We start from the raw sequence: 72,089 nt of genomic DNA, 5'->3' as shown, positions 1-72,089 counted from the left end.
GTTGCTTTAGTTGTGTCCAGCTCTTTGTGATCCCATGGACTGTAGCCCACCAGGCTCCTCTGTCCATGGGATTTCCCAGGAAAGAATATTGGAGTGGGTGGCCCTTCCTTCTCCAGGAGATCTTCCTGACCCAGGGATCAAATCTGCAATGCAAGCAAAATCTTTAATGTCTGAGCCATGGGAAACCCTTACCTTAGGAGATGAAGCCAAAAAAAAATATTGCTATGACTTATGTCAAAGGGTGTTCTCCTTATGCTTGCTTCCATGAGTTTTATATCTTCAAGTCTTATATGTGAACCCACAGTATCTTTGGGCAACTCTCTGTCTCAAGCACTTTCAACACGAACTTACACCAGCTTCCATCTTAAACTCTGTCATGAGTGTGGATCATTTCTCTCTAGCTGAGTTGTTAGCTGGCTCTTCATATCTCTTTCAGGCCTGATAGTAATAATAGTAGTTTATATTTGTCTAGCAGTTCCCTCGGAGAAGGCAATGGCAACCCACTCCAGTACTCTTGCCTGGAAAATCCCATGGATGGAGGAGGCTGGTAGGCTGAGTCCATGGGGTCATGAAGAGTGGGACACAACTGAACGACTTCACTTTCACTTTTCACTTTCATGCATTGGAGAAGGAAATGGCAACCCCCTCCAATATTCTTGCCTGGAGAATCCTAGGGATGGGGGAGCCTGGTGGGAGGCTGTCTATGGGGTTGCACAGAGTCAGACACGACTGAAGTGATTTAGCAGCAGCAGCAGTTCCCTGTCTATGAGCATGTGTATTGTTAAAAAAAAAAAGAGGTAGGAATGAGGAGAAAGAAGAGAGTAAAGTGGATGGCAGAGAAGAGATTCATTTTGTAAGCCTCAAGTTGATGAAGCTGAGTCCAGGCATCAGAGCCCAGATACTATGCCTACTTAGGAGGAAGCTGGTATGTGATTGATGGGGGAGACAGGTCAGTGGCCCCAAAGGGCTCTGTTCTTCTACAGCAGGAAGTTGTCCCAGAGACCTGAACCAACCGATTCAAGTTCTTTGAAAAGGGGCCGTAACTGTCACAGAGTCAGTTTATGACTGAGTCAGGAATCACACTCAGATCTCTAAAATCAAAGCTCTTAACTCTTGCGCTTCAGACACAGAGTTCATTTTTTTTTGCTCACGGTATTTTTCTGGAACTCTACTGATGTATCACTGCACTGGCCTATGCAGAAGATGTTTGTGCTGTGAATCCATACCCATCACATATTGACAGTTTTTGTAAAATGTTGTTAAAAGAGAGGGGGTGGGCCAGGGGGTTGAAGGAAGTGACAGTTAATTTATTCCCATTACTTTATGTTGCAAAAGAAAAAAAATAGGTTGGGATGAAAAAGAAAAGAAAAGGGGCCAGAGAACAGGTTTGGAAATTTCTTCTTCAAGGTTAACTTTTTTATTAGAACTTTGTCCACCACTTTACCCAAAATAAAGGTTAAGTGGTTTGGTCCAAAGTTTTGGATGTGACTGGTGATGGAAGTAAGGTCTGATGCTGTAAAGAACAATATTGCATAGGAAACTGGAATGTTAGATCCATGAATCAAGGTAAATTGGAAGCAGTCAAACAGGAGATGTCAAGAGTGAACATTGACATTTTAGGAATCAGTGAACTCAAATGGACTAGAATGGGTGAATTTAACTCAGATGACTGTTATATCTACTACTGTGGGTAAGAATCCCTTAGAAGAAAAGGAGTAGCCCTCATAGTCAACGGAAGAGTACAAAATGCAGTACTTGGATGCAATCTCAAAAACAACAGAATGATCTCTGCCCATTTCCAAGGCAAACCATTCGGTATCACAGTAATCCAAGTCTATGCCCAACCAGTAATGCTGAAGAAGCTAAAGTTGAACAGTTTTATGAAGACCTACAAGACCTTCTAGAACTAACACCCCAAAAGATGTCCTTTTCATTATAGGGAACTGGAATGCAAAAATAGTAAGTCAAGAGATACCTGGAGCAACAGGCAAATTTGGCCTTGGAGTACAAAATGAAGCAGGTCAAAGGCTAACAGAGCTTTTCCAAGAGAATGCACTAGTCATAGCAAACACCCCCTTGCAACAACACAAAAGAAGACTCTACACTTGGACATCACCAGATGATCAATACTGAAATCAGATTGATTATATTCTTTGCAGCCAAAGATGGAGAAGCTCTATACAATCAGCAAAAACAAGACTGGGAGCTGACTGTGGCTCAGATCATGAACTCCTTATTACCAAATTCAGACTTAAATTGAAGAAAGTAGGGAAAACCACTAGACTATTCAGCTATGACCTAAATAAAATCCCTTGAGATTATACAGTGGAAGTGACAAATAGATTCAAGGGATTAGATCTGATAGAGTGCCTGAAGAACTATGGATGGAGGTTTGTGGTATTGTACAGGAGGCAGTGATCAAGACCATCCAAAGAAAAAGAAATGCAAAAAGTCAAAATGTTTGTCTGAGGAGGCCTTACAAATAGCTTGTGAAAAGAAGAGAAACTAAAGACAAAGGAGAAAAGGAAAGATACACCCATTTGAATGCAGAGTTCCAAAGAATAGCAAGGAGAGATAAGAAAGCCTTCCTCAGTGATCAATGCAAAGAAATAGAGGAAAACAATAGGACGGGAAAGACTAGTGATCTCTTGAAGAAAATTAGAGATACCAAGGGGACATTTCATGCAAAGATGGGCACCATAAAGGACAGAAGCAGACCTAACAGAAGCAGACGATATTAAGAAGAGGTGGCAAGAATATACAGAAGAACTGTACAAAAAAGATCTTCGTGAACCAGATAACCATGATGGTGTGATCACTCACCTAGAGCCAGACATCCTGGAATGCCAAGTCAAGTGGGCCTTAGGAAGCATCACTTCGAACAAAGCTAGTAAAGGTGATGGAATTCCAGTTGAGCTGTTTCAAGTCCTAAAAGACTATGCTGTTAAAGTGCTGCACTCATTATGCCAGAAAATTCAGAAAACTCAGCAGTGGCCACAGGACTGGAAAAGGTCAGTTTTCATTCCAATCCCAAAGAAAGGCAAGGCTAAAGAATGCTCAAACTACCACACAGTTGCACTCATCTCACATGCTAGCACAGTAATGCTCAAAATTCTCCATGCCAGGCTTTAGCGGTATGTGAACCGTGAATTTCCAGATGTTCAAGCTGGATTTAGAAAAGGCAGAGGAACCAGAGATCAAATTGCCAACATCCTTTGGATCATTGAAGAAGCAAGAGAGTTCCAGAAAAACATCTCCTTTGCTTTATTGATTATGCCAAAGCCTTTGACTGTGTGGATCACAACAAACTGTGGAAAATTCTTGAAGAGATAGGAATGCCAGACTACCTGACCTGCCTCTTGAGAAATCTGTATCCAGGTCAAGAAGCAACAGTTAGAAGTGGACATGGAACAACAGACTTCCACTTTGGGAAAGGAGTATGTCAAGGCTGTATATTGTCATCCTGCTTATTTAACTTATATGCAGAGTACATCATGAGAAATGTTGGGCTGGATGAGGCACAAGCTGGAATCAAGATTGCTGGAAGAAATATCAATAACCTCAGATGTGCAGATGACAGCACCCTTATGGCAGAAAGTGAAGAAGAATTAAAGAGCCTCTTGATGAAAGTGAAAGAGGAGAGTGAAAAACCTGGTTTAAAACTCAGCATTCAGAAACCTAACATCATGGCATCCGGTCCCATCATTTCATGGCAAATAGATGGGGAAACAATGGAAACAGTGAGAGACTTTATTTTTTGGTCTCCAAAATCACTGCAGGTGGTGACTGCAACCATGAAATTAAGACGCTTGCTCCTTGAAAGAAAAACTATGACCAACCTAGATAGCATACTAAAAAACAGAGACATTACTTTGCCGAAACAGTCCATCTAGTCAAAGCTATGGTTTTTCCAGTAGTCATGTATGGATGTGAGAGTTGGACTATAAAGAAAGCTGAACACCAAAGAATTGTTGCTTTTGAACTGTGGTGTTGCAGAAGACTCCTGAGAGTCCCTTGGACTACAAGGAGATCCAACCAGTCAATCCTGAAGGAAATCAGTCCTGAATATTCATTGGAAAGACTGATGCTGAAGCTGAAGCTCCAATACTTTCTTTGTCCACCTCATGAGAAGAATGGACTCATTGGAAAAGACCCTGATGCTGGGAAAAATTGAAGGCAGGAGGAGAAGGGGACAACAGAGGATGAGATGGTGGGATGGCATCACTGACTCATTGGACATGAGTTTGAGCATGGTCAAGGTGTTGGTGAAGGGCAGGGAAGCCTTGCATGCTGCCAGTCCATGGAGTCCTAAAAAGTTGGACATGACTGAGCGACTGAACGGAACTGAACCACTTAGATGACTGAAGAGTTGGTTTGAACAAGTAGACTTGAGTACAAGTCTACTTGCCATGAATGAGTGATTATTCTCACTCCACTATACCAGTGGCATTTGCAGATGATTCATCCAAAATGGTTGGTAAAAGTGCAGATTCATTCTCCATCAATGAATCTACATTTTATTAAGCAACCCTAGTAATTCCAATAGGCGGTCCATGCCTTCCCATCACCTTCAGAAGCCTCTTTCTATTGCATGTAGACTGGCAGACATGGCTGTTTAGGTCTCTAAAGGACTCTCTATAAATTGCCAAGAAATAAATTTTCTCCTTTCTCCAGTTGGTGAAGAATCTAGATGATCTCCAAGATCTTCCATCTCCAAGAGGTGGTGTTTCTTTGCTTGTAGGGGGCAGTAGCAGTAGGGGGCAGTGTGAGCGCTCTCAAGGGCTTGTATGAACCACGGTCACTGGACGAAGGTATGGCAGGGGCTGGACCGCTGAGTGTGCAGATACCATTGTCCGTCACCTCATGTGGCGTGCTCCCATGCCAAGACCCTGCTGAATACCTTCTGTCCATCAGGACCCTGATTGCTTACATCAGAGGTGGCTGCACGAATTGACCTCAAGACCAGAAGAGAGGTGTCTGGCTGGGGAAAGCTCCCAATTCAAGCAGAAAGTTCACAGACTCAGAGATTGTGTGACCACATCTAGAGAAGCAGCAGCATATGTAACAGTGCATTGTCTGGAAAGAGCATCGGGTTGGAAGTCTGGAGATCAACTAACTTGTTGAGTGGATTTCGATATATCACTGGGCCTCTGTTTCTTTCTTGGTAGCAGCAAGGGATTTGAATCAGACGTATCTTTGCAGCCCAAGGTGGCCTCCGGGACCCCCAGCCCTGCTTCAGTTACAGCATCTAGGAATTTGCCTACTTCATTTATTTGGGTTCTGTGTAAAGTCTCCCTAGAAATATGGGTGTGCTAAGTCACTTCAGTAGTGTCCGACTCTTTGCGACCCCATGGACTGTAGCCTGCCAGGCTCCTCCGTATGTGGGATTCTCCAGGCAAGAATACTGGAGTGGGTTGCCATTTCCTTCTCCAGGGGCTCTTCTGAACCCATAGATTGAACCCAAATCTCTTGTCTCCTTCACTGGCAGGAGGGTTCTTTACTACTAGCACCACCAAAGAAGTCCAGAAATATGGGCTCCAATGCTATAAAAAATGTTTGAAAGACACTGGGCTTGGAACTTCACCGACAGTCCAGAGGTTAAGATGCCGCCTTCCAATTCAGGGGACGTGGGTTCGCTATTCGGTTGGTAGCTAAGATCCTACATGCCTCGGGGACAAAAAACCAAAATATGAAGCAGAAGCAATGTTGTAAGAAATTCAGTAAAAGACTTAAAAAATGGGCCACATCAAAATATCTTTAACAACAACAACAGAAAAGAAGGAAAAGCACTGGACTGTCCTGAAAGCCAAGCTGATGCTTCAAGTCTCTGAGGCTAATGTTTCTGGAATCCCTGGAACAAACTTTTGGGACTCAAATGAATTCAGATGCAGATAAACACACCATAGGCATTTAATTCATTGGTCTGATTTCTGTTTAACTAAGAACTCTAAGTTCAGGTGAGCAGGATGGGGGTTGGATAGTAAATACTGGGGCTAGTTAGGGCCAATATTTAATTTCAATAAACACAGCTGAGCAAACAGGGCTTTAAGCTAGGGCTGTATTTACATAGCCATTTCCTCAGGGGTCATGTGCCAAATGAATTCAATGGCTTTTTGACTGTTTTCCTTCTGATGTTAATAGTGATCTGTTTGACTAAGTTGATGGAACCAATTAAAAAGTCCAGACAGGAAAAACCTGGACCCTTTCAATAAAGGGCATTTTTAGCTAAGCCTTTCATTATTGACTGGATTAAAGCAGAGGGCGTAAGGGACTTCTAGACATTTAGAACAGAATGATTTGTATATCTTAATTTCCTCTACATCCTTTACTTCTCTTAAGAAGAGGTAGCAGTCATTTTGGGGCTATTATACTGATACGATCTGGGACAACTCAGCACTTTTGAATCATCCAAAGTGGTTCTCGTGAGGGTTTCCTGGGGCTGATCAGAATCGGATATTGCTCAACCTTAGCAGACGGCACTGATGTCCCAGCCTTGGTATCTGCAACCTCATCATTCAATTAAGAAGCAGAACAGGTAGACAGGACCTCCATGTAATTTACTGGCTTGGGATGTAGTTTGATGTTTTTGAGGTGCTTCTTATTTGATCCACGTGTTAGTAATAACACAAGTTGCTATGAAGTTAAACTTGCACGCCTCAGTGACTAACCACAAGAGAAGTTACTGCTCACCCACAGAGTTGGCAGTAGATTGAAGCATTCTGCTTTTCATACAATAATCCAGGGATCCAGTCCCCTTCTGCCTTGGGGATAAGGCGCATTGACGTCTTACCCATAGTAGAGACATGACATTCATCACTCTTGTTTATGCTCCATTGATGAGAACTGACCCTACCAGATATAAAATTGACTGAAATATCGTCCTGAGTTGTAGTCATTTCCCAAGACGAGCTCTACACAGTGGAAGGAAAGCACAGGTCTTTGGTGGACAGCTAGTTATTTTCACCACAACAGCCACAATGAACTAAGGAGGTTTGGATGGTCATCAAACTAATTAGACAATTTTGACTCCTTAAGTCATAAATAGTCAAGTCAGTGGTATGACCCACCTTAGTCAAAGAAAAAGGAGAAAAATGCTTAAGGAATGCAGAATTTGAGCCTCATACAAATGTCCCGTCTATCCAACCTGGATTACTGAGAACAAATACTTGTCTTGGTGAGCCTTACAGGAGAATGTGTACAAGCCAAAGTTAACTTCTTTCATGGAGGTCCACAAATGACTTCCTTCATCTGTGCCTCAGAGTTTTTCTGCAGAGTGAAATTGTTGGATAAGATTATCTCTAATATCTCTATAGTCTGGCAATATGAGTTTCATCTCTTCTGTTATTGAAATCATTGAAATGAACATATCCGTCTTTGGTGTGATTAAGGACTGTTCTTCAGGAAAGGCGTAGACAATGTGCTCTAAAAAGTAGTCAGAGGAAATGAGGAGCTACATGTTTGCTTTTCTTAATGAATCTTGGCCACAGTTCCAAATATTTAAGTGTAAAATATGTATCATTTAACCACAACTTCAATACTAACAGAAAACACAAAGCAGATGGTTAAAAGGCATGTATTTTAAGATTTTAATCCCAAACAACCTACGTAGACAATTTTCAAATAAGAATAAGCCTAGTAAGTCTCCACAAATATAAATTCTGAAAATTAATTTTTGAATTTCAGTCTCCTATCAAATTTTTCTAAGAATGTGTGTTATCTCCAGTTACCTCATGTTATTGTGGGTTTTAAAAAAGATAAATAGTTGCAAAGGTACTGGGATGGTGAGATTTCTACTGAATCACTGCCCTTAAGGGGATTTGATTCTGAGCCTTTAGGTCAATGCAGTTAATCATTCATTCTGGTCCCAGAAAAGTAGTTTTTCCCCAAGAAAGGCCTCCCTGGCTTGCTTCATCACTGTTCACAAGATTTTGGATTTGTAAATGCAGGAAAGTCTCTATGTTTTGGTGTTGAAGTGTCAACTGATGTGAGTTAAAACAGGAGAGATTTATAATGCACAACTGTTGACAAATAAGATGCTCTCTGCCACTACATATGTGTGTGAAGAGAGTGTCTTCATGGGACAGTGAGGGGAAAGGCCAGACCTCACGCTGCTGTGGGCAGAAATCAGGATGATGGTGGATAGCTAGATCCTGGGGGATAGTTTTCCTGTCTGCCTGAAGAGCAGGTTGCTTCGTTTATATCTTTTATTTTTATTTACTTAAAAATTTCTCAAGTTGCCCTTTCTCTGGATTTCTAGAGGAAAAACCAGAACCTTAGAATGTTCCTGGTCCCTTTTATTTCAAGTAGCATCATAGAGTAGAACACCAGTATAGTGCTGGGGGCAGATTCACCTGGGCTGAATTTGGGGGTCTGCTACCCAATAGCTTTGTTAACATAAGGTTCTCTATGCCTCAATTTTCTCATCTGTAAGGTGGGTCTTTGTAAGGATTAAATAAGTTGGTTCATAAAAAGCACTTAGCCCATATGCTTAACACTTAGCACATGCTTAGCACTTAGCACAAGATGACCCTATCCAACTTTATCTATCTTCTGTCTCTTAATTTTTATCTCTATTTCCTTTATCTTTTATCTGTTATCATCATCTATTGTCATCTATCTATTTATCCTTTTCTATCTCTATTACATATATAAAACATTAATATATTATGTAAAATACATGCAATGTATAGATCAATAGATAGACCGGAGAGTGAGAAAGGAGTAGTTTATTTTAATTATAATTTTTTTAAAAATTAGAGGATAATTACCTTACAATATTGTGATGGTTTCTGCCATACATGAACAGGAAACAGTCACAGGTATACATATGTCCTCTCCCTCTTGATACCACGCCCCCCACCCTGTACCAGTTCTTTTAAAGCAAGGTTGATATTTTTTTTTCAGTTATGAAATATTTCGGGTATACAAAAAGACACGGTAATTTAGCAGATATATATGTATTCACAATCTAGCATAAGAAGCAGAACCATGCAAGGTCAACTGAAGTCACCGTCACACTCTTTTAAAATCTATGTTCCTTTCTTTCCTCTCTCCTTTCTCCTTCCCAGAAGAAAGCACCAGCCTGACTCCTGTGCAGGTTTTTATACTTTTATTATTTTGTCCTTATCCACCAACAACTTACATGCATTTAAACTTTAGATAAATGATACAAGGTGTGTATCTATCTACCATTTGCTTTCTGTGTCTAATATTATATTTCCGAGATTTATGTGTTGATATGTGTATCTCGAGTGTATTCATTTTAACTGCTGTGTAGTATTCCATGTGTTTCCCCTTTTCCCCTGTCTGGTAGACTTTCTTTCTCCAGCCTCTGCCTGCCATGCTTTACTCTAGCTATCCTTTTCTTAAATCTCTCCCCTCATGTCCCACCCAGTGAGATGAGCAGGAAAATCCATTTTTGTTTTATTCCTGGCCTGTGAGGACACTCTTTGTGCTGATCTCTGTAGGGATACATGATATTTTGATGTGGTTTAAAAACATCGTTAATCTGTCAGGTATAAAAACATTTATTAAATAAAAAAAAAACACATTCTACTAAACAACATTTCAGAAAATAAATTCACCTCTGGAGTAGGTTCTGGAATGTCTATTGTACACATTGTATCATAATAAAAAGCAATGTTTGAACAGCCTTCTCAAAATGCCCTTCTGTGCTGGGACAAACTCTTGTAAATGTTCTACTATTTCCCTCTCTCCCCTTTTCTTGGAGGAAACAATGTTGATAGGAGTTACTCACATAGTGTTCCTTTATGATCTTTAAAACATATTTCATTTTATACATATTAAAATACATGATGTTTGTATGGAACTTACCTGGTGGTCCAGGGGTGAAGCATCCACTCTCCAGTTCCAGGGACCTGGGTTCAATCCCTGGTCAGGGAACTAATATCCCACATGTTGAGGGTCAATTAAGCCCATGTGCCACAACTAAAGAAGCCAGTGCAGCCAAATATATATATGTATGTATACATATATGATGTATGTATATGTTATAATTTAAAAGAACATAATCAACATTCTTAAATTTATGTGTTTCAGTCATTCAGTCGTGTCTGACTCTTCGTGCCCCAAGGACTGCAGACCACCAGGCGCCTTGGTCCATGGAATTCTCCAAGCAAGAACACTGGAGTGGGTTGCCATTCCCTTCTCCATCATAAAGCTATATGTCAACCTTAAAACTCAAATGTCATAACAACTTATATCACCTATAGGCTTCACTGGAGCTGATGACCTCATTTAAAGTATTTCTTAGCCCTAGTTTTGAGCATCTGTACTTTGGTGAGGCTATGAAGTATCAGGGAGTAGGTGAAGGAGGAACCATTTGTTCTTTGCTTGTCATTGTAATTGCAGGGGGTGAACGTGAGCACAATTAGTGATGTCAGAAACTTAGATTTCTGAAGATCTATCTGGAAATGTGTGAGTTCATCTCCTTTGGTGGGGCCTCAGTTTTCTTGCCTGTAAATGGGAAAGACTGGATTAAATAAACTCTAAGTTCCCTTCCATCTATTTCATAAAGGGCTTCCCTGGTGGCTCAGATGGTAAAGAAGCCACCTGCCATGCAGGAGACCCGTTCAATCCCTGGGTTGGGAAGATCGCCTGGAAAAGGGAATGGCTATCCACTCCAGTATTCTTGCCTGGAGAATTCCATGGACGGAGGAGGCTGGTGGGCTATAGTCCATGGGGTTGCAAAGAGCTGGTCAAAACTGAGCAACTAGCACTTTCTCTTTTCATGTGCTTCTGTTAGGTCTCCATGGCTCCACTAAGGTAGTACTGGTCTGCAGAAAAACCCCTCTCATCAGCTGGGGAGCTGAAAACCTCACTTGTCTGCTGTGTCCAGTGGTTTCTCTTTGAAGGGGTGACAGAAATCCACTGTTTTCCCTTAGCATTCCAGGGACTTGTGTCTTTCTTTCCTGAGAATGAATCATGGAATCAGAGAGTTGGATTTCATCCAAACCTCAAATCAATCCAAGTCATTCATTGTCTTTGAACTCAGCTTGTTAATTTTTTTTTTCTTCTTCCTAGTATCTAGTTACTGAGTCAAGTTTATGACCCCTTTCAGACTACGAGGAAGTTTAAGAAGAGGAAGAGAGCTTTGGTGGGGGTGGGCAAGGATGAATGTTGACTTAAATATTTGTTGACTATGATGCTGAAGATGAAGGAAAGTATTCCAAGACAGTCACAAGGGGGAACGCAATGACTAATGGTCAGAGGCTCCAGGGATGCAGATTTGGACTGATTTTTACAAGAACTTTTTGACAACCTGCCATTTTATGAGGAAGCTGTTTGTCCAGAAAGGTGTCAGATATTGAGTAATTAGTTAGGTCAATAAATGCATAAGATAAATATAGTTGGGCCATGGGCTGGGTTCTATGTGTGAAACAAACATGATGAAAATATGTCATTCCCACAGTCAGGAACTTATAGGCTGGTAGATAGGTTCTGCTTTGCAAAATAGTGGGCTGGCCATGAAGTTTGTTTGGGTTTTTCCAGATGATCTTAGAGAAAAACCCGAATAGACTTCTTGGCCAATCCAGTAGAGACCCCTCTGCAGAGCCATAGGCAGCCATAAGCAAAGCACTTTGTAGGCTAGAGATGGAGGTGGCTCTTCAGGCTAAAGAAAGAGGAGACTTAGTTATGGGGTGGTCCGAGGCCCTGGCACATGAATTTGCACTTGAAGGTAGAGAGAAGGTGATGATGAGCAGGTGGAGACAGTGTCCAAGTGAGCAGTTTGGGAAGCAGGGAAATGGCAGCTCAGAGGCCTGTTACTATTAATAGTTGCTTTCTGCATAACACAAGGCAGTTTCCATCAGTATCATGCTTTTGGGTATTTGCATCCTAAGGGAACACAACCATTTCTTTTCCACATAAGCTTGTCCTTCCAACTTCTCTCTTCACCCAAGCTAGCAAACTTTCCTGTTTCCTTTCACCTCCTTCCTGTCTTTCCATGTCTATTGCTATGCCCCGGGTGCCCCAGTCCAGCCTCAAGGTAGATTGATGGATGATTCCTCCCACTCCTGCACATCACCAAGTACCAGGTATGGAGTGGCTGTCGGCGGGGGTGTAGTTTGTGGAAGCCTTGTTGACTGGCTGAGTGATTTAGGAAAAAAGTTCTTGAGGAGCAGGTGGCAATTACTCCCTCCCTAAATGGCCTTCAAGGTGCCAGTGAGGTCTGGAAGCAGAGAGAGTGGTGCTCTACCTCAAGCAAAGTGTTGCCTGCATTTGAGTTGCTGTGGTGAGGGGTCACCCTCCGTGTCTCTCAAGGTCCTCGAGCCAGGATCCACAAGGCAGCATGATCTTCAAAAGGGCTTGGTCCTCTTAAGATGATGCCCATGGCCCCAGGATGGAAGAGAGGGTGACCTGAAGTTCAGGCATTCAGATCCTGGTCCCTTAGTTTCCCAAGGTATCAGTTTCCTGAGGTGTCCCCATCCTCTCTAAGCCTACACACTGCAGGATGCATTCGCATCTTAGGGGGAGTTTACCTTCCATGCCCTAAAGGAATGCGCTCATACTACACTTGCCCACTCTAGGGGGTAAAATGGAACAGATGGTGGGAAGGAAGTGAGTGCTGGTGCCCTGAAGATGATTTCAGAGGAAAAGCAAAGCAAAGTGCAGTTTGATCTGCCTGGGGTACAACCCCATCAAATCATTCACATCTAGCTTCTCCTTTGTCTTCTCCTGCATACTCAGTTGCTGAATTGTGTCCTATTCCCTGCAACCCCATGGACTGTAGCCTGCCAGGTTCCTCTGTCCATGGGATTTCCCAGGAGAGAATACTGGAGTGAATTGCCATTTCCTTCTCCAAGGGATCTTCCCAACCCAAGGATCGAACCCGTGTCTCCTGTGTCACCAGCAATGGCAGTTGGGTTCTTTACCACAGAGCCACCTGGCCGAAGTCACTAAAGTTCTCTTCCCAGGAGTAAAACAATAGACTCTCATTCTTTATTTTTCTCTTCTATTCCTTGCTGGTCTGGGTCACACTCCCTGGCCAGTGAATTAGTTTATCAGAAACATCCCAGCCCTTGCCAGCTCCAGCATGACTCCTGGACCACTCCCACTAGGTTTTCTAGCTGCCCATGCTCTAAGGCATTTGGGTCCCTGATGGTTGAGGAGCTAAGGAAGTATTCTTTTTTACTTCTCATGGTCGCTTGGCTGACTGGGCGCTGTGGTTTGTTGCTGCCGCCCAGCATTGATGAGAGTATCACTAGCCCTGGGAAATAGATCAAAATTCAAAATTTGAAGTCCTGTTTCTTCTGAATACATATTGCTTTCACATCATCATAAAGCAAAAATTATGGTGACCCTCTGTCCTGGGAAAAGAAAGATGCAGGGGGGTCTTTGGTCCTTGGGGATCATATTGTTCACAGGCATGGAGCTCAGTTGTGTTATATTTGTCACCAGGCCCTGACTCATTTTATGGCTGACTAGCAGCATTTGTTGTTGTTGTTCAGTCACTAAGTCATGTTGGACTCTGTGACCCCATGGACTATAGCACACCCAGCTCCTCTGTCCTTCACTATCACTTGCAGTTTGCTCAGATTCATGTCCACTGAGTTAGTGATGGTATCTAACCATCTCATCCTCTGTCATCTCCTTCTCCTCCTGCCTTCAATCTTTCCCAGCATCAGGGTCTTTTCCAATGAACCAGTTCTTCCCATCAGGTGGCCGAAGTATTGGAGCTTCAGTTTCAGCATCAGTCCTTCCAATGAATATTCAGGACTGATTTCCTTTAAGATTGACTGGTTTGATCTCCTTGTTGTCCAAGGAAGTCACAAGAGTCTTCTCCAACACCACAGTTCAAAAGCATCAATTCTTTGGTGCTCAGCCTTCTTTATGGTCCAACTCTCACATCCATATATGATTACTGGAAAAAGCGTAGCTTTGACTATACAGACCTTTGTTGGCAAAGTGGCATATGAAGACATAAACTTGAGAATCACATGCACCTTGGTTTGTAGTATCACAGTGCATAGCATAGGTAGAACTACTAGCTACCTGATCCCTGGCAAGTTCCTTAACCTCTCTCTGCTCCCCTTTATTCATTTGTCAAAGGATAGAATAATAGCACTTCCTCTAGCAGTGTGAGGGAAAAGAAAGTAATGACAACAATAATAGCCATGTCAACAATATTAATATTTATTGAGTAATTACTACATGCTGGGCACTGTACTAGGTTTCCTTCATGTATTAACTGTTAATCTGTATAAAAATTCTATGTAATAGATACTACTATTATATCTTTACTTCCTGGAGAAGGAGGTTGAAGTAATTTTCAACAAAGAAGTTGAGGAACTTGACCAAGCAAAGTGACAGAGCTAGCAACTGGTAGAACTGAGATTTGAACCCAGGCAGTCTGGCTGCCAGATCCTAAGCTCTGACCACAATGTTATTTATACTGCATACAAAATGCTAGGCATAAGTGGTATCAGTGAAAATGGCAGAGTAAAGTTCTCTGAAATTCTCTCCCTCATGAAAAGCAACAAGAAAACTGGCAAAAATGGTCAGAATTGACTTGTTCAGAAGTCAAAACTAGCTAAAGGCTTGCAGCAATCTGGGAAGTGTATGTTCAAGAAAAAATGGCTGAATCTGGCTCAGCTGGTAAAGAATCTGCCTGCAATGTGGGAGACCTGGGTTCGATCCCTGGGTTGGGAAGATCCTTTGGAGAAGGGGAAAGACTACCCACCCCAGTACTCTGGGCTGGAGAATTTCATGGACTACATAGTCCATGAGGTTGCAAAGAGTCAGATACGACTGAGTTACTTACACTTTCACTAGAACAGCAAGGGGCTTCCCAGGTAGCTCAGATGGTAAAGAATCTGCCTGCCAAGTAGTAGACATATGTTCAATCCCTGGATAGGGAAGATCCCTTGGAGAAGGAAATGGTAACCCACTCCAGTATTCTTGCCTGGGAAATCCTATTGACAGAGGAGTCTGGCAGGCTACAGTCCATGGGGGTCTGTAACTCAGTGACTAAATAGCAACAGCGGCAGCAGAGCAGCAAGCTTGATGGTGTTTTAAGTTGCCTTCCCCCATCATCTTCTTCAATAGTGCAGTAGCTTTAATTCAAACCACAATGCAGAAAGATTAGATCTCAATTACAGGAAAAAAACTATTAAAAATTCCAACATATGGAGGCTAAATAGCACACTTCTGAATAACCAACAAATCATAGAAGAAATCAAAAAAGAAATCAAAATATGCATAGAAATGAATGAAAATGAAAACACAACAGCCCAAACCTATGGGACACTGTAAAAACAGTGCTAAGGGGAAGGTTCATAGCAATACAGGCTTACCTCAAGAAACAAGAAAAAAGTCAAGTAAATAACTTAACTCTACACCTAAAGCAACTAGAGGAGGAAGAAATGAAGAACCCCGGGGTTAGTAGAAGGAAAGAAATCTTAAAAATTAGGGCAGAAATAAATACAAAAGAAACAAAAGCGACCATAGCAAAAATCAACAAAGCTAAAAGTTGGTTTTTTTAAAAGGTAAATAAAATTGACAAACCGTCAGCCAGACTCATCAAGAAACAAAGGGAGAAGAACCAAATCAACAGAATTAGAAATGAAAATGGAGAGATCACAACAGACAACTCTGAAATACAAAGGATCATAAGAGACTACTACCAGCAGCTCTATGCCAGTAAAATGGACAACTTGGAAAAAATGGACAAATCCTTAGAAAAGGATAACTTTCCAAAACTGAACCAGGAAGAAATAGAAGATCTTAACAGACCCATCACAAGCACGGAAATTGAAATTGTAATCAGAAATCTTCCAGCAAACAAAAGCCCAGGACCAGATGGCTTCACAGCTGAATTCTACCAAAAATTAGAGAAGAGCTAACACCTATCTTACTCAAACTCTTCCAGAAAATTGCAGAAGAAGGTAAACTTCCAAACTCATTCTATGAGGCCACCATCACCCTAATACTAAAACCAGACAAGGATGCCACAAAAAAAGAAAACTACAGGCCAATATCACTGATGAACATAGATGCAAAAATCCTTAACAAAATTCTAGCAAACAGAATCCAACAACATATTAAAAAGATCATACATCATGACCAAGTGGGCTTTATCCCAGGAAGGCAAGGATTCTTTAATATCTGCAAATCAATCAATGTAATACACCACATTAAATAATTGAAAGATAAAAACTATATGATTATCTCAATAGATGCAGAAAAAGCCTTTGACAAAATTCAACATCCATTTATGATAAAAACTCTCCAGAAAGCAGGCATAGAAGGAACATACCTCAACATAATAAAAGCTATATATGACAAACCCACAGCAAACATTAGCCTCAATGGTGAAAAATTGAAAGCTTTTCCCTTAAAGTCAGGAACAAGACAAGGGTGTCCACTCTCACCACTACTATTCAACATAGTTTTGGAAGTGTTGGCCACAGCAATCAGAGCAGAAAAAGAAATAAAAGGAATCCAGATAGGAAAAGAAAAAGTAAAACTCTCACTGTTTGCAGACGACATGATCCTCTACATAGAAAACCCTAAAGACTCTACCAGAAAATTACTACAGCTAATCAATGAATACAGTAATGTTGCAGGATATAAAATTAACACACAGAAATCCCTTGCATTCCTATATGCTAACAATGAGAAAACAGAGAAATTAAGGAAACAATGCCATTCACCACTGCAACAAAAAGAATAAAATACTTAGGAGTATATCTACCTAAAGAAATGAAAGACCTATACACAGAAAACTATAAAAAACTGATGAAAGAAATCAAAGAGGACACAAACAGGTGGAGAAACATACCGTGTTCATGGATTGGAAGAATTAATATTGTGAAAATGGCTATACTACCCAAAGCAATCTATAGATTCAATGCAATCCCTATCAAGCTACCAATGGTATTTTTCACAGAACTAGAACAAATAATTTCACAATTTATATGGAGATACAAAAAACCTCAAATAGCCAAAGCAATCTTGAGAAAGAAGAATGGAACTGGAGGAATCAACCTGCCTGACTTCAGGCTCTACTACAAAGCCACAGTCCTCAAGACAGTATGGTACTGTCACAAAGACAGAAATATAGATCAATGGAACAGAATAGAAAGCCCAGAGATAAATCCACGGACCTATGGACACCTTATCTTTGACAAAGGAGGCAAGGACATACAATGGAAAAAAGACAACCTCTTTAACAAGTGGTGCTGGGATAACTGGTCAACCACTTGTAAAAGAATGAAACTAGAACACTTTCTAACACCATACACAAAAATAAACTCAAAATGGATTAAAGATCTAAATGTAAGATCAGAAACTATAAAGCTTCTAGAGGAGAACATAGGCAAAACACTCTTTGACATAAATCACAGCAGGATCCTCTATGACCCACCTCCCAGAATATTGGAAATAAAAGCAAAAATAAACAAATGGGACCTAATGAAACTTAAAAGCTTTTGCACAACAAAGGAAACTATAAGCAAGGTGAAAAGACAGCCCTCAGATTGGGAGAAAATAATAGCAAATGAAGCAACAGACAAAGGATTAATCTCAAAAGTATACAAGCAACTCCTGAAGCTCAATTTCAGAAAAATAAATGACCCAATCAAAAAATGGGCCAAAGAACTAAACAGGCATTTCTCCAAAGAAGACATACAGATGACTAATAAACACATGAAAAGATGCTCAACATCACTCTTTATCAGAGAAATGCAAATCAAAACCACAATGAGGTACCATTACATGCCAATCAGGATGGCTGCTATCCAAAAGTCTACAAGCAATAAATGCTGGAGAGGGTGTGGAGAAAAGGGAACCCTCTTACACTGTTGGTGGGAATGCAAACTAGTACAGCCACTATGGAGAACAGTGTGGAGATTCCCTAAAAAACTGGAAATGGAACTGCCATATGACCCAGCAATCCCACTCCTGGGCATACACACCGAGGAAACTAGATCTGAAAGAGACACGTGCACCCCAATGTTCATCGCAGCACTGTTTATAGTTGCCAGGACATGTAAGCAACCTAGATGCCCATCAGCAGATGAATGGATAAGAAAGCTGTGGTACATATACACTATGGAATATTACTCAGCCATTAAAAAGAATACATTTGAATCAGTTCTAATGGGATGGAAGAAACTGGAGCCCATTATAAAGAGTGAAGTAAGCCAGAAAGATAAAGACCAATACAGTATACTAATGCATATATATGGAATTTAAAAAGATGGTAATGATAACCCTATATGCAAAACAGAAAAAGAGACACAGATGTATAGAACAGACTTTGGGACTCTATGGGAGAAGGTGAGGGTGGGATGTTCTGAGAGAACAGCATTGAAACAAGTATACTATCAAGGGTGAAACAGATCACCAGCCCAGGTTGGATGCATGAGACAAGTGCTCAGGGCTGGTGCACTGAGAAGACCCAGAGGGATCGGATGGGGAGGGAGGTGGGAGGGGGGATCAGAATGGGGAAGACATGTGGATCCATGGCTGATTCATGTCAATGTATGGCAAAAACCACTACAACATTGTAAAGTAATTAGCCTCCAACTAATAAAAATAAATGAAAAAAAATTTAAAAAAATTAACAGCTTGAAAATCAAGTCACACTGAATTCTAGAAGCCTGACAGCCACCAGAAGGAGCAATTGAGTGAAACATCATTTCTAGAGAATTGGCATTATTTTACCTTTCTGGTTGTTCCTGGGGAGACACTCTTCAAGGCTGTCCTTAGTTTCTTGACTTAGGGCTTGTTCAGTGACAAAAGCCGTTTGTCTAGAAGTACTTGTTGCAACAAGTACAGGCAACTGATTAACTCTGTGGCTGCCTGAGGCAGTGATAATGGTTGGGCAAATAAAAAACTTATCAAACAATCCAACAGAAAGGAAAACTTAAAAAAAAATAAGAAATGAGATGTTCAAAGGGGCTTTGAAAAGCTCTGACATATTCCTGGGGATCTAGAAACTCAACCCATGCATAGGAGGAGGGGTAAGCTCAGGAAAGACCTGAAGAGACCCTAAACTGTCACCTCTGACTGACTCTTAGGCTTCATGCAAGTAAGAAGTGAAGGCTAAGGCAGAGTTGTAAATTGTTGGTCTGAGTGTTACATGTGTGACCCAACATGCACAGAACTCTATGCTAAAGTACAGGTAATTTATTGGTTCTAGGGGTTTAAGTAATATAAATTGCTGTCCAGTCATTAGCTGAGTAGAGACTTTAGTGGCCATATATGACAAAGACTACAGAAGGTACAGATTTTTTTTTTTTTTTTTTGGTAAATTAAAAGCTTTTAGATGGTTAGAAAACCCCATTATACAGTTACAGACATAAGGCAAAATAGTCATTAAACAAAGTTAAAATCAAAATGAAAAGTCACATTATGTCCATAGTTACATCAGTCCAACTTAAGGTTGTTAGATGTAAGAAGAGGCATCACATACGATTGTTGTTGAAGGTATTTGCAGACTTGGAGAAAGTCTTTTCCTTGAAGTGGAGATGTCCACCATGGCAAGCCTTCCACTGATGAAGAGGGGAGTGCTCTGCAGACCCAGCAGTTAGACAATTACGAAATGCAGTGTAGGAGTGAGCCCAGGACAGGAAGGCATTGTCTTGAGGATCAAACAGCAGACTCAGGATTTCTGGAGTCAGCAGAAGTAGGCTCACATAGATTATCAGGCCCATTTTTGGCTCATCCAGACAGTCCCATTATGGAAGCGGATGGGGAAGAAAGTGGGCCAGGGGCTTCAGTAAGCACGGAGTAAGTTGCCCCAGTATCTAAAAGGAAATTGACGGATTGGCCCCCCAGTTATTAATACCCAGGGTTCCTCAGGTGTAATTAGGATGGGAGCTTGTGTGGGGACCCCTGGGCACCTTCAGTCCTGATTGCCTTGAGAGCCTGACCCCTGAAACCTATGCCTCTGGGGGCAGCCTCTCTTCCAGTGTGGTCCTTTGCAGACGGGACATGGAACCGGGGCAGCTTAGATGCCTGAGGGCAATCCCGCTTGAGGTGCCCCTCCTTTCCACAGTAATAGCAAGCCCATCCCTTTTCACCTGGGTCCCTCTGGGCATTTCTCTCAGGCTGTTTAAGAAGACCCAGAGGAATCGGGTGGAGAGGGAGGTGGGAGGGGGGATCGGGATGGGGAATACATGTAACTCCATGGCTGATTCATGTCAATGTATGACAAAACCCACTGCAATGCTGTGAAGTAATTAGCCTCCAGCTAATAAAAATAAATGAAAAAAAAAAACAAAACCAAAAACAAAAGAATGGTTCTCATAGCCATTGCGAGGGTTTCTGCCTGTTCATTTGTCCTTTTCTGCCTTTCTTTCTTTTCCTCGTATTCCCTACCATAATAGACCATCTGAGCCAGTTGCAACAGATTATCTAAAGACTGATTTGGTCCATACGCCCGTTTTAATAGTTTACCGTGGATATCTGGAGCATGGCCTTGCAGTATCACATAGGAAGACCAGGTGTGTCTTCTTCAAGCCCTGGGGATCAAATTTATCTGTTTTTCAGGATACAGTTCAAAGGAGTGAGGCTGGAGCTGTTAGCTCCCATCTTGTCCTGAAGAATCCCGGTCAAGCCCCCAAGATGAAAGGTTGTTGCTGAACCCACAAAAAGACGCCAGAATTCTTGGCCTCCAGAGGAGAATTCAATTCGGGGCCAGAGACGAGGCTTGATCACTCAGAGCTTTTGTGCAATAGAGTTTATTAAAGTATAAAAGGGATAGAGAAAGCTTCTGACATTAGACATCAGAAGGGGGCAGAAAGAGTACCCCGAAGGTACAGATTTAATCCAGAGAATTTAGTAAACAAAAAACCCCCAAATATTCAGTCAAGTAAAGGAAACAAAAATCGTTCAGATTGAAAAGGAGGAAGTAAAGAAATCTCTAGCTTCAGATTGCATGATTGTACATATAGAAATACTTAAGATATTTACCAAAAACAGCTTGTTAGAACTAATAAAAAAATCCAACATGGTTACAGGAATAAAAATGGTATATAAAGTTAATTGTATTTCTATACACTAGCAATGAATGATCTGAAAATAAAATGAAAAAACTCAATTTCATTTACCATAGCAGCAAAAAGAATAAATTACTTAGTAATAAATTTACTAAACAAAGTGAAAATCTTCTTCACTGGAAACTACAAAACTTGTTTTAAGAAATCAAAGAAGAGCTAAACAAATGAAAAGTCATCCTGTGTTCATGGGTTGGAAGACTTGATATTATTAAGATAACCTACAGATTCAATACAATCACTATCATAATTCCAACTCTCTTTTTTTTTTTTTCAGAAATAGACAAGTTGATTCCCTAAAATTCACAAGAAATACCAAGGGACCCAGAATATTCAAAACAATCTTAATAAAGAGGAACATGGTTAGAAGACTTATACTTCCTGATTTCAAATCTTACTATAAAGGTACAGAATTCAAAACAATATCGTAGTGGCATAAGGTTAGATATGGAATGGATAAATGGTTAGATAAGATAAAAGGTTAGATAAATGGAATGGAAAGGAATTGAGAACCCCAAATTAAACCCATACATCTGTGGTCATTTCATTTCCCACAAAAGCACCAAGCCCATTCAACGGGGAAAGGAATAGTCTTTTCAACAAGTGATGTTGGGACAAGTCGATATTTAGAGGCAAAAAAAAAAAAAAAGAATTTGAACATCTACCTCACACCATATACAAAAGTTTAAAAATGAATCAAGGAACTAAATATAAGAGCTAAAACTGTAAAATTCTGGAAGGAAATACAGGTGTAAATTTTTGTGACCTTGGTTGAGACAGCAATTTCTTAGATATGACACCAAAACCACAGGCATCAAAAGGAAAAAGAGGTTAACTGGACTTCAGCATTAAAAACTTCTGTGCATAAAAGACACTAACAAGAATATGAAAAAGCAACTCACAGAATGGCAGAAAATGTATGCAAATCAGATGTCTGATTAGGGTTTATCATCCAGAATGCATAAAGAGTTCTTACTCAACAATAAAAAGGCAAAAGAACCCAATTTTAAAAAGTAGGCAGGAACTTTCTGGTGGTCCAGTGGTTAAGAATCTGCCTGCCAATGCAGGGGACATGGGTTTGATCCCTGGTGTGGGAAGATTCTACATATCTCAGAGCAACTAAGCCTGCGAGCTGCAACTACTTGAGCTCATACTCATAGTGCCTGAGCTCCGAAACAAGAGAAGTCACCTCAGTGAGAAGTCTATGTACCACAGCTAGAGAAAGCCCATGTGCAGCAACGAAGACACAGAGCAGCCAAAACTAACTACTAAAAATAAATAATTTTAAAAATGGGCAAAAGCTTGAGCAGATATTTCTAAAAGAAGATGTGTAAAAGACCAATAAGTATATAAAGTATGCTAAATATCTCTAGTCTTTATGGAAACGACTATGAAAACTCCAGTGAGAAACTACTTCACAACCACTAGGTTTGTTATAAACAAACACCAAAAAATAACAAGTGTTGATGAGGATGTAAAGCAACTGGAACCCTTGAAAATTGTTGGTAGGGATGGAAATCTGGGTAGCTTCAGTGGAAAACAGTTTGGTGGTTCTTCAAAAAGTTAAACATAGAATTTCTATATGATTCAGTAACTCCATTCCTAGGTATATACCCAAAAGAATTGAAAACATATGTTCAAACAAAAACCTATCCATAAATACTTCCACTAACATTATTCATAGTAGACATAAAGTGGAAATAACCCAAGTATCCATCTATTGATGAAGGGATAAGCAACATGTGGTATATCTGTACAGTGGAATATTATTCAGCTGTAAAAGAAAGAAGTACTGATATATGTTACAACAAGGATGAATCCTGAAGACGTTAAGCTAAGTGAAAGGTCAGTCACAAAGAACTACACACTGTGAGATTCTATTTCTATGAAAAGTTCAGAATAGGCAAATTCAGAGAAAGAAAGAGGACTAGTGGTTGTGGGGATTAGGAATGGGGTGACTGGTATTGGGTATGAAGTTTGTTTTGGATGAAAATGTTCGGAAATTAGATAGTTGTGATGGTTGCACAACATTATGAATAAGTTAAAAACCATGAAATTGTACACTTTAAAAGGAATTTTATGGGGTGGAAACATCAATTAAAAAAAGGCACATTGCCCTGGCTGAGACTAATAGTAATAGGTAAGTTATGAAGTGCTTAGTAGGTGCCAGACAATGTGCAAAGTGCTTATACATGATCTAATTTAGTCCTTATTGTGCTCAGTGGTTCCTGACTCTTTGTGGCCCTATGGACTGTCACATGCCAGGCTTCTCTGTCCATGGGACTTCCCAGGTAAGAATACTGGAGTGGGTTGCCATTTCCTCCTCCAGGGGATCTTCCCCACCCAGGGATCAAACCCATGTCTCTTGCATCTCCTGCATTGGCAGGTGGATTCTTTACCAACAGTGCCACCTGGAAAGCCCATAATTTATTCCTTACAGCAACCTTAATCAAGGCACAGATGGGTTAAATAAATTGCCTAGGGCCATGCAGATGGTGAGTAGCAGGAAGTGGGACTCAAGTGCAAGCATCTGATTCTGGAAACTGTGTTTTTATGTTGCTTTTCTCCCCATTCCTTGCTGCTACAGTGACTGTTATTTTTCTTCATATGCCTAGGTGGCTTGGAAAATCTAACCAATCTTGTCTTAAGACTGATGCAAGAGGTAAAAATTTCCCTCCTACTCCTAAGGAGAAACTTAACTCTTTATACCAGAAATGAAGGCATCGAGCACAGTTTCAAATGAGCCTCAGATATTTTTTTCTTATTGAAAAAAATAAAAAGGAGTTCCTTTCCCAGGAGACTTGCATTAAGGGCCTGGCCCTCTGGGGGTTGGGCCTGTGTTGCTGGTCATACTGTCATAGCAAGGCTGAACTTGACTGCTCTCACGCTAGGCAGTGGCTGGAGGCCCGAGGAGCACCATGGAGATCCAGCACTCTGCGATCCCAGCCCCAGGTCTGCAACGCTGGGAGCTGGAGTGTGATTTCACTGTAAACAAGTGTTTGGTCCTGTTCAGAGAGGAAGTCAGCATTATTCAACCAAGAAACTAGGACCTGACAAAGCCCAATGCCAGCCACTGTTGTGCAACATTCTTTATTCTGACTTACATCTTTGCAATCAATCATTTTTTTGTTGTCATTTTGATCACTTAATTTTATGAAATATGTATTGGTTGAGGTGGCAGGACATATGTATTTATCTGACTAAATGAATCAGTGAATAAATAAATGAATAGATATAGGCCAAATGAATACATCATTAATCTGGGTTATGCACGGTGGAGTGTGGGGCCAGGACCATGACATGGGTCTGGGCAAAATTTCTGGGGCTGAGACATCTGTCTCTGAGTGTACTCACCTTATCACATGATTTCTTCACTCCCCAGGACTCCCCTGGCAGGATGGGGCTACATTCTCCTCTCCCCATGCTCACTGTTCATGTTGTATAATCTTTTCGGATGCTACTTCCTGCTTATGCACAGGAGTGAAGTATTTATTGAGTTCAGAAGGAAGGCTTCTCTCTCAGCCATCCAATGTCCAGGCCTTCTTTCCTCAGTCACTTGTGGAAAGACGTTTGCAACTCTTCCCAATTGTTACTGTGTGTGAAAAGCTGGCTTTGGGATATTTGGGTCCCAGCTGTGACCAGATAGGCAAAGTCTGCCTGCCGGCAATCCCCGGGTGAGCTCTCCTTGATGACCTGGGTGGACCCTGGCTGCTCGTATAGTCATGGCTGTGGCAGAATATGAAGAATATTCTTCATAGCTTGGGTTGCCTGGTGCACTAGACTCCAGTTTTATCTCTTCATTTAATTTTTTAAACTTTACTGAGGAATAATTGACAAATATAATTGTATACTGGAGAAGGAAATGGCAACACACTTCAGTATCCTTGCCTGGAAAATTCCAAGGACAGAGAGCCTGGCAACCTACAATCCATGAGTCGCAAAGAGTTGAACGGGACTGAGCACAGCTTTCCTGCTGGCTCAGTCAATAAAGAGTTTGCTTGCAATTCAGGAGACCCGGGTTTGATCCCCAGGTCAGGAAGATCCATTGCAGTAGGGAATGGCAACCCACTCCAGTATTCTTGCCTGGAGAATTCTGTGGACAAAGGAGCCTGGTGGGCTACAGTCCATGGGATCGCAAAGAGTCAGACACAACAAGTGAGTAACACCTGAGCATGTGCACACACACATGATTGTATACATTTAAAGTGTACAAGGTGATAACTGGATACACATATACACATTAGAGCAAGGTAAGTAACACATCTGGTAGCTCAGCTGGTAAAGAATCTGCCTGCAATGAAGGAGACCTGGGTTGTATCCCTGGGTTGGGAAGATTCCCTGGAGAAGAGAACGGCTATGCACTCTAGCATTCTGGCCTGGAGAATTCCATGGACAGAGGAGCCTGGCAGGCTATAGTCCATAGGGGTTGCAAAGAGTCAGACACGGCTGAGCAACTTTCACTTTACACTTTTATCACCTCACATAAGTAACATAGTTAACTTTGTGTGTGTGCAGTGAAAATGCTTAAGATCTACTCTCAGCCGCTTTTACGTATACAGTACTTTTATTAACTAGAGTCCACCTCTCAGTTTTTATTGGTTCTTTGTTATCTCCTGATAGTCTGGTACTTGGAAGGTGTGAGAATATACATTGCAATATTACTCAATCAAAGGAATGATATTGGGTCATTTGCAGATGGACCTAAAGTCTGTGATACAGAGTGAAGTAAGTCAGAAAGAGAAAAAACAAATATTATATTTACTGTTTTATATATATACAAATATATATGAAATCTATGGTACTGATGAACCTATTTGCAGGGCAGGAATAGAAATGCATAGAGAATAAGATGGATGAAACTGGAGCCCATTATACAGAGTGAAGTAAGCCAGAAAGATAAAGAACATTACAGCATACTAACACATATATATGGAATTTAGAAAGATGGTAATGATAACCCTATATGCAAAACAGGAAAAGAGACACAGAAATACAGAACAGACTTTTGAACTCTGTGGGAGAAGGTGAGGGTGGGATGTTTCAAAAGAACAGCATGTATACTATCTATGGTGAAACAGATCACCAGCCCAGGTGGAATGCATGAGACAAGTGCTCGGGCCTGGTGCACTGGGAAGACCCAGAGGAATCGGGTGGAGAGGGAGGTGTGGGAGGGGGGATCGGGATGGGGAATACGTGTAAATCTATGGCTGATTCATATCAATGTATGACAAAACCCACTGAAATGTTGTGAAGTAATTAGCCTCCAACTAAAAAAAAAAAAAAAAAAAGAAATGCATAGAGAAGAATGGATGGATACGGAGGTGGGGTGGGCTGAATAGGGAAATTAAGATTGACATATATATATACTACCATGTGTAACAGTAGCTAGTGGAAACCTGCTCAGCTCAGGGCTCTGTGGTGATCTGAATAACGGACGGTCAGGGAGGGAAGTCTTTGAGGGGAGGGATACATGTTTACATAAAGCTGATTCAGTTCATTGTACAGCAGAAACTAACCAGCCTTTGTAATACAACTAAACCCCAACTTAAAAAAAAAAAAAAAGAAAAACAAAATCTTTTAAGGGCTTCAAAACCTTTCTTTTAAAGAACGTCAGCTTTGCCCTCCTCAACTGAAATCCCCAAAGCCCTTTATTAGCACCCTTTTTCCATCATGTTCCGAAGCCTGTCCTGACCTCTTTATTAGCTGGGGTCAGAGGAAGTGACCAACGAGCACTGAGTAGTGTGTGTCCCAGGAAAGGAGTACGTGCCTGGCGAGGTTTCAGCAGGAGGCAGGCTGGTCCCTCCCTGCTCTGCTGTGTCTTGTCGTGTGAGCAGGAAGAGTTACTTACCTTTTTGGGTTCCATTCTCCACATTTATAAAATTCTGCTCATAGTGCCCTATTGGGCTCTTGTGCAAATTAAATAAGACAGTCTGTGAAGAGTACTTAGCACTTTCTTTCTGTTATTCACTCAGCAAATATTTCTGGAAGGTCTACTGTGGGCCAAGTACCCTTCTGCGTGCTGGGAATAAAACAGTGAACAGCCACTTATGGTTCTTCAATGAAATTTAAGACAGATAATGCCAGGGAGCTCCGCAAAGAGGATCTTTCTGCATTTTTCTAACGTTGTTTAATATTTATGATAAATGAACTCATGCTAGTTCCAGGCACAGATCCAAGCGTTTTGCACACGTAATCTTATGATAAACAAGCAGGACCTGCAGGATGTCATCATAAACGAGCCTTTATGTTGAGTCCCACAGCTTCTTCAGACTCCTCCTCTAGGACCAGTTTCTCCCCTGCCCTGTGATGGAAATCTGGGGCCAGATCCCACAACTTTTCTGGTCACGCTTAGGTAATAAAAATCCCCTAGCTGCTCGAGTTTCCCCAAACAGCCTCAGTTCAGTAATTAAAGCATTCATTCCCACATCATGGTCAAAATTCCTCAAGGTCATTTAGAGTTGAAGCGTCTTTGGCTACGTCCCCTCCCCCCTCAATGGTCCCTCACCCCTTGGGCCTTGGGCAGACTGGGAGCCATTGGTGGGCAGGGCTATGACCTCTGACCCTATACCAGGCACTTCTTTTGGATATGGGGAACACATCTCCTTCCTTGGGCCGCCATCTTGGGCAGGCACTAGCCATATCTCCAGGCTGTGTGCTCCCTCCTGTGTGTGCACAAGTAGGGGAAACACTCCCACATCTTCCTCCCGATGAACTCCAAAAGCATGGGCTTCCCTAACTCAGGAAATTCTCTCCAGAGCACGGGCCAAACATAGTCCCCTTCTGATTTTTCCAGGTGTGGAAATGACCCAGGTCCTCTGTGTCCAGCAGGTTGAAGGCTGCAGGGACCACTTAGACTTACTCTCTGTCTGTCTCTTCTTTCTCTGACTCCAGTTCCAATACATAGTGCAAAAACTTATTAGGTAGCAGAGACCACATGGTCTAGTGGTTAGAACCAAAGACTCCGGGTTCAAAATTTCAGCCCTGGGTTCTGATGTCAGTTCTGCCATGTGCCAGCTGTGTGATGCTAGGCAATCAACTCCATTCACTCTGAGCCTCAGTTTCTTGATCTGTATAATAGGGATGATGAGAAAGCCCATCACCTAAAAGTTTTAGGAAGATTAAATAAGATACAATTTGTAAAGTCCTTAGAGCAGTTTCTCAAGACATCTTGCATAAGTAAGAGTTAAATAAATATCAGGTGGGAAAAAAAGTCTAAACAGTCAATAGCAAAGGCACGTTAATGGCAAATTTATCAGACACTCTTGACTTTCAGGTTTTCTGGGTTCTTTCATCTCAGTCTCTTTTGGGTGAGGTCCAAGCAGGACTACCTACAGCCTCAAAACCCTCAGGCATAGCTGGTATTTGAGGAGAGTCTGAAGGTCTTCATTTTTTTTTAAGCATTGTATTATAGTTTTATTTATTTATGACCATGCTGGGTCTTTGTTGCTGCACAGGCTTTTCTCTAGTTCTGGTGGGCAGGGGCTACTCTAGTTGTGGAGTGCGGGGTCTAGGGCACTCAGGCTTCAGCAGTTGTGGTGCATAGGCTTAGTTGCTCCGTATGGCATGTGGGATCTTCCCAGACCAGGAATCGAACCTGTATTAGCAGGCAAATTCTTTACCACCACGTCACCAGGAAGCCCTGGAGGTCTTCTCAAATACTAGAAGATACCCAGTCCTGTTTTACTTCAAACGCTAAAAAGGCTAGAAAGTATGTGTCTGGGGAGGGTGACTCAGAACATTAGAAGGAATGACCATAGCAAGATTTCCCAGACAGAGTTTTTCAGAAAGGGTTTCTGGGAAAAGCAAAATGAGGGTGGGCTCTGAGAGTTTCATTTTGTAACACTCCACCAGCCCTGCAGCCCTGTTATCTCTCATCTCGTTCTGCTCTGTTCGTTACTGTCCACTCAGGATGGGGACAGCCACATGGATTATGGGACATTTTTGAGTATCTTAAGACAATTAATTATCCTACTCTTGACATGCCTAAGGGGGCTAAAACTGAAACACAGAGAAATTATGCAACTGAGCCAGTCACGTAGCATGGGTGGGGCTGAACTGGGTCAGATCTCTGGACTCCAGACTTACGTTTAATCTGATGAGATCCACCACTGGGCTATTATCCCAGCACGGAGTTTGTTTAGTCACAGAAGCTGCTAACATGATTTCAGAGATGTGTGGTCAGGGACCCCTGGGTCATCTGGTGAAAATGACGTTACCAGGAAATTTAAAAACTCAGAGCTCTGGAGAAAGTTGTGTGTGAGGATGGAGTTGGGGAAAAAAAATCAAAACAAGACTAGAAATTATAGTATATATAAACAAAAGGGAAATTATTTCACTATGGAAAATATGGATATAGGATAAAGGTATTTTTAGCTCAATGATAACTTCCAGAACATGCCAAGTTTAGTGTAGCCGCAAAGAATTAGAGGAAACATTTTATCACTGCATGTTTGCATTTAATTTTGAGTATCTGGCCATCTAGGAATTCACTTAAAAAATGTTTCTAATTGAGGGATAATTGCTTTACAATATTGTGTTGGCTTCTGCCATACACCAACATGAATCATTCATAGGTATACATATGTCCCCTTCCTCTTGATCCTCCTTCCCACCTCCCACCCCTTCCCACCCCTCTAGGTTGTTACAGAAGCCCCAGTTTGAGTCCCCTGAGTCATATGGCAAATTCCCATTGGCTATCTATTTTACATATGATAGTGCATGTTTCCATGCTACTCTCTCCATTCATCCCAGCCTCTCCTTCCCCCAATGCCTGTGTCCATGAGTCTGTTCTCTATGTCTACATCTCCATTCCTGCCCTGCAAATAGGTTCATCAGTACCATCTTTCTAGATTCCATATATATGTGCTAATATATGATATTTGTTTTTCTCTTTCTGACTTACTTCATTCAATTATAATAGACTCTAGGTTCATCCACCTCATTATAACTGACTCAAATGCATTCCTTTGTATGGCTGAGTAATATTCCATTGTATATATGTATCATAGCTTCTTTATCTATTCATTTGTCAATGGACATCTAGGTTGCTTCCATGTCCTAGCTATTGTAAATAGTTCTGCAATGAACATTGGGGTACATGTATCTCTTTCAGTTTTGGTTTCTTCAGGGTATAGGCCTAGTAGTAGGATTGCTGGGCCATATGATAGTTTTATTCCTAGTTTTTTAAAGGAATCTCCATACTGTATTCCGTAATGGTTGCATCAATTTACATTCCCACCAACAGTGCAAGAAGGTTCCCTTTTCTCCACCCCCTCTCCAGCATTTACTATTTGTGGATTTTTTGATGGTGGCCATTCTGACCAGTGAGAGGTGATATTTCATTGTAGTTTTGATTTGTATTTCTCTAGTAATGAGAAATGTCAAACATCTTTTCATGTGTTTATTAGCCATCTGTATGTCTTCTTTGGAGAAATGTCTGTTTAGGTCTTTTGCCCACTCTTTGATTGGGTTGTTTGTTTTCCTGGTATTGAGCTTATGAACTGCTTGTATATTTTGGAAATTAATCCTTTGTCAGTTGTTTCATTTGCTGTTATTTCTCTCATTCTAAGGGTTGTCTTTTCACCTTGTTTATAGCTTCCTTTGCTGTGCAAAAGCTTTTAAGTTTAATTAGGTCCCACTTGGTTATTTTTGTTTTTATTTCCATTACTCTGGGAGGTAGGTCATAGAGGATCTTGCTATGATTTATATCATACAGTGTTCTGCCTATGTTTTCATCTCAGAGTTTCATAGTTTCTGGTCTTACATTTAGGTCTTTAATCCATTTTGAGTTTATCTTTGGGTATGGTGTTAGGAACTGTTCTAATTTTATTCTTTTACATGTAGCTATCCAGTTCTCCCAGTGCCACTTGTTGAAGAAACTATCTTTTCCTCACTGTATATTCTGCCTGCTTTGTCAAAGGTAAGGTGCCCGTAGGTGCATGGGTTTATCGCTGGGCTTTCTATCTTGTTCCATTGGTCTACATTTCTGTTTTTGTGCTAGTAGCACACTGTCTTGATGACTGTAGCTTTGTAGTATGGTCTGAAGTTAGGAAGATTGATTCCTCCAGCTCCATTCTTCTTTCTCAAGATTGCTTTGGCTAATCATACTCTTTTGTGTTTCCACATGAATTGTGAAATTTTTTGTTCTAGTTCTGTGAAAAATGCCATTGGTAATTTGATAGGGATTGCACTGAATCTGAGGAATTCACTTTTTAAAAAGTTTTATGAAGACTCTAAAGGAGTTTAAAAAATATCTTTCTTTGATTTTCTACTCTTTTCAGTTCTTCTCTTGGTTCCCATTGAGTGAAGCAAAGAAGAGTAGAAAGAGAATGGGTTCTATAATTGTGGAGATCTGGGTTCAAATCCTAATTCTAATACTTATATATATATATATATATATTAGGTCCCACTTAGTTCAAATCCTGATTCTAATACTTTTATATATATATAAAAGTATCTATATATATATATATAGATACATAGATAGATATAGATATAGATATATAGGTACCACTTGGCAGAATATACAGTGAGGAAAAGATAGTTTCTTCAACAAGTGGCACTGGGAGAACTGGACAGCTACATGTAAAAGAATAACATATATATATATATATATATAAAGTTCATTTGTTTTGGCTGTGATGGGTCTTCATTGCTGCACAGAATTTTCTCTAGTTGTGGCAAGTGGAGGCTACTGTCTACTTATGGTATGAAGCCCTCCCATTGCTGCGTCTTCTCCTGGTGCAGAGCATGGGCTCTAGGGTGCATGGACTTCAGTAATTGTGGCTCAAGGGCTCTAGGGCCCAGACACAGTAGCTGTGGTGCATGGGCCTTGTTGCTCCTCGACATGTAGGATCTTCCTGCACCAGGGATTGAACCCTTGTCTCCTACATTGGCAGGCAGATTCTTTACCACCGAGCCTCCAGGGAAGCCCCTTGACTCTACTACTAATGAGGTGTTCTTGAGCAATTTACTTAGTGTCTCTGACCTTCAGTTTCCTTATTTATGGAAGAGTTATGGTGGCACTCACTACACAGGGTTGAAGTAAGCAAAGTCTCTCCCAGTGCCTGATTCACAACAGACACTCAGCTAGGGATGGGCTGCAGTGTATCTTAGGCTTATGAAAAATCCCAGTTCAAAATGGATTTATCAAATGAGTACAGCACCAATGCAAGGATGGATCCAAAGAATAGACTAAAGAACTCAGAAGTAGACCAATTAAATGGTTAATTAATTTTTGACAAAAGTTCCAATATAATTCAATGGGAAAAGGGTGGTGTTTTCAACCAGTGGTGCTGGAGCAATTGGACATCCATATAAAAAAAAGAAAATAAACTTTGATTCATACCTTGCATCATGCCCAAAAATTAACTTGGAATGGATCATAAACCTAAATGTAAGAGCTAAAACTTTAAACTTCGAGGAGAAAAACAAGAGAAAATCTTTGTGACCTTGGGTTATACCAATTTTTTTTTAGAAAACAAAAAGCACGAATCTTATAAGTTGGACTCATCCGTGTTAAGAAATGTTTGCTATTCAAAAAGATGCTGCTAAGAAAATGGGAAGCCACAGACTAGGAGAAAATGTTTGCAAAATGGATTTATCTCTTTAATATTGCTGTCTTCTTGATACTGTGGTATAAAGTAGATGCAATCAATAATTCTTGTGTCCTCCCCATCCTCTCCCTGATAGACTGCACTTTCTATATGCTTTCCCTTCCTCCCTTACTGTTTATGTCATTATTCACAGCCATAATTCTCATAATATTGTTATGAGTGAGGGCTAGAGATAAGAATGAAACTTGTGTTATGAGGTTGCAAGAGCTTCATCTAAATTCCATTCTTGGTGGGAGAGAAGAGAGCAATGATGAGAAATACAGAGACAAGCATGTGTCCATTAGGAAGCAACCTGAAGCCATTGGTAACCCTCTCAACAATGACGGCAAAAAGCATAGGCTGAGCATATGGCACTAAGGGTTGTGCCTGCATCATTTCATTTAACTGTAGGAGAAACATGCAGGAGTCATCCTGGGGGCCCAGAAGAAGCAGGGCCACCAAGCAGGCCTCCAGGAGAAATTCATCTGGAGTGTTCCTTCCTGACACCTGCAATGGATTTTGTTCTTCCTGTGTCTCTGGATTGCTTTATCCTTTGGACGTCATTCTAGATTCATCCACGTCTTTTCTTGGTTTTACTGTTTTGGGACTGTTGGCTTGATTTTGAAGATTTATCTTGTCTGAAACTGCAGTCTCTGTTTGGCTTGCTGGCACCAGACTTTGTACTTCCTTGCTGTGTAAATCTGGTAACTCTCCCCCTAGTTGCCTCTCTGTGTCTTAAAGCTTCTAGTTTGCAGTGTTTGGCCATCCCTGGGTGATTATTTATCTCATACATCCCAAGGTACATAAGCGTCACTACTGGCATCAACAATCAACAGGCAACACTCTTATGGGTTTCTCTTGTTCTCATGTCCCTGGCAAACCACTGTAAGCATAGTTGAAGGAGGAAGGCTTCAGGTACTTATGACAAGTACAGGTTGAGGAGGCCATGTCTGCTTTGGCCGAGGAAGCTGTGGAGCTTTTGAAGTAGATGTAACTATGAGGATGTCCTTATGGATGTGAGCCAAGTTCCTGTTATGGAAGATCTTGGAGTTGGAACGGTCAGCCTGTTGATACTAGAGAGTCAGCTGAAGACTTATGGGTGAGCACAGATCAAACCACAGGGTGAGTAGACCAGTGGGGAAAACAGAGCATGTGCTCATCATTCTGCTCTTTCCACAGGTGTCCAAACAGAATTAGAGCCAGGCTTTAACCCACTGGCAGCAGTGAAAGTCCTGGGATACATATATATATGTATATATAAAATTTCATCATTTTATATATATATATAATTTCATCATTATATATATGTGTATATATATATATCCAGCTTCACATCCATATATATATATATATGGATATCCATGTATGTATATATCCAGCTTCCCGCTGGAGCAGAGGGAAGGTACCATGTTTCCCTTCAGCTTCAATTTAACAACAGCAGGACCACAAGAGAGTTTCTCTAGAGTTGATTCCCCACAATAGTCTGGCTGCAATTCACAGGCTGTAGAACGATGGGGGTGGGGGGAGGGGGGGAGGGCGCAGAGAATCCCTTTGGGTTTATTTCAATTTAGCATGAGAGCCTCTCAGAATAAGTAAGCATCCTGGGGAGAGGAAGGACAGACACCAGAGTCTCCAATTCCTTTGGCAATTTTGATCTCTGTGAACATTTTAACCCAGCGTCTGCTAGGTTTCAAAAGCTTGAACTGTGCTCAGTTGCTCATCAGAAGAATTCCTGCTCCTCCGCTGACCTGCTCCTCCCTTGACAGCAAAGTGATGTCTGAATGGTCTCTGTGTGACACTCTGGAGGAGCAGTTATATGCCCTAGAACTGGAGAAAAATTTGTCCACAGTAAGTATCTTGCACTGTAAACGGTCTCCACTTCACATAGACTGTTGAAAAGCATCTGGAAGATATATATCTATTATTGTTAAAAAAATAGATTTATGAGTGTTATGAGATTATGCTGCAGAAGACAGAATCTCTCAGTGTTTTTAAAGTGCAAACCCACACTCTCCAGCCTTAAGTCTTAGAGTGATCAAGCTGACAGGGACTCAAAAACTCACACAGTTCATATAATTTTACCTACTGAAGCCCCCAACGTCCAACAATTTTACAGTTCAGGAATCTGCGGTGCGGAAAGGCTCGGGGAAGATTTATTACATTTGCATAGTCAGTGGAAGAGCTGAAACTTAAGCCCTGGTTCCTTGATAGAATATCCTGCACTTGCCTCTAACTGTCTTTTATCTAAATTAGGGCATTTGACTGACTGTCTCTGAAAACCTGTATTGACATCAGGGTTATTTCCCAAGAGGGAGATGAAGCATGAACTAATTTTCAATGAGAGTGAATCTGGGGGGAACAGTTCCAACTGGGCACATTCTTTCCTCCTTTTTCATGGCCACCTGAGAAGTTTGGCTGGGTGCTGGGGGGTGGGACGCTCTTCCCACTTCCCAGTCTTTTTCTTTTCACAGCTGCAGAGTTCAGTGAGTTGAACTGCTGTGCTGTGAGTTCACTGTTCACTCTGCCACGACCAACCTCTGTTGTAAATTTTCCTCCCAGAACACGTGACGATGCATTTCTTGACTATATATTCCAAGAGCAGCGGCAGAATTGTCAGAGCGCCGAGCACCACACGCAGGAAGAAAAAGGCTCTTGGACTTGACGATTTAGGAATTCAGGACTTGGGACAAATTTGCCAGCTTTTGGTAAGTCAGCAATGCCACTTTGCTTCAGAAACATATGAAAGGCTACTCCCAGCAATTTGTAGATGTGATTTTCTCTTCCTTTCCTTTTTTCTAAGGCAGTTTTGTCTTGAATTAAAAATAGGTTGAGGTTTGGCAGCGAAATGTAAACTTTCTTTTTTTCTGCTCCATCAGCTCAAAAAGTTTCCCAGGGATTCAGACGTTCTTTCTTTTCTCTCTGCACCTCTGTCTTAAAGGGATTTCTTTTCTTTTCTTTTTTTTTTTTTTGCATTTTAAAATGATTGAAGCAAAGCTTCTCACATGTTCACTTTATGAAATGAAAACCTGATTGACATGTAAAAAAAATGAAAGTCTTCTTTTCATTTCCTCCCACTTCTCGGTGCCTCTTCCCTCGCGCACCCCCGCCGGTCACAGCTGACCCGTGTTAACCGCTAGGAGGGACTTATAGTTACTTCTCCAGGCAGCAGCCGTAAACCTTTCCGATCCTGAAGTTCCACAAACCTGGGGCTGCCCCCTTCCTGTAACTGCGGTCGGGCGGGAGAGTCCTAACCTGCAGCTTTCTCCCCAGCTCCTGGCGGTGTGAGCTGAGCTTCAATGCTGATGATGGAGCCTCTGAACAGCACCGACGCCGGCATCGCAGCCCCTAGCGCCCCCCTCGAGTCCCCCGTGTCCGGCAGCGGCCACGGCAACGAATACTTCTACGTTCTGGTGGTCATGTCCTTCTACGGCGTTTTCTTGATTGGGATCACGCTGGGCTACATGAAATCCAAGAGGCGGGAGAAGAAAGCCAGCCTCCTGCTGCTGTACAGGGACGAGGAGCGGCTCTGGGGGGAGCCCATGAAGCCGCTGGCCACGCCGGCCGGCCTGAGGTCGGTGCAGGCGCCCACGATGCTGAATGTGCTGCAGGAGAGCGTGGCGCCAGCCCTGTCCTGCACCCTCTGCTCCATGGAGGGTGACAGCGTGAGCTCCGAGTCCTCCTCGCCCGATGTGCACCTCACCATCCAGGAGGAGGGGGCGGACGATGAGCTGGGGGAGACTTCTGAGACCCCCCTCAACGAAAGCAGCGAAGGGTCCTCGGAGAACATCCATCAGAATTCCTAGCACCCCTAGGACCTCTGGAGGTGACCCTGTGAACCAGCACCCTTAGAGCGAGGAAGGACACTTTTCGTGTCGGGTTTCACTTTTGCAGGGCAACTGCCACTTCCAAGGGACCCGCGGCAAGCCCCTGAAAGGGGGGTGGGGTGGGGTGGTGGCGGTGGTGGGGGTCAAGGCTCAGACGCGGCCAGCCGCAGCCTGGAGTCTGCCGCACGCCTGCGGTGTAGACCTGCCGCTGAAACAGGCCTGAAGACGCACAGTGTGTACCTTTCCTTGGGGCCTTGTGGGCGGGGTTCCCGTGCAGGTGGGATGTCCTTGCGATTGTACTCTCAGGGGATGCCCCGGGGAACTCCTGCAGCATCTGCCTACTCCCAGGCCTGCCAAAGCCTTAGGGCGTCCCAGGGGACTAGTTTCGGTTTGCCAATTTGCCCAGAGCTTTGTTCTTCTAGATCTGATTCGCTGTAAGAGCCTCTAATGTGAACCTGTGGCATTAGTTCACCGCAGGTTACAGAGCTTCTTTTAGGGGGTCTTTCCGGATAGAGAGGGGGGATATTTGTTGGAGGGGGACTTTTGATGGGAGGAAGCTGGAGATCTCTACCTGGTCTATTTGCCTACTGTCAGGAGAAAACCAGGCGACTTTTAAACCGGTCAACATGAGCTGAGATGGTAAGAAGAATCTGCTACTTGACCCTTGGTCTAACCTGAGACCTTGAACTCTGACCTGGGATCATCCAGCATCCTGTGCTGGCGTGGCATTTTTTGTTTTTTGGAAGGGTTTCCCCAGAATCTAACCTGCACTCTGAATGGCTGTGCAGGGAATCTTCCTGATCTTTTCAGAAGGGGTGATGGTGGGGTTGAACCAAGCCAAACTGTTAGCTCTGCTGCTGCTTTTTATTCCCAGCCCGGTTTTCTGAGCTGGGAGAAGATATACTGTGGGCCTCCACGACATGGCATTTGGTCACGTAGCTGAGACTTAGAAGGGCATACTCTGGCGAGATTGTGCAGAGTTGGGGGTCCTCTGTTTGTGAATCCCAAGCCCAGACTCTGATATGCTGTGTGGTCCTGGGCATGTCATCCACAGACTTACTGCCTTCCTGAGACTCCTGATCATCTAGATCCCCAGGGGGCTGGGAGGATGTCTTTAGATTTTAAGACTCTGTGATGAATCCTACATGGCCTGGTGTGAGGAAGCTTGGACCGAATATTTCCTTGCTGGCCAATAGTCTGCGAAAGGATCTGCTTACTTAAAGGAGCAGTTGGAGATGGAGAACGCGTGTAACTGGGAGATCCAGGGCAGCTCACCCACCATCCCCTGCTGTCCACTTTCCCAGCAGTGAATCCAAGAGGCAGATCCCATATTTCACTCTGCCGAGTTGTCTGGGTGGTGAACTGTTAACACTCTGGTTCAGGGAATGAGACATCTAAGAGAAAAGACTCAGGAATGCTTGCTAATGTCTCCCTGTATTCCTGTGTCCAGTCACTTTGCAGCAGACTCTGAGCCCTTGAAGACAAGGCAGAAGAGAAAGACACCAAAAGGTCAAATTTAATTCTAGTAAAAACATAAAACTTTTTTTTTTTTTTAAAACAAACACAATCTCCCCGGACTGGAGACAGCAGTGACTACTGTTCCCATGGAAGGGTTAACAGTGTAGGGACTGGTTTATCAGTTCGCCTTAACATAGTGCTAGAGGAAATTTATGTTTCGGGGGGAAAAGGGCCCTCCGTTCACTTTAAAATTCAGAGTGTGGATTTACTCCAAAGGGGGCTGTTTAAGGTGAAAGAAGCCAAGTTGAGTTTGGCCCCTTGCCTGGAATCACTTGAATTCTGAAACTTTACTGCGACGGACATGTGCCTTGTCACATTTTCCATTGCTTAATCCTGAAGTTTGGTGCAAGTCTATCTGCGCCTATTAAAAAGTGATGTATATACTTCCTTCTTATTCTATTAAGTTGTATAAAATTGTCTTCTGTATTTAACAGTTTGTAATTTTCACGATATTTTTTTTTTATTTAAATAAAAAAACACATTTTCCCTATGGAATTTATGAGTTCTCTCTTTGATTCTTCAGTATAACTCCTAGTGTCTAAGACATCCTAGATGCATTTTTCCAAGCCATCTCTGAATCCGGGTCATCTTTCAAGTCAGACTCACATGAAAGCATATCTTATTTCTGCCTAAATCATAGAATGAGCGGGGCTGGGGTTTTCCTTCCTTTGAAGGAAAGTTTTTCCATGCTTTGCAGTGAATAAGAAGCAGGCTGCACGTGGGTCTTACATCCACTTCTGTTTTTAAATTTGGTGGTCATGGGGCCTTGTAACTTGAACATGGAATGACATAGTGACTGTTGCGAAGATGTTGCTCCAAACCTGGTTGCAAGAAAACCTTTGGTTTACACGTTGGCTGGATGAATATATCCACACATGGCTGCAACAGCGCAGACAAATGGGCAGGGAGCAGCTGTATATAGATGTTGTATATACATTCATATGGACACATACATGATGGGGAGGGAGATTTTTATATATACGCAAACTTAAGAACATACCCAAGCACACAGGCCGTGAGTTGGGGTTGGTTCCCCCTCCTCTCCCAGTGCCCCCCCTGCCCTCCATGAAGACTGATTGTGAGGTTTCCTCCCCTGGGGTCTTGCTTTAGCTCTGGTCCACAAGTAAAGCACAGCCAGCCTGTCTCCCTTAACTTTGAATTTACACAGTCAGGAACACTAAAGAAAAATTACCCAAACCCGTGACCTGTCTTAAATTATGCAGATGGTAGAGAATGGCCTGACTTTTCTGTTTCTCTGTTTCATGCAAGGTGTTTGGCTTTTCTGTTTGAAGTAAATCCTTCCCTTAGGTTCACAAATAACTGTCTCCCGAAAGGATTTATCTGGTCAAGGTACAGGGGAGCCTGGATCCTTGTCAAAGTACAACAAGCATCTCAGTCCACCTGCGGGTACTTTGACAATGTAAGATGAGAAGATTATTTTATTTTACTTATTTATTTTTTGAGAAGATTATTTTAAAAGACATGGAAGCCCTTTAGTTTATTCCAGCTTAATGTTATTCTTGGGGAGGAAACAGTTAAGGAAAGAAGCTTTTACCGTGGGCGGAAGAAGAGGGAATTCTAAACTCTAATTGTCCTAAAAATATGCGGAGTACACTGTGTCGTTTTAATGGAATATTTGTTTTCTTTAAAAAAAAAGAAAACAAAAAACTTCTAAGCAGAACCTAAGACCCAAGGGGTTTAGTCTGTGTGGATTTACTCATGCATGTGAGAAACTGAGAAGGGAATTTGGCCCCGTGCACCTAGGATATTAGAACCATATTTTAAAGCACTTAAATGTTAGGGATGAGGTAAATGGATCATCTTGCTTGTTCCAGGCTGTTCTAATTACACCTTTGTACGTCAAAGTCAGACAGGGATGCTGCAGAGAAAAGATTCTTCCACGGGCAGAATCACGGGATCAAAACTACCGGGAAAGGCTGAAGCTGGGCCAAGGAGTGAGTGCTCTTGGCCTGTGATTCTGGTTGGAAAGTCGATCCCATGGTACATTTCAGAGCTGCAATTGGAGGGTTTTGTGGTCAGGCATGCACTTTCAGGGCTCAGCTGAAGAACGGTCATTATTCATCCTGTAAAATGCTGTTCTGACCCTAGACGCTGTGGAATGGATGGAACACAGAGCTTACAATGCCATGAATACCCTAGGTTTAGAGCATACATTTGCTGAATCGTCTCTCCCAGAATCTAGGCACCTTGTTGGAGGAAATCACAAGCAGCATCATGGGTCGTGGAGCAGGAGGTGGAGTCTAAGGTTGGAGGGAGACACAGCAGCTGATTGACCAGGATGGTGCTCAGGCACGGGCTGGACCGCAGGATGCAGGCTGGAAGTAGGGGTTCCGAAGAGGCTGCACTGTTGCTCTGGGAAAGGTATCCATCCTCTCTGACCTGGAGGCTCTGTCTTTCAATGTGAGGGCACGCAGGCCTTCCTCTTTGGGGAGCTGCTACTGAGAAGCATGGTGAAGCATCCTACTGAACAAACTGAATGCGGCATGAAACTTAAACCAAAAAAAAAAAAAAAAAAAAGCAGCTCCAGGCTTCTACTTTTTCAAATATATCCTGGGCACACATCTGCACATGAAGTCGCTGAAACCTCCTCTTCTGCACGGTTTCCTCAGGAGACGGCAATGTTCAGGGAAAGTACACATTTTGCCAAAGGAGAAGGGTCATAAGAGAGAAAAACCACTGTTCACTTCTGCCTTTCCCCATTTCTGAAATGTTTCCTCCCACAGGAAGGAACAGTTTGGGATGTGAGCTGTTACCATGGAGATAACCAGCCAAGGTCACTTGTTTGAAGGAGCCCATGGCCCCAAGGCACTGAATCATTACGGAGACTTTAGGAAGCTGGGATCTGGTTCTTGATTCAGATGACCGAGCTTTGAGCTCACCGCAGCTTACATTCAAAGCTTGGAGGAGAGGGCACAGGGAGAACACATGTGTTCACTGCACACACACACATATACACACACACACACATATACACATACGTACACACATGCACACAACACCACATACAACCCCTTCTTTCTTCTCCTTGCACTTTCTGTGCTCCATTCGATATGGGGCAAGATTACTTACAAAGTAAGTAATATTTTCTTACATTGATTTTTTTTTTTTTGCTAAGAAACATTATCCAAGAATCTTTGTAAAATCTTCAAAGATCAATATACAATGAATATTACACAATATCACATCAATACCTATACTTGCTTTTTTTCTGTCCTTAATGGTTTTTCACTCCCTGTTCTGAGATGGTAAATAACATCTCTCTTAGTCAATTCCAGCTGTTATAACCAAGCACCGTATTCTGGGTGGCTGAGAGCATAAATTTATTTCTGACAGTTCTGGAGGTGACAGCATGGATGCCCTCTGGTGAGGATCCCTTTCCATTTTCGGGTGGCTCACTTCTCACTGTGTCCTCATGTGGCAGAAGGAGAGCCAGCTAGCTCCGCAGCCCCTTCTAAGAGCACTAATCTCATTCATGAGTGCTCTACCCTTATGACCTAGTGACCTTCAAAGCCCCCATCTCCAAATTCTATCACATTGGGGATCAGATTCAACATACAACTGTTGAAAATGAAAGCCACTCAGTCATGTCTGACTCTTTGCGACCCCATGGATTATACAGTCTATGGAATTCTCCAGGCCAGAATACTGGAGTGGGTAGCCTATCCCTTCTCCAGGCGATCTTCCCAACCCAGGGATAGAACCGGGGTCTCCTGCATTGCAGGTGGATTCTTTACTAGTTGAACTACATGGGAAGCCCTATGGCTGTTGAGGGGACATAAATATTCAGTCTATAGCATCTCTTCTCCTAACCGCCCATCCTGTTACCCCCTTCACTTCTTTCCGTTACACAAAAAGAACAACAGCAAAAAAATCCAGTAACCACAACTCGTGATAAGCTTTTACGACATGCAAAGCATATACTTCACCTGGTTGTTACAATCCTATGCTTTAAGCTTCTACTTTCTTCTAGGTACTTCACTAAGTGCTGGGGAAAATGTATTAGTAACACTGACTCAACCCCCAGAGAGGTCATAGTCTCCATGTAGATGCATTTGCAATAGAATATTACTTAGTCATAAAAAGGAATGAAACCATGCCATTTGCAGAGATGCAGATGGAGTTAGAGACTGTCATACAGAGTGAAGTAAGTCAAAAGGGAAAAGCAAATATTGTATATTAATGCATATATGTGGAATCTAGAAAAGCGGTACAAATGAACTTATTTGCAAAGCACATGTTTGTTCTCTATTAGACATATAGAGAACAAACATGTGGACACCATGGGGGAAGGAGGGGGGATGAACTGGAAGATTGGGATGGCATATGTATACTATTTATGTATTAAATAAATAACTAATGAGAACTGACTGTATAGCACAGGGAAATCTATTAAGTGCCCTGTGGTGACCTAAATAGGAAGGAAGTCCCCTCAAAAGGGGATATATGTATATGTATAGCTGATTTGCTTTGCTGTATGGCAGAAAATAATACAACATTACAAAGCAACTATACTCCAATAAAATAAAATAAAAAAAACCCACATCTCTGCTTCTGGTTAATCTATAACATTAATTGAGGATTTCTGTGTGCAGGGTCCTTTGGATATCAGAATACATAGCTTGTATCTTTGAATAGTTTTAGGGCATAGTGGTGTTATTAAATGGACAAAATGTATTGTTTACCTAGTATTTGCTTTACTCTGTGATAGGTGCTTTCCCTTTGATAATCTTACTTAATTATCCCAAGGAAACTCTGGGCGAGGTCTTTGATACTGTTAAAGTAGGTATGAAACTCGAGGTTCAAGGAAGTTGCAGGTCAATTTAATGAATGATCAGGGTTCCAGTGCTGGTCTTGGGTATACAATCTGATGTTCTTGAAATCAGCAAGAAGCAGAGAGACTCAGAATCTAGTCCCATCCCAGGTATTAGGCGACTCTGTGGTATTACGTATGTCGCTCAGCCTTCTGGGCACACTTCCTCATTGGTAAAATGGAGATAATGGTATCCTCCCTCCTGACCTCAAAGCACTGTCAGAACAGCTTAGGAAGCAGCTGGGAAAATAGAGTTTTCTTACAGGGACACTGATTTGTTCATCTTGGATAGGCAGCTGTGTGTAGACGTCATAGCATTCATCAATATCCAGTTCTTCTCCCCTTCTGAGAACATGGAAATTTCCACTTCTCAGCTCCTTTTCTTGCCCCTCCTCCCCCACCACCAGGGGTCAGGCAGGCACAGGACTCATTCTGCTTGTTGTAAACTGAATGGAAGTGATGTATGTCACATGTGAGCTGAGTCAGTGAAAAGCCCACGTGTGATTCTCTGTTTCCCTCTTTACCTGCATGTTGTCAGCCAGACATCTGTATGTTTCAGATGGTACCAATACCAGGTAAAACCTGTGTCAGCCTGGAAGAATGAGTTATTGCATAGAAGGCAATTGTTCTGGAGAATTGCCCAAACCTGCAGCTGGCTTTACATGAAGCAATAATAATCTAAGTTTTGGTAAATATTGAGACATTGGGGTTTCTTGCTACTGCAGTATAACCTTGCCCATCAGATTTAATACAGAGTTTGACGATATTACACAGACAGAATGTTGGAAGTCACCTTCTAGGTTATCTAATCCAACCCCTCTGGTCAATGATGGGAAAGTTAAGGCTCACAGCAGTTAAGTATTGTGTTCAGAGTCCCAGGAAGAGACAGGAGCAGAACTGGGGTTACAGCCCAGGTCTCCTGCTGACAGTTGGTTCTAATCCTCGTGGTAGACATGCCATGGAGGTCTCTGTCCTGACTTAGTGAAATCAAAATAGCCAGAGAGGGTCTTCTCCTTTAAGCTCCTCACCTTGAGCTTCTCTGAGCAGCACTGAGTCTATTTACTGGCTTCACAAACCCTGCTGGGAAGTAGTTTCTTTTTTCCTGGTCAAACCCTGGCATTGACTGCCCTTTGGGAAGAATGGATCTAAGCGGGCAGAAGTAAACACATTCCCCCAAAGCAATGCAATGTGACTTTACTGGAAACATTAATAAAAGGGAAGAAGCTATAAATAGGGGGAGGGAAATATTCAAACGGGGTTGAATGCAATTGTCCTGTGCACAGCTTACTGGATTTCAGCTTTCGGTTTTATTTTTTGCCTGCTTGGGCTTAGCTCCAGTGCCAGAGCAGGTCACGGCCAGGCGTCCAGTGCAGAGTGCTCCCAGGACTGATGTTCCTAGGTTCCAGGCAATGATCCTTGAAGGAAAATGCTGAAAATTCAGCTCTAGATTGGTGTTTCAAATGATGCAGAAACCAATAGACATGTCACTGATCATTATTTTAATGTTCCTAGCCCTAATACGCAAAGAACTATCTCTCTCTCATTTCAGTCTCCCTTTTTTCACTTAGAACTTCTCCCAAAGAATGGAATATGGTACTTGGATAGAGCGATTTTTGTTTCTTTTTCAAAATTTCCTCCTTTTTATATTCCAATTACACTATCTTCATGCCTCAATTATAGCAGAAGTGAAACTCGTTCTCATAGGATCATACACCTTGTGAAAGCTTGAATCATATATTATTATTTCTAAAGGTAGTACTGAGTTTGGACTGGAATTCCTCAAGATACTGAGTTTGGACTGGAATTCCTCAAGACTCTCTCTTATCATTTTCTTTTCTTTATATTGTACATATTCTCCTTGGGGATTCCATTCACCCTCAAATTTTCAACTAATATGTAAGTTATTAGTGAAATCAAAATATGTAAATAATCACCTGTCTTGCGCTAAGCACCAGGCATTGTTCTCAGGATATTTAATTCTCATGATAAGTTAAGACAGAGAAATTTTTAAACCTATTCTAAAGGTGAGGAAAGTGAGGCACAGAGAGATTAAGAACATTAACCAGGTTCTCATAGTTAGCCGCAGAACTGGAATTTGAGCCCAGCAACCTGGTTGCAGAGTTGATGCCACAAACAGCCTGCTCTGCTGTCTCTCTGTCTTCAAGTCCTGGTCCCAGTCCTTCAGCTCTAGCCTAGACTCCTCTCGTGGACACCTGTGACTATGGCTCTGTTCACCAGATGTTCCATAATTACTTCAAATTCCTGTCATCAAAACTCAAACTCATTATCTTTCCTTGTAAATCTGTCCCCTAACTTACATTACAGATGTCAGAAACATCAGTAGAATGTTTATCCTTTACCTTATATCTCAGGCCCTCTCTGAAACCTCTTTCCATCAACATGGTCATTATTTACCCCTCAAAGTATTTCTTTAATCAGGAAAATACTGAGGACCGGAGAAAAATGTTAAAAAAAGGAAAAGATGACATGAACAGAGCCATGCTTACATAAAGAGTGGTTTAATATTTAGGATTGTGTGTACTAGCCAGTGGCTGTGCGAAAAAACCCAGTCTCTGTCATGCTGGTGTTTAGAATCTTTCCTATGCTGTAAGATCAAAGAAGATAGAGGGGGCAGGTAAAGCATTATTCCTGGTGATAGGTGAGAAGTGCCTGGATTGGGGCAATGGCTGGTGAAAAGGGGGCATATTGGGTTGGCTAAAATGTTCATTTGTGTTTTTCCACTCGAATGTTTTGGCCAACCCAATAGAAGCTAGAAATAAAGAGGAGTTGAAATTGATGAGATTTCACAGCTCCTTGAATGTTAGAGATGGAAGGAGAGGGTGGGAATGAAGGATGACTCTAATGTTTTAAATCTGCGTAGTTGAGACTGTGGAAGCGCAAACAATAAAAATGGGCAGTAAATCCTGGAAAGGCTCTATCGTGTTGTGCATTTTGAGTTGGAGGTGTTGACATGATATCCAGAAAGTATTTGGAAAATAAGTATGAGAACTTTTGAGAGAAGTTGGAGCTAGAGACAGAGTTGGGAGCCATGCACATGAATACATGGACTCGAAACCCTGAGCGTGGCTGAAATAGCCAAGGATAAGTGGGAATAGAGAAGAGGGCAAAGGGCAGTCCTTCCGGGACCAGCTACTTCTTGGGGGTTGGAGAAGGAGAGGCCGAAAGAGCAGGAGCAGTCCAAGAAGTAAAATCAGGATGGCAGAATGCCCAGGAGCTGAGCAAGCATAGATTTTTCCAGGGAGAAGAGAAGGTCAAACATAGAGAAATGGAAGGAAAGAAGCTTCCTTTAGATGACTAGGAGGTGATTAGTATCTATAAAATGAGGAACCTGTAGTTGGGCTTCCCAGGTGGCGCTAGTGGTAAAGAACCCACCTGCTCCTGCAGGAGACATAAGAGATGAGGGTTCGATCACTGGGTCAGATAGATCCCCTGGAGGAGGGCATGGCAACCCACTCCAGTATTCTTGCCTGGAGAATCCCATGGATGGAGGAGCCTGGCGGGCTACAGCCCATAGGGTTGCAAAGAGTCGGACACGACTGAGTGACTAAACATGCATGCACAGGGTAGAGCTATCACAGCACAGGCGTAAAAGACTATTGAGTTGGTTTCTGTCATACATCAACATGAATCAGCCGTAGGCACACATGTCCCCTCCCTCTTGAACCTCCCTCCCACCCCCCCACCCCCCATCCCCTACACTCCTCTAGGTTGTCAAAGAGCACTGTAAAGAAATTATCTTCCAAACAAATTAGAAAAATAGGCTATTGAGAAATAAGCCACTCCTTATAAACTAACTCTTTGGAGAAGATTGGCTGTGAAAAGCAAAGTATAGTGTGGGTAATTCAAGGATCTGGCACTACTCAGAGCACATGTTCTTTTTTATTTGCCATTAATTGTTATTTAGTTTAGCTTGCAAATCTACTTTACTCCCTTTGGTAGTATGGGCTAATGGAATTCCTTTCTATGTGTGTTTCTGTAGAGGCTGATGTCTTCCCAAGTTTATAATGGATCTCCATCAAAGACATACAGGGTGGGTATTAAGCCAGCCTGGAGAAGTTGCGTGGAGAATGTGCTATAGGGTTAATCCAAGGGAGAAAAATAACACAACTTTCTCCTACTGCAGACAGCAGAAAACAAATATTTTGCTGCCAAATCTCTGCTTTTCCATGATTTTCTCTTCAGGTTGTATATAAAGAATCACCAAAGATATTTAGGGTGACCTTTTATTGCCCAGAATTTGTATTTCTCCAGAGTGATTTTTTGCCCAGGAACTCAATTTTTCTAGGTGCTTGAAAATTGCTTGGGGGTATGATTTTACGTAATTGTGCTTTTCTCCATAGAAAATGTCATAATGAAGTCAAGATGTTATCATACTTATTAGGTTTAGTTTCTCAGTGTTGAGAAAATGGATACTGCATATTTTACTTATATTGGTTGTGATTCAAAGTATCATTAAATGAGTGAATAATCAACATTTTTTTTTTCTGCTGGAGATTGGATAGTACTACAGACTTCATGGTCCGATCATGGGCTTCCATCATAATAAAAAGGGACATTAAAAATAACTGGTTTAAGATATTTCTTGTGTTTCTTGGTCTTTGAAGAGGAATACATCATGCTGCAAAATCACACACATACAAGGTAGCAATCTTTAACATGGAAAAGAGGAAGGTTTTAGGTGGCCAGGGGTAGATGTTACAGACCAGAGGAACAAAGCTGCCCCAAGAACCACAGACGAAGTCAAGTTATTTTAACCCTTTCCTTATAATTTAATGAATGGCATTATTTTGTGGCAATAATGATCAAATAGACTGCAACAGCTGCAAATCATCTAAAGAGATAATTTTTATTGTCATTTAGTAGCTAAGTCATGTTCGACTATTTTTTGATCCCCATGGACTGTAGCCTGCCAGGCTCCTCTGTCCATGGGATTCTCCAGGCAAGAATACTGGAGTGGGTTGCCATTTTCTCCTTCCTCCAGGGGATCTTCCTAACCCAGGGATCAAAACCAGGTCTCCTGCATTGACAGGTGGGTTCTCTACCACTGAGCCAATAGGCAAGCCCAAAAAGATATTACTGTATTTCAATTAAAAAGATAAAATGTAATTTTGCCCTTCAGATAAATCAAGTGATACTATTAAAATAAAGACAAAAATCAGGGAGAAAACCTAGAAATGATATATGAGTATCAAATGTTTGTAATTTTTTCTGAAACCCATATTTTTAATAGGAAGTGGGTCTGATTTTACTTCAGGGATTAGGTTCTAAAATCAGAGTGTAAGGCAAATTTATCCTTGCATGCGTTCCTGTGTGCTCAGTCATGTTAGTCAGGTCCGACTCTTTGTGATCCCCTGGACCGTAGCCTACCAGGCTCCTCTGTCCATGGAATTCTCCAGGCAAGAATACTGGAATGGGTTGCCATGACCTCCTCCAGGGGATCTTCCCAACCCAGGGACTGAACCCATGTCTCCTGCATCTCCTTCATTGCAGGCGGATACTTTACTGTCTAAGCCACCAGGAAAGCCCTAAAAAGTCCCTATTGCTCTTAAAAGGTAAACTTCTGTGGTTTCTCAGAGTGCATTGGTCACGGCCTCCCAATCCCTAAGTAGCACAATCTAAGGGCAACTTTAAATAGGGATGAACATAGGGGGATTCTCTCTCACACTTAAATTCCCATAAATAAAATGTGCCAGTCTTGAACTTTGCTATAAAATAGAGGAGTTCTTTCTCTGTGTTGTGGTTATTTCTGTCCAAAAAGCAATTGCACTTCTATGTTATCCTTCTATGATCACCAAGAAAGAGGCTCTGTATATCAGCTGTACTTTTGACTAAAGTTGTCATGAGAATATATGACTGAGGTGAAAAACGAAATTGGTTTTGAGTTATGCCCCGAAACTCAACCAGAGATGTCATGAGTTTAGGGTTTATAGTCTCAATGGTCACTTCCTTTGCATCTTAGATTATACGTGGGGTAGGCCGATGGATGGGCTTCCCAGGTGGCTCAGTGGTAAAGAATCTGCCTGCCAATGTAGGAGATGTGCGTTCGATCCCTGGGCCAGGAAGATCCCTTAGAGTAGGAAATGGCATCGCACTCCAATATTCTTGCCTGGACAAACCCAGGAAGAGAGGAGCCTGGTCAGCTACAAGTCATAGTGTCACAAAGAGTCAGAAATGACTGAACGATTGAGTACTCACATACGCACAGGCCAATGAATATTTATTGAATACCCATTTTGTGTCTTTAGCCCCTTTCAATATGTAATCTCATTCTGTCCTTAAAATGTCACTGTGACATTCATTGTACATGTGAGAGATTGAGGCTTCAAGTGTCCAAAGTCAAATTACTAGTAAGAATCATAGTTAGAATTTGAACTCACAGCCAACAGATGCAAACACAGGTATTTTGACTACTCTTTATTATAGCGTCTTCTCTCATTTTCCATAGAATGTAATATTAAGCAGTATTTTTCTTCTGTTTTAAGAGCATTTATATGAGTTTTCATCTGCAGCTCACATTCTTCATGATTTTGGCAACTTATATAACCAGTTGGGAAAGCTATAAAACTTTTCATTTTATTTACTTATTTTATTTATTTTAAATTAATCTTTATTAAAGTATAGTTGATTTTCAATGTTGTATTAGTTCCAGGTATACAATAAACTGAATCATTTGTACATGTACATACATTCATTCTTTTTAAGATTCTTTTCCCAGATAGGTCATTACAGAGTATTGAGTAGAGTTCTTTGTGCTATATAGTAGGTACTTATTAGTTATTTATTTTATGTATAGTAGTATGTATGCATTAATCCCAATCTCTCTATTTATTCCCCTGACCCTGCTTCCTCCATAGTACCGTAAGTTTGTTTTCTATGTCTGTGACTCTCTTTCTGTTTTGTAAATAGGAACTGTTCAAAATCCTGAAAAAAACACCTAAATTGTCTCTACTGTCTTCTTAGGATCATTCAACAGGGAAAGAGCAGTGTTATCATAATATAGGCTGAAAATGAAGTCGTGAACTGAGATTCCTGTTTCCAAGATGGTCTTCCTCTGGTGGAATAAATATCATGGTCCACGGAACAACTGGGGCCCGGAGGGGTCAAGGGCCAGGTGGGTATACAGAAGGGAGGTCCCGAGATGCTTGCCTGAGACTGGAGGTGGCTTGAAGAGAGCCTGAGATGCTCTTTGGTTGGGCTAATTTAGCAGGTGTTTATCTGCACAGAAAAGTCATCGCAGGACTTAATGTAGAGGCAGAAAAGTCACTGGAAAAAAGGGAAAGGTCAATTGAATTAATGTATTCATTAACTGAATAAACATTCATTTCTGAGTCTTGTGTACAAGATCATTTTGTTCCTGTGCTCTGAATGATTCAGAGAAAAACAAGACACATTTTTTTAGGGTTGGAAGTATTAAGTATCTAACAATGATTACTAGATAATAACTTCAAAGTGCTTGGGAACATTTTTTTTTTTGCATAAAAAAAAGAAATTTTGTTATGCCAAGGGGTTTATTATTGAACCAATTCAGTAGAATTTAAGACTTTCATGGAGAGAGTCAGCCAATACCTTTGCTTTTCACTTTTATTTTTTATGGAAACTTCCAGCCCAGTCCTCCTGGTTGGATTTCATTTTGTCAGGTTCATATTCTGCCTTATCAAGTGAATCTTCCCCAGCTCCATGGTGACAGACAATACAGAGAGGGAAATATTTTGGGTCAAAGTTTGGGAACACTTGCCTCATATAAATTCAATTTAAGCACAGTTCTTCTAGATTTTAAAGTGCATGTTTTCAACGAAAGAAATGTAACTCACCTGCTTTTAGCCCCTTACACTGTTAATCAAAATGTCATTCTAGAAGAACAATTTGGAGTCTAAAGAATAATTTCAGTTTTTAAAGTAAGGATGATTTTTAAAAATGGAAAGTCATGATAGGCTGTGGGCATGAAATCTGAAAATAAATATTGTTAGGGAATGTTTGACTACTGTCATTTAAAATATTTATTTCTTTTATTGTTTATTTTTGATTAATTTTTTTCCTTGCTAGTCCATTTATTCATTTATTTTTCCAATTTTATTGAAATATAATTGACATGTAACATTATATAAGTTTAAGATGATCTGATATATATATGAAATCATGTATCAGTTCAGTTCAGTTGCTCAGTTGTGTCTGACCCTTTGCGACCCCGTGAATCGCAGCACGCCAGGCCTCCCTGTCCATCACCAGCTCCCGGAGTTTACTCAAACTCATGCCCATAGAGTCGGTGATGCCATCCAGCCATCTCATCCTCTGTCATCCCCTTCTCCTCCTGCCCCCAATCCAATCTGCATATGTTTATATCACACACACACACACACACACACATATATATACACATATATGTGTATATGTTAATTGTGGTGTATATATATACACCACAATTAAGTTTAGGTAAAATTCATCACCTTTCTTTCTCATTTAGTCATAGAGGAGACATGGGCTTTCCAGGTGGCACTAGTGGCAAAGAATCTGCCTGCCAATGCAAGAAACATAAGGGATGCAGCTTCAGGCTCTGGGTTGGGAAGATCCCTTGGAGGAGGGCATGGAAACCCACTCCAATATTTTTGCCTGGTGAATCCCATGGACAGAGGAGCCTGGTGGGCAATAGTCCATGGGATTGCAAAAGAGCTGGACACGACTGAAGTGACTTAGCATTCACGCATGCAGATGAGACATAAGGATTAGGCTCAAAAAGTAAAATCAAGTTCCATATAGTTTTACTAATAAGCATAAAGTACATGCTCTCTCCTCAATGTTCATAGCAGCATTATTTACTATTTCCAAGATATGGAAGCAAACTAAATGTCCATTAATAGATGAATGGATAAAGAAGATGTGGTGTATATATACAATGGAATACTACTCAGTCATAAAAAAGAACAAAGTTTTCATTTGCAGTAACATGAATGGACTTGGAGTGCATTATGTTAAGTGAAATAAGTCAGACAGAGAAAGACAAATACTGTCTGATATCACCTATATGTGGAATGTAAAAAAATACAACGATCTAATTAATATAACAAAAAAGAAGCAGACTCACAGATATAGTGGTTACCAGTGGAGAAGGAGGGACAACTTAAGGATGGGAGAGTGGGAGGTACAGACTATTGGGTGTAAGATAGGCTCAAGGAGGTATTGTACAATATGGGAAATAAAGTAAATATTTTGCAAAAACGGTAAATGGAAAGTAACCTTTAAAAATTGTATAATACCTAATTTTTTTTTGGACTTCCCTGCTGGTACAGTGGATGGAAGTCTGTCTGCCAGTGCTGGGACATGGGTTCAGTCCCTGGTCTGGGAAGATTTGATATATTGCAGAGCAACTAAGCCCATGTACCACAACTACCGAGCCCGTGTGCGGCAAGTACTGAAGCCTGTGCGCCTAGAGCCTGCACTCCTCAACAAGAGAAGCCACTGCAATGAGAAGCCCATGTACAAAAGGAAGACCCAAGCACAATCCAGAAAAAAGGAAATTGTATAAAAAAGCAGAAAAAAAATCCAAAAATATGTGCTTTCTAATTATGTTAAATGAATTAATATATACACATATAATTCTCAGAATAGTGCCTCATATATAATAAACATTCAAATGTTAGTTACTATTGGTCAAAGTTGCTCTGCCGTGTCTGACTCTTTGCAACCCCATGGACTATACAGTCCGTGGAATTCTCCGGGCCAGGATACTGGAGTGGGTAGCCATTCCCTTCTCAACCTAGGGATTGAAGCCAGGTCTCCCATATTGCAGGCTGATTCTTTACACACTAAGCCATCAGGAAAGCCCTTGCTGGCTTATTGCAACTCACTTTATGAGTGTTCTCTTTGTCTAAAGAACATAAAACCTTAAGATACTCAGTATTTAGTGCCTCAGACTAGAATTTCTGAATTTCACTACCACCATTTCATTACCACATGGAGAAAGAATGTATTTGGAGTGCAATTTTGTTCAGATTCTCAACCCAAGTTCACCTATGAATTTAAGCACCCTCTCTGGAGAAGGGAATGGTAACCTACTCCAGAATTCTTGCCTGGCGAATTCTACAAACAGAGGAGCCCCCTAGAGTCTATGGAGTCACAAAGAGTTGGGCATGACTGGGGGAATGACACTTTCACTTTCATTGTGTGCTAGGATTTGGGTGTACAGAGCTTATGCACGCTAAGTTGCTCCAGTCATGTCCAACTCTTTGCAACCCTATGGATTGTATGTAGCCTTCTAGGCTCATCCGTTCATGGGATTCTCCAGGCAAGAATACTGGAGTGGGTTACCACACCATCCTCCAGGGAATCTTCCTGACTCAAGGGTTGAACCCGAGTCTTACGCAGCTCCTGCATTGCAGGCATCTTCTTTACTACTGAGCCACCAGATAGAGCTTATAGTCTTATACTTAAAGAGCTTACAATATAAGTGGAGGAGATGGATGTTTAAGCAAATTGAATATGATGGGGTGAGTACTAGAATGCAGTATTAATCTGTTGTGGGAGCCAGAGTAGAAAGCAGCCTGGAGATGTAGAGAAAGGCTCTCTAGACGAGATGGCATTTGATCAAAGTTTTAAAGGATGAATAGGAGTTGCCTCAATTTCTCAATCTGTAAACAGAGGCAGTTGGACAGGATTCATTATGATCCAAACTTCCATGTTTAAAATGCTGTGGATCCCTCTTGGTCAGCCATAAGGGACATTGGCATTGGGCTTTTGCATTTTGATTTTTGTAGAAGGCCTTATGTGCACAATTCTTCAGCTCCTCTGTCCATAGCAGGAGCATTGGTTGACTGCTCAGCTGTTCTGCTATCCTGCCAAATAGCTGAGCTTTGAGATTTCAGGACAAAAAATCCACACAACTGGCTGAATGTTGCACTTTTCATCAGGATATTTTGGCACCAGGTAGACAATAACTATGGACGAAATTCAGGAATTTGAGTGATTTGGATTCAGTACAGAGAAAATAGCTTTGACTCTGATTTGACGTGAAGCTCAACTCTCCTAAGCCAAAAACATAGCCTTTTTTCTTCCAAGTGGTCTAAGATGTTCATTAGCCCTGGCTTTGGTCCTGGGGTATTTTTGTAACGAAGTCGGCTGAAAGTTTGTAGGACAGATGGAGTTGCCATCCTTCATGGGCTGTAGAGGAGAGCAGAGCTGAGTTGGAGACAGGAAGACAGAAAAAAAATCTAAAAAGGAAAAATGACCAAAATGTCACTTGAGTGATTATATAGTTGGGCTCAGTTCTGCCTTAACAAATCCTTAGTAATAGTAGTGGCATTTTTTTAAAAACAATTTTATTGAGATAAAATGTATACATTTTGTAGTTCTTCGAATTTTGTCAAATGTATGCCCCTAAGAAACAATCCCATAATTAAGATACAGAATACCATCATCAGCTCCCAAAACACTAGACCCCTTCACACCCTTCCCCATCCAACATCCCAGTCTTAGACAACCATTAATCTGCTTTCAATCACTGCAAATTAGATTTGTCTTTTCTGGAAATTCATGAAAGAGGAATCACACAGTACACGCTTTTGTGTTTGCCTTCTGTCACTTAGCATGTTTTGAGATTCATTTATGTTATTGGATATGTCTGTAATTTTTTCCTTTTAATTGAACACTATTTCATGGTATGGAATACCACATTTGTTTACCTGTTTACCTTTTCATAGACATTTGGGCTGTTTCCAATTTGGGATGCTTATTACTCAAGCTGCTATAAACATTCATATACAAGTCTTGGTGTAGACATATATTTTCATTTCTCTTTGAGTAAATACTTATGAGTGAAATTACTGGCCCATAGGTGACAATGATTTGTTATAACTATAAAAAATTGCCAAACTGTTTTCTAAAATGGCTATACCATCTTGCATTCCCACTAGCAATGTTTCAAGAGTTCTAGCTGTTCTATATCCTATTAACCTAGTCTTTTAAATTTTAGCTCTTCAAGTAGGTGTGTAGTGGTTTTACATTGTTGCTTTAATACTCATTTCTTGGTGATGAGTGATTTTGAGCAACAATTCGTGTGTTTAGTGGTGATTCATATACTGTTATTTGTAGAGTCTGTATCTTTCCTGTAGCGGTTTTGAAGCTTTTACATGGCAATCATGTGGTTTGATGAATAGGCTTTGAGCCACCATGGTGGGTGGATTAGGTTTCACTTAAGGTTGTTTGAAAAACAAGTTTTCACGGTTAAATGCAAAATTTGAAAACCACTGGTTTCAAGCACAATTGCAGAGAAGGTAAACTTGGCTTTTGTTATTTCCATTCCCCTTACCCTCAAGGACCTGCACAGTAAGTAGCAAAGTGGTATTCTGGGCTCTGTGGGGAGCACAAGGCCTAGAGACAGGAAGCCTTGTATGGAGAGAAATCTGCCCAGGCTATGCAGTCTGTTTATATCCAGATTCTACCATCTGTTAGTTCTGTCAGTTTGGGCAAGTTATAATCTCATTTGAGCTTATAGTTTCATCAGCTGTAAAATGGGATTAACAATATCTAAGTAGTAGGTTATTCTGAGAATAAAGTGAAAGAATCAATGTAAAGTTTCTAGAAGCATGGCCAATGAACAGTAACTCTGCCTCAACTGCTGATTTCCTTCTCTTTCTCCCTACTCCTACACGTGCTTTATTTCTCTCCCTTTATTTTAGGGTTTCAGGATTCCTTACCATGGCACTCCATCCTTCCCCAGCACCCCCTTCAGAGGCTCTGGCCAGGGATTAATCCTTCCTCAATCCCAACATTTACCTGTTTTTATTCTCCTCTCACCAAGACCTGATGAATGTGTGAGTAGCTAATCTGATAAAACATAAATTCTCTTAAGGTGATAACGGTTGATAATGTCTCAAAGTTTTAGTAAGTGTCTAATCGAAGGAGTAAGACCAAAGAAGAATAAATCACAGGAGAATTTGAGGCCTGTGGAAGGCTGATTAGGGTAGGCAATATTTTTGGTATGGTTGACCTCCCCCAGAACCTCATAAATCACATTACATAAGTGGTTTTCTTCAAGGAGTTTACCTGAACTTGGACATTTTCAATTATTGGGTTCGCCAAAAAGTTTGTTCATGATTTTCCCATATCATCCTATTGGAAGAACAACCTTTGGGCTAACACAATAATTCATTCTTTTCAAGTTTTCTCTCACCATTTATATAAAGTTTTTCCCACCATCTTTGAGAAAATGAAAGTGAAAGTCACTCAGTCATGTCTACTGTTTGCGACTGCATGGACTGTGGCCCACCACACTCCTCTGTCCATGGGATTCTCCAGGTTGCCATTTCCTTCTCCAGGGGATCTTCCCAACCCAGGGATTGAACCCAGGTCTCCTGCATTGCAGGCAGATTCTTTACATTCTGAGCCACTGGGGAAGCATGTATCTTCTAGGAAGCCAGAGCCATATGAATGAATTTACTAGCCAAGTAATGGTACTTTAAGAAAGATCCTGTTTTTCTCTAAATTTATATTTTTAACATGTTCCATTACTTGTTGATTGCTTGTAGTTTTCCGGAATATTTCATAAAGATTTTGGGACTTCTGATAAGACTGTTACTATCTGTAGTTGCAGCAAAATCCTGACTGAGTAGGCAGACCTAATACAGGGCCTCTGGGTTGTAATTTGGTAACCCATCTGGCACGTAGGTCAACAAATACACAAGGGAGATTTGGATGATGATCAGCTCTACCTCTAAGATGTTGTGAAGTCTTAGAATAATAGAATATTATGGCTGGAAGAGCCTTAGGAAACAGTCTAGCCCCATGTCCAGATTTTTAGATGAAAGCATATATTATTTTGATTACAAAGCAATTTCTTGATGAATGTTGATCTGTTTCATTGGTTATGATGTTGACCTGGATATCCCTGCTGCTGACTGTATTCTGAGACACTGATTCATTCATTTCTTGGATGTCACTTTTTGTAATTAAATTCACCACCTCTGATTCTGGTTACTGCTAGTTTGTTAGTTTTGTTAACACATCTTCTTTTTCTATTGCTTTGGGAGCCAGAGAGTTCTGCAGAATATTAGCATTATGCAAATAAAACCGTGCTATGCACAATAACTTTCAGGTCCTTAAGTGAGCTAGCTTCTTTCTTGCCAATTTATTTCTAAGGACAAGTAAACAAATACCTAAAAAAACGTTTACAGCTTCCATGAGACAGCTGTCCACGAATGGATTCTTACATGGAAATCTTATCCACTTAAAGAAGTGTTTCCCCAGATGATCAGAAAAGATTGCCTCCAAACAGGGTAGCTGGACTGACATATATCCAAGTCATCCCAATTGGATATTCCTGGAAAACTCAGTTCTATTCTGAGAATGAAAAGTTAGAAGGGAAAGTACACAGAGAGTCTGGCACTGTCCGCTCTCATCTGTCACATCAGGCAACTCCTCACGGACCACCCTTCAAAGTTCTTTGAAGAGTGGGCTTCTCCTGTGGATCAGATGGTAAAGAATCCACCTGCAATGTGGGAGACCTGGGTTTGATCCCTGAGTTGGGAAGATCCCCTGGAGAAGGGAAAGGCTACCCAGTCCAGTATTCTGGCCTGGAGAATTCCATGGACTGTGTTGTCCATGGGATCACAAAAAGTCAGACACAACCGAGCGACTTTCACTCACTTCACATGGACCACCCTAAACAACTTTGAAGTATTAACATGTCCTTCCTAAAACAGCTTACATCTCTACCCATTGAACTAACCTGGTCAGTATCAAGTCTTCACTGGAAAAACAGAAGGCAACTCAGAAGGGCACAGCGATGGCAAGGTGTGAGGTTATGATGGCTTGGAACTAGACAGAGGGAGTGATGTTCTGAAAGATGAAGAGGCAACACCTGAGTGCTGGGACTGTGGGAAGGGAACAGAATTTTTAGGCGAGGATTTTAAATTCAGTTTTTAATACTCAGGAACAGCAAAAGAAGATATGAAAGTGTGCACACATGTCCGGTTTGGTTTCCCCTTGGCATTCTGGCTAGTGGGATCTGCCAGGAGTCCCTCTAATTCATGTTCTTCCTCTTTGGTCTTGTGTGATAGGGGTTGTACTGTCCTGTTGTCATGCTCTTGTCTTGTCATAGAGGCAGCTGTTTTCCCCATGGGAGAGGGAGTTTGCATTTTTTGTTTCATATTGTGTGAAATCCTAGAGAACCCTAGAGGAGAGAGGTTCCATGAAGGCAGAAGCTGTTGATATGGAGCCAACCATCAAAACTGGGTACTCAGGATGTGAGGAAATTTATAGGAAAAAAGGCTGGAAATTACAACCATAAATTAGCTTATAAAGTGTGATCAAGCATGCTTATCATCTAGCACCAAGAAAGCAGCAGGAGAGAAAAACACAAAATATTTTTTAAACCTCCAAACTTAGAAAGGCTGCAAATTCCAAGAACATTTTGGGGAGATTATAAACTGAGTATTGAATATTGAGGATTGCTTACAAAAGTTCAAAAGGAAGCTTGGTTGAAAGGAAAAAAAAATTTCTTTGGGGATTTGCATTGACATTGACTTTTTTTTTCAAAAAGGAAAAAGCCTGAAGGGTTTGTTCAAGCTCATATTGCTGAGTCCCAGCTTCCAGAGTTTATGATTCAGTATTTCTGAAGTGAGGTCCAAGAACCTGCATTTCTAACAAGTCCCAAGGTAATACTGATACTGCTGACTTGGAGGACCCCACGTTGAGAACAGGGTCTTCCTAGGTGGCACCAGTGAAGTGTGCCACCAGTTCTTTACCAGTGGTAAAGAACCCACCTGCCAATGCATAGAAGTAAGAGATGTGGGTTCGATCCCTGGGTCAGGAAGGTCCCCTGGAGTAGGGCATGGCAACCCACTCCAGTATTCTTGCCTGGAGACCCCCATGGACAGGAGAGCCTGGTTGGCAATAGTCTATACGGTGGTAAAGAGTCGGACACAACTGGAGAGACTCAGCATGCACACACACACCTTGAGAACCACTGATCAATGAATTCTGTTATTTCACTGAGGCAAAGCCCCGAGAGGTTAAATTGTTTTATTTTAATAATATAGCCAGAGTCACAGGGCTAGATCTGATTAAGCAAAGATGAGACCCACATCTGTGGACTCCAAATCCATAAGCATTTATTTGATAAGGTAATTCTAGAGAAAGTATTTAGTATCTTTAAAATAGAAATTTATGACTTCCTATTTCATCCTTACATCTCCAAATGTATGGTAACCAGTGGTAACAACACATTTTAGGCCAGCAAATGTGTTCAGTGGAAGAGAAGAGTGAATCTAGTCTGAGGCAGAGGCTGGGGCAGAGTCATGGGAGGGTCCTAGGACCTGAATTCTATGAATTGTATTTTTATTTGCTTATTTTACGTATTATATGTCTCCCCTAGCTAGGATGCAAGCTCTCCAATGGCAGAAATTTGTATTTCTTTTCTCTCCTATACCCCCAGCTCTTGTCCTATACCTGGTACGCTGTGAGAATTGAGTATTTGTTGAAAGAGATTAATAATATGGTATACTTACTGAAGGCTCAGCATTGGAATAGGAGTGTTTTCGCTTGTTTTCTTCTATGAGTGGATAGTGCTGAAGATAAAGCAAACTTTACCTTCTTCTTACTCCAGGTGATCTTTCTGAGTCAGGGTTTGAACCCACATCTCCTGTGTTTCGCCTGGTGGGCTATAGTCTATGGGATTGCAAAGAGTCAGACACAACTGAGCGACTGAGCACGCATGCATGCATCTTCTTATCATGGCCAAGAATGAAACCTACAGCTGTTCCAAAATGGATATGCCCTTGGCAAAAGGTTGCCAAGCCTCCTAGGGCTCCTGAACCAAAACATAGTGTTGTTACCAGTGGTGACCAACCTGTTAGCGCTCCCTCCAGGAGTAGATTTCAAAGCCATCTTTAATAATAATGGACATTGACTGAGCCCCTAGAATTTTCCCTACAATGTTCTTGGGTCTTTGTGTACATTAGCTTACTTAATCTTGAGAACTTCCCTAGGAGTGAAATACTATTATTGGCCTTATTATATAGAGGAGGACACTACAGCCCACAGAGGTTAAGGGATCACACAGACACATGGCTGATGAGTGCTGGAGCTGGGGTTTAAACCCAAGCAGACTGACTTTAAGCACTGTGCTCTTAACCAGTCCATCTGACTTCCTGGTGGCCTTGTGTATAAGTCACACACATCCCGCAGATGAGAAAGGAAGCCTTGCATGCGTGTTCAGTCCTGTCTGACTCTGTGCAATCTGATGGACTGTAGCCTGCCTGGCTCCTCTGTCCATGGAATTTTCCAGGCAAGAATGCTGGAGTGGGTTGCTCTTTCTTACTCCAGGGGATCTTCCCAATGCAGGGACTCAGTCCACATCTCTTGCATCTCCTGCATTGAAGGTGAATTTTTTACTGCTGAACCACCTGGGAAGCCCAAAAAGGAAACCTTAATGCACCAAAGCTGAACCTGAACTTCACCCTCTTAGCTGACTCAAATAGTATAAACCTGTCTGGACTTAGAGGAAAAGTCCTTAGCAATAGAAATAATTGGAGGGCTGTAGCAAGTATTACAATGGAATAACAAGAAGCAAATCCAAGGTGGAGAGAAGTGTGTGTGTGTGTGTATATATATATATACACACACATATATATATACACACATAATATATACACACACATATATGAGTAAAATCAGGGGCATGGAAAACATTAATGGCTTGGAAATGTTTTCTTTGAAGTCCAGTGTCTAAGAATTCAGAGAAGCATTTTTTTTTTTTTTATAACATGTTAGCTATCTGTCTAGAGGATAAATATTTTTAGGCAGACTTTCTCATTGTGTTTGAAAGGGAAAAATTGTCCAAAGATAGTATAGAATTGAGGAAGAAAGTTTTCTTAAACTTTTCAAAAAACAAACATGTAGACATTGAAGTTAACATGAGTTCTGATTTTATTTTTTCTCTTGACATCATCTGGGTTGTTACATTGAATAATCCTGAGTAGGATATTCCTTACCAGGGTACTCTGAATAGTGGGCATCACTGGCTTACTAACTCTTCTGTCTTGCTTATGAGAACGTCTTAGGATGTGATAATGATGTGAATGAATTGCTCTGTGGAAATCTGTATCTTTGAACATAAGAAATAGAAAGGGTAGGGCCAACCACGTGAGATAAGCAGCTCTTCTTATCTCATCCAGGAATTCTTTTTACGGTTCCCATTACCCATCGGGGGGCTTCCCTCGTGGCTCAACTGGGAGACCTGGATCCAATCCCTGGATTGGGAAGATCTCCTGGAGAAGGGAAAGGCTACTCACTCCAGTATTCTGACCTGGAGAATTTCATGGATTGTATAGTCCATGGGGTTGCAAAGAATCGGACATGACTGAGCGATTTTCACTTCACTTACCCATCAGGTGTTCTCCTTATCTCCATGTCTTACATACGCTTGAACTACCCAGATTTAGTAATGCCACGCAACTGCTCTTTGAAATGGTTGGTAGAGTTTTTCTTCTTATAGGGTGAGACAGTGTGGTTTTCAAGAAATCTGCTAATTAATTGTTTTTGGTTATATTTGCAAATTGGTGCATTTCTCAGATCTCACCAAATTATGCTCCACAATAACAGTCTCCAAATCTCAGTGGCTTTCATATACATTTATTTTTCGCTCAAGTAACATAGGGTTGCAGGTCTCTAGCAGGTCTGCTCCTCATGGACCCTCCCTTCTAGACTCAGACTGATCCAGCAGTCTCTCTCTGGAATAAACTCTTTGTTAGGGGTTGAATTGTGTCCCCATGAAATTCATATGCTGAAGTCATAACCCTCAGTGTGTGACCTTATTTGGAGAGATGGTCTTTACAGAGACCATCAAGTTAAAATGAGATCATTGGGGGTGGCCTTAATCCAGTTGGCTTATGTTTATAAAAAGGGAAAACTTGGAGGCAGGCACCTAGGGAGAAGATGGATATCTACAAATCCAGGAGAAACACTTAAACAGATCTTTTCTTCACAGCCTCAGAAGAAACCAACCTTGCTGCTTGATCTTGGACATCAGCCTACAAATCTGATCCAATAAATTTCTGGTGTTTGAGAGTTTGTGATACTTTGTTTTCTGAAAGCCTCGGCAAATTAAGATAACCGTCTTGTCAGGGAGACACAGGAGCAAGATGACTAGCCAAACCACAAATCATGTTTAAAGCAACTTCTCCAAGTTAGATATGGCATGTCTACTCACACGCTATTAGTCAAGGCAAGTCACATGGCCAAAGTTGGGATGTATACTCTTTCCTGTTGAAGTGGGGCACAGGGTGGGGGCATATTTGCAAAATACAATTCAATCTGCTCCAATCAGATTTACCAGTCTTGCTAGTGTTTTGGATTAGGGGAAAGACCTTGGATTTTCCTTGTCTCCAGAAGTTGATTATTCAAATTTACATGTTAGCTACAAGAAAATATTTCCCTCTTCTCTGTTTTCCTTACTAACTTGGATTTCAATTGATCTGATTCACAGTTCTGTGGGTTTAGAACAAAACACCTGGATGAAGCAATCTAGCTTGGGCATCCATTTCATTCACTACCATTGCAAGGAGATCTCCAGCCCAGGCTCAGATCTCTCAAGAAGGAAGGGCTTACTCCTTCCATTGCAGCCTATTCAACCACTGGCCAGACCAGTATAAAGGTCCTCCAAATACAGAATTGAACAAGCTCATGTTTGGGGGTTGTGAGGCTTTTACATGACCCCCAAATCATGTGAAATCGACAAGAGTCCTCTTGACTACTATATCAGGCACATATATAAATACAATTCCAATATAGGAGAAATACTCTGTTTTCTGTTGTCATTTTCCCTCATAGCTGCAGACAGGGCAGCCAGTGTTCTCAGGGGTCCTCCAGAACCATCTTGTTTAACTTCAGCGGGAATAAAGAGCATAGATTAAATTATCTGTGTACTTTCTGGGTTTCACTAAGAAAACTTTCCAGTTCTAAGAGATGGTATCTGAAGCTCTTGTGTTATCTGCATAAAGGACATAGTACTATAGTTTCTTAGCATATATTCTTCCAAGAAAAAACAAAATGAAGCCCATATTTTTACCTGTTAGTGTTTTTTTTTGACTTTATATTTTGTTTGACATTCATGTTGTCACATTTGCTTCTCCTTTGATAGAATTCTCTTTTTTCATTCTTCAGTTTTCAGTCTTGTTTCATTTTTCTGAGAATGTGTTTTTTGTAAATGGAAAAATAGGTATTTAACTCAATATGAGGCTTTTTTACTTTTAATAGGGAAATTACCTTTTATTGTGATTACTGACAAATATTCTCTGTGCTTTAATTTGTATTTTTAATCTGTAAACACAAATTTCATTGCATGTGCATGGGAATGGGATGAGGGATGATAATTCATAGCTTTTAGATGCGATTACTCAATTAAATAACTGATTGATGTCTGGGCTTCCTCCTAGTCTTGAGAGCTGTTGACTGAAGTTAGAGCATTGCTAGAACCAATCCAGAATGGTGTTCTCTTACACAGTGCTTTGACTTTTCTCTGGCCTTTTAAATCCTTAGCCTAATATCACCTGTCTTTCTTTTTTAATAGAGTCCTAGAAATTTTTGAATTAGTAATGATATTCTTGTTTCCTACTGCTATTATGATGTTCTTTTTATTAAAAAATCTTTTCTGCATTTTATGGGAAATGAGCAAGAGAAAAGGGAGACACATCTATTTGACTAGTCATGTCAACAATCCAGTTCTCAACATGTTATTTCTAAACATGTTTGGTTTTGAGAGGGGGATGGTGGGGTCAGGTTGAGTGTGTGTGTGTATAATACTTTCTTGGTTGCACAAATCCTGGGTTCTATTTATCCTTTCTCTTTTTTGTTCTGGAGGACTTTTCTTCTAACTTCACTGGATTCTAGTAGCTAAAAATCAAGTCAAATCAGTCCAGATGAGATTATAGTGGATAATGTGCTCCCTTGCTTAGACTGTTCATGGGGTGGGAGCTGGGGACCTGCTGTAGCATGATTAATTTTCACCACTGTGCTTTAAAAAACGAAATGCACCTGATTTTCTTTAATAATGTTGCTTTTGTAATGAGGCTAATCAAAATGGATAATCAGTCATCTGCTGTGCCAATAACAGATGCTGTTTTTAGGTGAGCTGAAAAATCTCAAGGGTTGGTTGGGTCCACTGTCACAGATAAAGTCTCCATAGTGGGCATTCTGAGGTGGTGCAAATTAGCATGTTCTTAGACCGCTGAGCAATTCAAAGCATCATTGTCATTTGAATTATTTATTCCTGGAGTTGAAAGATATAGCTAAGACTAGTTCTTAAAGCAGTCTACATTGTTGGAATCATGCTGGAGGTTAAAAAATTACTGATATCTACTCCTAAGGATTTTGATGTAGGTGATCTGGAGTGAAGCTTGGCCACTAAGAGCTTTAAAATTTCCCCAGGTTCTGCTAAAGTGCAGCAAAATTTGAGAGCCCCTGCTCTAAAACACCCAACAAGTAAAAGGTAGAAAATCGGTGTCAGGCCTCAGGACAGATGGCCAATCACAACAGGCAAAATCTCATCTAGTGATCCTTAGCCTGACTTTCAGACTGTTTTCAACTGGTTGAGACTCTTACTCATGCCTCTTTATATAGATTTTTCTGGTCATCCTAAACCAGTCGTTTCATTCTGTCTCTATGTCTTATGATCCAAGACTTCTGCTATTCCTCTTGTCAGGAGCAGTTTCCCCATCTTTGTCAATTTTTTGCTACTGTATCTGCCAATTCAGCCCCAAAGTCTCCTTAACTATGGGCATTGGTTACATCTGTGGATCTGGAGCTTGTGACTATTTGCATTTGAATCCTCTTGGACAGGAAACCTCCCTGTGCCTGTAAAATGGGAATAACAATAGTATGCCCTTCATTAGATCTTTGTAAAGTTTAAATGAATTAGCATGCATAAGTTTTAGATCAGGGAATGTCATTTAAGACCCTCAGTTCAGTCAGTCCGTTCAGGCCTGTCCGACTCTTTGTGACCCCATGAATCACAGCACGGCAGGTCTCCCTGCCCATCACAAACTCCTGGAGTTTATTCACACTCATGCCCATCGAGTCAGTGATGCCATCCAGCCATCTCATTCTCTGTTGTCCCCTTCTCCTCCTGCCCCCAATCCCTCCCAGCATCAGGGTCTTTTCCAATGAGTCAACTCTTCACATGAGGTGGCCAAAGTATTGGAGTTTCAGCTTCAGCATCAGTCCTTCCAATGAACACCCAGGACTTATCTTTTTCAGGATGGACTGGTTAGATTTCCTTGCAGTCCAAGGGACTCTCAAGAGTCTTCTCCAACACCACAGTTCAAAAACATCAATTTTTCGGCACTCGGCTTTCTTCACAGTCCGACTGTCACATCCATACATGACCACTGGAAAAACCATAGCCTTGACCAGACGGACCTTTGTCAGCAAAGTAATGTCTCTACTTTTAAGTATGCTATCTAGGTTGGTCATAACTTTCCTTCCAAGGAGTAAGCATCTTTTAATTTCATGGCTGCAGTCACCATCTTCAGTGATTTTGGAGCCCAAAAAAATAAAGTCTGACACTGTTTCCACTGTCTCCCCATCTGTTTCCCATGAGGTGATGGGATCAGATGCCATGATCTTAGTTTTCTGAATGTTGAGCTTTAAGCCAACTTTTTCACTCTCCTCTTTCACTTTCATCAAGAGGCTTTTTAGTTCCTCTTCACTTTCTGCCATAAGGGTGGTGTCATCTGCATATCTGAGGTTATTGATATTTCTCCTGGCAATCTTGATTCCAGCTTGTGCTTCTTCCAGCCCAGAGTGTCTCATGATGTACTCTGCATGTAAGTTAAATAAGCAGGGTGACAATATACAGCCTTGACGTATTCCTTTTCCTATTTGGAACCAGTCTGTTGTTTCACGTCCAGTTCTAACTGTTGCTTCCTGACCTGCATACAGGTTTCTCAAGAGGCAGGTCAGGTGGTCTGGTATTCCCATCTCCTTCAGAATTTTCCATAGTTTATTGTGATCCACATAGTCGAAGGCATTTAAGACCCTAGGCTCCAGATAAACCTCATCCCAGTGGTTCCATTTTATAACATTTAAATGCATCGCCAAATGTTAGGTTTCAGTATAGCTTTGGAGTTGGTTCAGTTATCTCTTGCTTTTTTACAAGTCATCCCACTTGAATTTCAACACTTGTGACTTAAAGCAACAGTAACAATTCTTTATTTTTTAAGTTTCTGCCCTCTGGTCTGGGCTCTGCTGTGTGGTTTATCTACTGGGTCTACTAGTCTAGAACATCCAGGATGGCTTCTTTACTCTTTAGTCTGGTGCATCACTTGAGTTGGCTGAAACAGTTGGGAGTTAGTAAGGGCCCTTCCCCACACCTTTGGATAACTTGGGCTTTCCTCATAGCATGGTGGTTTCAGAGCAATGGGACTTAGTATGTGATGTCTGGCTCCCTATAGAGAGTGAGCAGAAGCTACCTTTCCTTTTAAAGCCTGGACTCAGAAGTCCCAGAATATCACTTATGCCATGTTGGTAAAAAGCAAGTCACAAAGCTTGACCAGTTAGACAGAGAGGGGAAATGGACTCCCCTTCTTGAAAAATAGAGCAGCAGGCATGGAGAAAGGGAAGCAAATGATGGAACCATCCATTATCTACTACAAGAATATTCTTATATGATTTCAAGAATGTTTATTTTATTTCTCAATTAAATAAGCTAAATTTAATAAATTAAAATTTCTCACTTTGATGCCAGGACAATGTCTTTTCTCTATATTTTATAATTCTCCCTAGTGTTCTGTAAACACAACTTACTCAACAAAGTAGATATTGATAAGTTGTTATTCGCCCAAAAAGTCCAAGGCTGAGCAAGTATGCGAAGGGCAGTTGATCTTTTCACCTGAGAGAGAATCCACAAAATAGGAGAAAAAGATGGAAAGTTTCTTAGGGAAATATGAGTTTCTATGATGAATGTCAACATCTAGGGAATAATAAACACCCTAAAATTTTCCTTCCTGCCTTCTCTCTCTTAGGTAACCTTAACTGATCTCTAGTTTCAGAAGAGAAGTGAGAAGATGCAATCATGGGACTGTGCTACCTCTGTATGTGTTACCATGGTGATATGAGGAGTTTGTTCTTACAGCCAAAGCCTGCAGGCACTTCTAAACACTCAAGGCCTCCTTTGTTTTTCATTAATTCTGGATGCTAGCACTTGATTGCCGTACAACCTCTTCCTTGAATTGTATTTCAAAGATGGATGGTTTGTGGAAGAATGTTCAAAGTTTAGATTTGCATCAAGAGACTCATAAAATAAGCATGTAAAATAGAGCTGTGGAAACAGAGCATGGTTCTTGAGGATTGTAATATATGAATCTAAAGCTGCCTAAATCTGGATTTTTCTCAGTGGGAACAAAATTGGTTTGACTTTTGGATCAGAGTCTGCAGAGAGACTTCGGCCTCAGGGCTACCAATGCCCTTTAGTCATATTTTTTTCCCTAGGTATCCCTTTACCTTGCTTCTGATGGACATTCAGGGTTACAAGTGTTAAAAGCAAAGAGATGCAACAAGAGGGCATAGTCATAGCCTGTGGTGGAGAGCTATCAAAATGTTGGATTCCAATGGCTTTTGCTTTATGTCAAAAGTTTGTTTTGGTTTTCCCAAGAGATGTTTTGCTTTATTTCTAACTCAGAATGATTTTCTAATTTCTAACAAAGTAGAATAAAAATCTCTCACAGACATAGACAATGGACTTGTGGACACAGTGAAGGAAGAAAAAGGTGGGATGAATTGAGAAAGTAGCACTGACATATATACGTGACCATGTGTAAAATAGATAGCTAGTGGGAAACTGAAATATAACACAGGGAGCCCAGCCTGGTGCTCTGTGACAATATAGAAGGGTGGGATGTGGGTGGGGTGAGAAGGAGGCTCAAGAGAGAGGGGATATATATATATATATATATGACTGATTCGTGATGTACGGCAGAAATCAACAGAACATTGTAAAGCAATTATCCTCCATTTAAAAAAAGAATGTGTAATGTGAATTTTTCATTCAATTTCTAAATGAAGGTAGGTGCAGAGGCCTATAGCAGCATGTGGGAGAATTCATCATCATTTCTGAGGCAAAATGAGGGGTGGAAAGGGAGATATCAAAAGAGCCTCCTGTATCTGAAAGGCTGAGGGAAATTCTCTCCATTTTGGTAATTTCCTGAGGTGTTTTGGATTTGGGGTTAGTTTACCAAGAGCCTATAATTTCAAGAGAGTTTGCCTTTGTTCGTTTTCATTCTTAAGTCAGAGCTGTGACTTCCTCCAAGCACCAGGTACCAAGCTGTGGGTGTGACTGACAGGTGTCCAAACCCCAGCTCGTTCAACACATAATTAAGAGGGCAGGTGTTGACACTGCGATATTTAAAATGGCTAACCAAGGACCTATTGTATAGCACATGGAACTCCACTCAGCATTATGTGGCAGGCTGGATGGGAGAGGAGTTTGGGGGAGAATGGATGAGTCCCTTTGCTGTTCGCCTGAAACTATCACAACATTGTTTATTAATTGGCTATACTCCAGTACAAAATAAAAAAGTAAAAATAAAGAATTCAGGTGTTGAAAGCAGAGCAGACTATAGTTTTAAGCACTTTCTATGACTTTTTCACTCGGGCAACTTACTTAGGTCCTGTAAACCTTGGTCGTATCATAAAACCCTGAAGTGCAGGCATTACGTACTGGCTTGAGTCTCTGTATCCCCCTCAACCCACAGACCCTCAGGGAAATATTGACCAGAAAGGGGAAAATGAGCCTCTTGTTTGGGTTAAGAGCTGGGAGGCCCATGTCCAGTCTTGGTTCTGCTGCTGTCCTATGTGTGCCTTTAAGCAGGTCCTTGAATGCTCATGGACTCTTGAAAATGAGGCAAACGGGACTTCCCCGGTGGTTTAGTTAAGACTTTGCCTTCCAATGCAGGAGGTACAGGTTCCATCACTGACCAGGGAGCTAAGATCTCACATGCCTTGTGGCCAAAAAGCCAAAGCATAAAACAGAAGCAATATTGTAACAAATTCAATAAAGTCTTTAAAAATGGTCCACATTAAAAAAAATCTAAAAACAAAACAAAATGAGGCAGACAAGCTCCAAGGCCCTTCACAGATCTGATGCACTATGTGTTTTTGCCTGGCTTTTGCCTCTGCTCACATTGCCAGTTTCTGCCACCACCTTCCCCCCTTGCCTTTTTTTTCACTTTGAAATCAGCCTTTGCTTTGGGTTTTGGAGAAGGATACATGGATTCTTCTTTTCTCTCATGATAATTAACATCCGTTGGGCTTTATTTGGTCAGTTAACTAGGTTTCTAGATAGAAGAAGCTGATAAATAAGCTGTGTTAAAGACAAGCTCATGATAACAATTACTTCTTACTATTCCCAAAGGGTCTCAGCTTGATTCTGCTTCAGCGACCCCACGTTCTGTTCCTTAAGCCTAGACACCCTTCTCCTGGCTCTTGCCGTGTCTGGTTCTGTCTCATTTTTCAGGTCTTGTCTACAGTGACTTTTCCCTGCGTCCTCTCTGGCAGTCACTCTCCAGTTGAGCACCTTAGTTATCCTTCTCTGAAATCCTGCTTCTGCAATGCTTAGTCAGCATCTGCCTCCTGCTGGCAGAGCTTTGCCCCATGGCAGCAACAGGGACCTTGTCTGCCTCATTCACCTCTGAATCTCCAGCTCCTGGCACAGTGCCTTGCCTTTGGTCAGAATTCAGCTTAGGTCTTGATCCTGTGTTCCTAACCACTACTCTACACTGCTGTTGGGGATGAGAAATGCAGGCAACTGCTGTGAGGGTGGTGAAGTAGAGAACGTCTGATAGTGAGGCCCTGGCCATCCACCTCATTCTCTTAAGTCCTGACTCTGAGGATCTTGGCTCCCAAATCGGGCTTGCCCAGTAGCTAACCACTAGCTGTGATTTAACTTCTCTGGACCTTATATGATACATTTTAAAAATGGATAAGTGGTAATAGTAAAATCAACACCTCACAAGTGTGGAGCGCTTTCCCTGAGTCAGGCACTGGCCCAGGATTTTATGGGCATCGTCTCCTGCGATTCTCACATGAGCCCTTTGAGGTGGAGTCTAAGATTACCTCCATTTATAGAGGCGATCTGAGGCCGAGACTGAAAATCTACCTGTCTTAGTCTGCTCAGGCTGCCATGAACAAAATCACCCCCAAATCCCCGAAAACAATCTCCCAAGCCCCCAGAGACTCAGGGTCTTCAACAAGAAATTAAGTTTCTTACAGTTCTGGAGGCTGGAAGTAAAATATCAAGGTGTAGCAGGTTTGGTTTCTGCTGAGTCCTCTCTCCTGGGTTTGCAGACGGCCACCTTCTGTGTCCTTGTTCAGCCTTTTCTCTGTGCTCCCTCATCTCTGATGTCTTGCCCTCTTCTTGTAAGGCCATCAGTCACATTGGATCAGGGCCCCATTCTTATGACCTCATTTAACCTTAACTGCCACTTTGAAAGCCCTATTTCCAAATACAGTCACATTGGAGCACCAGGACTTCAGCATGAGAATTTTTGAGGGGGCACAATTCAGTCTATAACACTGCCCAAAGACCCTCCACTCACAATCTGTGGAGATATTATTTGATTCTAGGCTGCATCTGCATGCCCCTAAGTGAAGTCGCTCAGTCATGTCCGACTCTTTGCGACCCCATGGAATGTAGCCTACCAGGCTCCTCTGTCCATGGGACTTTCCAGGCAAGAGTACTGGAGTGGGTTGCCATTTCCTTCTCCAGGGGATCTTCCCAACCCAGGGATCGAACACTGGTCTCCTGCATTGCAAGCAGACGCTTTACCATCTGAGCCACCAGGGAAGCCCTGCCCCTAACCACTGCTCTATATGACCATGATTTTCTCCTAGCTGCTGTGCAGGAGAGATCAAGCTTAGAGGAGCTGTGGGTCTTACCTCTGCCTGCATAGTGGATACTGGGGAGGGAAGGGCAACTGGCTGGAGACTAAGCAGTCTCTTGGCTCTGCTCTTGGGTATCCTCAGCCTGGGTAATGAAATGAGGCCTGTCATGTCCCATTACTCACAGCAGGTCTGACGGGAAAGGCACCGTTAGCAGAAGTTACTGAGCACTACAATTATCCAGAAAGCTCTCACAACCTCTTCTAAAATTATTGGAGGATACATTTCACTTCGATTCTCTCATGGATAAAGTGGCAGTTATCCAGAGACTTAAAAAGGCCAGGAAAGTTTAAAGAGGCAGAGCTGATACTTGCAGGAGAGTCTCATCAGAGCCCATCTCCTTGGTTGAAAGAAGGAATGTACGCAGCAGCCAGGACCCAGGAAATGAGACCATCCAGCATTGCTGGTTGGATGGCTGTGGACTGCCGGGATCGCTGAGCGTGTCTGGACTGTCATTTGCCACCTGTTCAGTAATATCCTTTGAGACGCTACTATGCCCTAGCCATCCTTCTAGGAGACTGTGATTTCTGTGGTCTTTAGCAGATGAGCTCAACATCCAAATCATTAACCACACTACTTGTGCTTGTTCGCAGTCACATCTGACTCTTTGTGACCCCACGGGCTGTAGCCCACCAGGCTCCTCTGTCCATGGGCTTTTCCAGGCAAGAACACTGGAGTAGATTGCCATTTCTTCCTCCAGGGGATCTTCCCAACCTAGGGATCGAATCTGTATCTCTTGTGTCTTCTGCATTGGCAGATGGATGCTTTACCACTAAGCCACCTGGGAAGCCCAACCACACTACAGAGCAATGCATATTCCATCAGAGGACCACTGATGGAGCAGAAACCCAGATAATCATGTTCACTATATCAAACCCCTTCTCCTTCTTCCACTGCCATCCTTCCTTTTCTTCTTCCCCACATTCTTTCCTTATATTTATGGTATGGCACGTGATTGTTAGACACTGTCTCATTTAATCCTCAGAGGATCCATACAAAGTCCATATTGCTATTACCACGATTTCATACACAGAATCAGCCTACTGCACAGATTTAGATGGTGGGGGCACAAGGGTGGGGGCTAAAGGCAAAGGAGGAAGGGGAAAATTTACCCATATGAATGCAGAGTTCCAAAGAATAGCAAAGAGAGATAAGAAAGCCTTCCTCAGTGATCAATGCAAAGAAATAAAGGAAACGATAGAATGGAAAGACTAGAGATCTCTTCAAGAAAATTAGAGATTCCAATGGAACATTTCATGCAAAGGTGGGCTCAATAAAAGACAGAAATTGTATGGACCTAACAGAAGCAGAAGATATTAAGAAGAAGTGGCAAGAATACACAGAAGAACCATACAAA

General features: G+C 41.6%; 1 protein-coding gene across 1 annotated transcript; it reads left to right on the top strand.

Moving 5' to 3' along the window:
- The first annotated feature begins 35,096 nt into the window (after positions 1-35,096).
- Positions 35,097-38,454, top strand: KCNE4 (potassium voltage-gated channel subfamily E regulatory subunit 4). The gene is made up of 2 exons (XM_043909878.1): positions 35,097-35,322; positions 35,888-38,454. The coding sequence occupies exon 2, from the start codon at positions 35,914-35,916 to the stop codon at positions 36,418-36,420; it is 507 nt and encodes a 168-aa protein (XP_043765813.1). The 5' UTR covers positions 35,097-35,322; positions 35,888-35,913; the 3' UTR covers positions 36,421-38,454.
- Positions 38,455-72,089: the final 33,635 nt, after the last annotated feature.

This window comes from Cervus elaphus, chromosome 8, assembly GCF_910594005.1.
Source record: "Cervus elaphus chromosome 8, mCerEla1.1, whole genome shotgun sequence".
NCBI lineage: Eukaryota > Metazoa > Chordata > Mammalia > Artiodactyla > Cervidae > Cervus > Cervus elaphus.
Note: the sequence above shows the minus strand (reverse complement) of the source record. Positions and strands in the feature narration are given on the sequence as shown.

What these genes read in the sequence shown, in the direction of transcription:
- KCNE4 (XM_043909878.1), top strand. Translation starts at nt 35,914, where the DNA reads ATGCTGATGATGGAGCCTCTGAACAGCACCGACGCCGGCATCGCAGCC.